The following is a 72,089-nucleotide window of genomic DNA, read 5'->3' as shown; positions in this document are numbered from 1 at the left end:
GAATGCTCTGGTGTATTTCAGAATGGCTACTTTTCACCTCCTCCTGCCGGAAGCGCTACATTTTTCTCTGATTATCGCTGTGAGAAGCTGTTAGAGCTCCTGTAGATAAAACTCATGCAAGAGTGAGGACTCGCCTGCGACTGGACTCCCTTGGGGTTTCACTCTCAGACTCGTCCATGCTGAGACTCCAGCAATTACCAGTTACCATTCAGGTTTTCCTGCCCCAGTACTGGTTCCCGCAGTGGTTTCTGCTCAGGGTTTCTGTCCTGCTAAGTTGTGATTCTCTGTGCACGCCTGTCTGTCTCTCCAGTTTTGGGGTAGGATGCAGATGTATAGCTATAAAACAAATGAAGCAAGGTTAAAAATGAAGCATAGCAAAAAAGGCTGGAGGTGGAATCATGGGTGATTTTTCTTTCTCTGGGGAGACAGTTTTGCTATGCTTACTGCATTTTCTATGTTTCCTTTAGTGAGAATGTATCTCTCTTGTAATGGCAAACAAACCACATTAAAATAATATTTTAAAGGCTGTTCCATTTTGTGCTGCTGGGAGATGGGAGACCTGATTGACCCTCACGTCCATGCCCGGACCCACCAGGGACATCGATGGGTTGGAAGGTGTCAGGGGAATGTGTTGGTGAAGAGATGAGAGCCCCACAGCTGCCCGTGTTGGCAGCAGCTGCTCAAACAGAGGCTATTCTGCTTAAAAAAATAAAGATGGGGTCATCCTTATGCCCTGGAATGGTCCTAGGGAAAAGGAATTAGTTGCCTTCTAAGGGAATCTGGAGGGCAGAAGCAGCACTGCTGGGGGAAGCCTCAAGCTTTCAGGGACCCAACTTTTGGCTTAATAGAAGAAAGACTGGCCAGCCTTGCAAACTGTCCAAGATTAGAGCCAGCATAGCCTTGAGAGACAGTGAGCCCCTCGTCATTGGGAGAGTATAACCGAGGCTGCTGACCACTCTCAGGGACACTGTAGTGGACCTTTCCTGTAGTGCTTTGAGACTGTGGTAGAGGAGCTCAAAGCTGCCCTTTCATTTGTTAAGGGAGAAGGAAAGAACTGGAAGAAGAGGAATTAATGCCATCATGGCCAAGAGAGGGACTTCTCAAGTCAGACAGCTGGCTTTAAGCGCTGGATCTGCAACTTACTAGCCGTGCAATTTTAGGCAAGTTGCTGCACCTCTCTGTGACTCAGTTTTCTCATCTGCAAAATGGGTGAAATAACAGGGTGGCTGTGATCAATAAATGGGATAGCACATGAAGGGCTTGCTGCGGGGCCCTGTACACAAGAGCTCTGTAAATGAGATTGGCGATGGGGTCGTCATTTTCCAAGGCACCAGAGATCCCAGGCCTCCTGCAACTTGCCCCACTCCCAAGTCACTCATTTCCTCATCTGTCGGCCTTGTCATGTTTGGAATTTTAGCATCTGTTGGTCAAAAGTCATATTCTGTATTTGGCTGAACTAATTTTGTCCCAGATTATTTCTAACAGAGTCAACATTCTTCCCCCTCCTGCCTCTGAATCTTCTCAAAGGTAGACATTCTCTGGGCAGGCTGCTCTCTTAGCTTGGTTTCCTTGGCCTCCCTCCCCGTGTCTGTGCCCAGAATGTAATAACAAATCCCATCTCCCAGCCAGGAGCTGGGTGCCCAGGAATTCCGGCCCCGCTCAGCCAACTCTGGTTGCCAGCGCATCTGTTTCTAATCAGTGCAGCAGGACGCATTCTTTCTGCCGAGTGTGCAGGCCCGGAGCCTGGGGACTGTGCTAATTGATTGCTAAATGGATCTTGTCATTTCCAAAAGAGGCCTCTAGGCCTGCCCTTTGCTCTGCCTCTGCTCTCCACGGGCCAAAGAGCTTAAGAATTAACTCGTCCACTGCCTTTGACGGGAGGCAAGGACTGTCTCAAACTTCAGTGCTAAGAAAGCACCAGGAGCCTTGGAAAAGCCTCTGCTCTTTGTAAAGAGATTCACGGCTGAAAAAGCGCTGCCATGGACATGACCCCATTTGATTCTCCTGGTGGCTTATAGGGGGAGGCCTGACCCCACTGGACATATGAAGAAATAAAGGCTCGGGGGTGTGAGTTGAGTGGCCCGGGTCACCCAGAGCGGCTAGCAAGGATGAGACTGTCTTGAGCCCTACTCATGCTGGGTCCAGGTTCTGTCCCCAGACCTCAGCCCATTGGCAGTGTCTGGCCGGGGTTTGCTATTGAGGTTGCAGAGAAAGTGGACAGCACAAGGTCTGCAGACGGGGCTGTCTGGGTCGGCAGGACACTCACAGATGTCTTGGTGTCTAGCTGCCCTGTCCTGATGACAGCACCAGAATGGGGAAGATGCTGCTCATGTTCAGGGGTGTAGCGCTGTGCCTCAACCTTCTTTCCCTAGCCGTACAGCCCCTCCCATCCCAGCATCCCTGCACCAAGGCCTCTGGGCTTCCCTGGCACTTACAGAAGTATTGAGTCACCATCTGTTTTCTCGTCTGTCTCCCCAGCTTGAAGCCAGGGATTGTTGTCTTTCTGCCTCTAAATCTCTACCTAGAACAGGGTCTGCTCATAGTAAGTGGTCAATACATAAATGCAGAATGAATGAATGAATGATTCGTCCTGGACTGTTTTCTGTGATTTCCTTCTCCTTGGTCTCTTGGCAGGATTGGTCAGAGAACAAGATTTCAGTTTACTCTCAGCAGAACCCTTTAGCACTCAGATGCCTCAGTTCCTGACAAAATCTCTCAGCTTCAGTCTTCACATATGTCAAATGGGATGATTCCGTGTGTCCACCATGGGCTGGTTGGAGGACCAGTTGAGATCATGGAAATTTGAACATTATACTCATGTGAATGCTGTGTGTGTGTGTGTGTGTGTGGTTGGTTTGGTTGTTTTTTGTTTGTTTGTTTTGAGAGGGAGTCTCCCTCTGTTGCCCAGGCTGGAGTGCAGTGGCATGATCTTGGCTCACTGCAACCTCCACCTCCCAGCCTCAAGTGATCCTCCAGCCTCAGCCTCCTGAGTAGCTGGGACTACAGGTGTGTGCCACCACGCCTGGCTAATTTTTTTATTTTTCACAGAGGCAGGGTCTCCCTATGTTGCCCAGGCTGATCTCAAACTTCTAGCCTCAAACAATCTTCCCACCTCGGCTTCCCAAAGTGCTGAGATTACAGGTGTGAGCCACCACACCCTGCCTGTTTTAATCTTTAAAACAAAATTCAGGGCTCAATTCTCTTCCAGAAGCTTCCTCATTGGCTCACACTGCCAAAAGGGCTTATTGTGGAATCAGGGGTGCAGAGAAGTTCCTTCAGCCTGTAAAACTATGTATGGTATCAAAGTAACTCTTGGTTTAGACTAAGTGGCTCAGATAGACATCACCCAGAAGAAGGGGGCATTCTCAGCCTCGTGAGTCCCAGATCCCGGGTCCTTGCCACCTTGGGGCCCCTTTCCGCTATTCTTCCCCTCTTCCCTACATTGATTAAGACTCAAGTTAAGAAATCAAAGAGAACCGTGCTTAACTCCTGGATCTCCTTCTTTCTAGCTCTGTGACTTTGGGGAAATTATTTAAGCCATCTGATCTTACCATGTTAGGATGGGGACAATAGCACACCTTGCAGGGTGTTGACAGGAATTACTGAAATATTGTACAAAATATGCTTCACAGTGGGTGGGCATGTGTTAAGTGCTCCGTAAGTGCTAGTTATTCTGGTTGTGCTGGAAGGAGCCCCCTAATTCTCTGTCTCTTCTACCTTGGCCATGAAGTCCTCTGCCATCTGATCACCCCACTGACACTTTTACAAAGGCCTCTTGTACTCTTAATTGCAAAATCCAAAGGAAAAGAGCTTTGTTCTTACCCTCTGTAGTCTCTTGGCAGCATTTGACACCATGACCTTTTCCTTCCTGAACATTCTCTCCTCCCTTAGTTTCTAGGTTAAAACACCCCCTTGGTTCTCCTACTTCCCTGACCGTTCTTCTCTGTCTCTTTCATGCGTTCTTTCTTGGCCACAGTCCTAACGCCTGCTCTTCCCTAGGGTCCTGTGTGTTTTTTCTCAGTTAGTAGTTACCAGAGTTTACAGGCACAAAACACACAGTCCCTGCCCATGAGAGCTTATGATCTGGCAGTACTCAAGCTAACTGGCACCTACTGAGGATCTGAGAGAAGCCAGGCGCTGTGCTTTGTGCTTTTAATGTGTCATCCCATCTGACACTTGTAGACTGACCAGGGCTCACATCCCAGCCCCATCACGTCAGTCCCTGGGGACAGCAGCAGATATTCCCCAGGTCCCCTCACCGGTGGGGAAGGAGATGGTAAGCAATGCCAGGACCTAGGCTGGTGTGGGGGTGAGCCTGCCCGCCAGCCTATACAACCCCAAGCTCTGGGGCAAACAGGCATAGAGAGAAAGGGCTGGTGATTTACAGTTGCAAAACTAGTGTCTTGTCTCCTGCTTTGCCACTCATTTGCTGTGTGACCCTGGGTAAATCACTTTACCTCTCTGAGCCTCAGAGATATCAGTGAGGCCCAGTATATGAGTGCTGAGTAAACAAGATGCAAATTTTTGTCATCTTTAAAGCACTTTCAGGCATATGATCCAGTCGGCTCCTGACAAAGAAATGACTTGCTTGAGGTTCCGGCTAAGCTGGAAATTCCAATTGGATCTCCTGACTTGTGGGGACACCATTTGGTCAATTCCACAATGTTGGGGGCCCTTTACATATATGACTCCATTTGCTTTTCCCATCTATCCTGGTGACAGTATGATCATGCCCATTTTATGAATGAGAAAAATGAAACCCCGAGAAGTTAAGCGATGTGTCCAAGGCCCGTACAAGTGGTGGGAACCAGGCTCTGTCCCGGAGCTGTGCTCCTTCTGCTACGGGACACTGCTGTTTGGTCCCTACATTCACCAGCTGCCACCTGATCCATGATTTGGTTTTGAATGCGCCAGCCTCCCAGGAACACCATTAACTGTCTTGGGCCAGGTATTCACCCACCGTCTTACACAATAAATAGCTTTAAACAAATTAATGTTTTGTGGCAACCTGTTCCCAGAACCTAATCATCTTTGGGAGAACTGGGAGGGTGCGGGGGGAGGGAATTCATGAAAGGAATGTGGGAGATCATCATTCTCTCTTGAGAGATTGGATTGTGGGACATCCCTGGGGCTTCTCAGAGCCCCCAAAGCCCTGTGTGTAAAATCATGTCAGTATGATTACTGAGTACCTGAGCTAAGTGACTTGATGTGAATTATCTCATTTAATGCTGACATAGGCCCTATGTGACAGATGCTATTTTTATCCACAAGTTACAGATTCAGAAACCGAGACCAGAGAGTGCACAGCTAGTGAGTGGTGGAGCCAGGATTTGAACCTGGACAGTCGGAGTCCTTAGACTGAGCCCCCAAGTGCCACATCACAGTGGCGGAGGACCGGGGGGGTCTCTGAGGTGCCTCGCAACTCTGTGATTGACTGAGCCTTTTCTCTCGTTCTGTCACTCCAGCCAGCCTTCTTCTCTAGTTCTAGTTCTGGAAGCTTCCTTCCCTCTCCACTCAGCGACGCTGCTGGAGATGCTGGCAGAGCCCTGATGGCCGCATCCGTGTCTGGTCTGTGCACTGTGTCTCAGTCAGTGCCCTAAGCTCCTCCTTGGCAGTCCAAGGCGGAGTTGGCCAGAGCTTATGTTCACATTTTAAAGATTTATTCTGCTCTTTGAATCTTCTCTTCCTTTGCCTTGCACTGTTTATTGAAATAGTTCATAGGATACTGTTAAAGCCTAAAACAAAACTCAATGGAAACATATTTATGGGTGCTGATGGGATTGCTGCCATGTGACGAGGTTGGGAAATAGTTCTCTTGGGTGCATGTTGAGCTTTGGAATGGCCAGGAGGGGTGGGGGAGCAGGGACTCACTTCTTGGCTAGCTCTGCAGTTTTACACCCTGCTTCCCAGTGATCCAATCGGATTATTCTTCCCTGTTTTGGAGAGCTGTTGCTTTTGTGAGTCCATGCCTCTCCGAGGCGAGGTGGCTTAGGGGCTGGTCCCCAAGGTCCTTCTCTAACCTGGTCCTGCGTGCTCTGTACTTCGAATAAAGTCCTCATTGTTTCTGGCATGTGAAGGACTCTTCTTGGCTTCCGATGTAGATGCAAGGTTTTCCTCTAACAGGTTATTTCTGTCCTGAGCTGTGAAGAAGAATCAAAAATATATATACCTCATAGCTATCTTTCCCACACTCCAAACTGCTGGCTTCTCAAAGGCACTGCAGTTGTTATTATTAATATTATTTTCCTCCAGGGCATGGCCCGGAGAGGCCCGCGGGGGCTGGGAGGGCATGGGCACGCTCAGAGCACAGGCTGGGGGCCAGCACAGAACTTCCAAGCAAGCAAGGGCCAAGGCCTAAGCAGGGACCAGGCGGCAACTGGGGACCCAAGCGTGGGGCCCAGGACAGGAAGGAGCCACAGGCAGGAGGGCAGCACCTAGCCCAAGCTGGGAAGGCAGCTCCAAAGTAGCAGAGTTGGAATCATGGGCCCACAGTGGGTGTCATGAAGTCCAAACAAGTGACCCCCTGCCAGGGTGGGAGGTATGTCCCAAAGCCAGACAGAGTGTGAGCCCTGTGCCTGGGCTGTGGGCAGCTTTCCTGGGAGGGACAGATGGAGGGAGAGATGTTCACTACACTGTCCCCCACTGGCAGCCAGGCCCTGCCAGGGCAGGTGACTGCAGCCAGGGGTCAGGCCAGTTTGCTGACCGGAAGCCAGGTGGGATGAGGTGTGCAGTGCAGAGGTAAAAGCATGCTAGCGTGGTCCAGAAGGCTAATGTGGTCTGAGCAGATAGGGAGCCTCTAGGTCAAGGGAGGGGAGAGAACTGTTCTACCCAGTTTAGCCACAATGTTGCATTCAGCTCTTTACAACACATCTGTAATATTAAATTAAATGTTTAATTTAATTTTATAAATAAGAATTGCATTCACATGGTTCAAATGCAAAAATAAAATATATAAACAGAGAAACGGCAAAAAACCTCTTTATATACTCCACTCCACTCACCCACCCCAACCAGTCTCCTCTGTAAATATTGGCATTAGTTTCCTGAATATTCTCTGGAATGATTTTAAGTTTAAATAAGAAACTATAAATATATGATTTAAAAAATATGTTCTCCTTACAGTAAAGGTAAAATAGGCTGGGTGCAGTGGCTCACACCTGTAATCCCAGCACTTCGGGAGGCCAAGGAGGGCGGATCACCTGAGGTCAGGAGTTCGAGACCAGCCTGATCAACATGGAGAAACCCCATCTCTACTAAAAATACAAAATTAGCCAGGCGTGGTGGTGCATGCCTGTAATCCCAGCTACTCGGAAGGCTGAGGCAGGAGAATCGCTTGAACCTGGGAGGTGGAGTTTGCGCTGAGCCAAGATCATGCCATTTTACTCCAGCCTGGGTAGCAAGAGAGAAATCCCATCTCAAAAAAAAAAAAAAAAAAAAAAAAAGGTAGAGTACTGTACACTTTGTTCTGCAATTTGCATTCTTATTCCTTTTTACCGCTGGGTAACATATTTTAATAACATCTTTATCCATGGCATCAGCTGACATTTTGCATCTGTGACAAGAAGTGTAAGTTCCTTCCTTACAGTATTTCAATCTCACTGAATCCTCATAGCAACCTTACATGGTAGGTACTATAGTTGTGCACTACGTAATGACATCACAATCAGCAATGGAGCACATATACCATGGCGGCCCCAATGCAATTACAATGGAGCTGGAAAATTCCTATTGCCTAGTGACGTTGTAGCCATCATAATGTCACAGTGCAACACATTACTCAAATGTTTGTGGTGATGCTGGTATAAACAAACCCACTCCACTGCCAGTCACATGAGTATAACATGTACAGGCTGGGCATGGTGGCTTATGCCTGTAATCGAAGCACTCTGGGAGGCCAAGGCGGGTGGATCACTTAAGGCCAGGAGTTTAAGACCAGCCTGGGCAATGTGGTGAAACCCTGTCTCTACAAAAAATACAAAACTAGACTGGCATGGTGGCATGCTACCATGCTTCCCAAGTCCAGCTACTTGGGAAGTAGCTGCAGTGAGCCATGATCCTACCACTGCACTACAGCCTAGGTGACAAAGTGACAGAGTACAGAGTGAGACACTGTCTCAAAAAAAAAAAAAGAAAGAAAGAACAGGACAATTATGTACAGTGCCTAATACTCGATAATGATAATAAACTACTAATGTTACTAGTTTATGTATTTACTATGCTACTTATTATTTTAGAGTATATTCTCTCTACTTACATAAAAATGTTAACTGTAAAGACTATTTCAGATAACTAAACATACTCTGTTGGCGAGGTGCAGTGGCTCACACCTGTAATCCCAGCACTTTGGGAGACCAAGGCAGGCGGATCACCTGAGGTCAGGAGTTCGAGACCAGCCTGGCCAACATGGTGAGACCCCGTCTGTATTAAAAAATGCAAAAATTAGCTGGGCGTGATGGCACGTGCCTGTAATCCCAGCTATTCAGGAGACTGAGGCACCAGAATCACTTGAACCCAGGAGGCGGAGGTTGCATTTAGCCGAGATTGCACCATTGCACTCCAGTCTGGGCAACAGAGAGACTCCATCTCAAAATAAATAAATAAATAGTAAATAAATAAACTCTGTTGGTGGGTCAGCAATATTGGGATGAGCAATAAAACAAAAGCTTACATAAATCACTAATTATTTTTCTTCTTCATACAATTTGTTTTCTTGACTTATTTATTTAGAGACACAGTCTTGCTCCATCACCCAGGCTGGAGTGCAGTGGCATGATCACGGCTCACTGCAACCCCCACCCCCTCAGCTCAGGCAGTCCTCCCACTTCAGCCTCCCAAGTAGCTGGGACTACGGACATGCGCCACCATGCCCAGCCAAATTTTGTATTTTTTTGTAGAGACAGAGTTTCATCATGTTGCCCACTCTGGTCTTGAACTCCTGGACTGAAGCCATCTGCCCACCACAGCCTCCCAAAGTGCTGGGATTATAGGCATGGGCCACTACACCTGGCCCTTCTTGCTTTATTTTTAGAAAAATCACTAACTATGGTTGTAATTAATATTTTTACATAATTTCTGTTCTATTGATAGCAGTAATCTGCTTTAACATTATTATTATTATTATTTTTAGGCCCTAAGACTCTGTTGCCTAAGCTGGAGTGCAGTGGTGTGATCATAGCTCACTGCAGCCTCAAATTCCTTGGCTCAGTCTCAAATTCCTTCCATCCCAGCTTCCTGAGTTGCTGGGTGGCGCATGCCACCACACCTGGCTAATTTTTAAAGAAAATTTTATAGAAATGGAGTCTTTCTTTGTTGCCCAGTCTGGTCTCTAACTCCTGATTTCAAGTGATCCTCCCACTTTGACCTCCCAAAGTAGTAATGAGCTTAAAAAAAAAAAAAAAAAAGTATTCAAATGTATTTTCATGTACATGTAACAAATTTTCTCATGCACCCCATAAACTTGCATGAAAAAGAAATTTTTAAAAGTATTTTCATCAGGCCGGGTGTGGTGGTTCATGCCTGTATCCCAGCACTTTGGGAGGCCGAGGCAAGTGGATCATTTGAGGTCAGCAGTGTGAGACAAGTATGGCCAACATGGTGAAACCCGTCTCTACTAAAAATACAAAAAAATGAGTTGGGAGTGGTAGTGCACGCCTGTAATCCCAGCTACTCAGAAGTCTGAGGCATGAGAATCACTTGAACCCAGGAGGCGGAGGTTGCAGTGAGCTGAGATTGTGCCACTGCACTCCAGCCTGGGTGACAGAATGAGATCCTGTCTCAAAAAAAAAAAAAAAAAAGAAATTGTTTTCATCAAATTGAGGTGAATGTAAAAAATTAAAAATGATTTTTTTTTTTAAAGTTCTCTTCTAAATCAAGTATCAGCAAAATAAGGTCCATGGTTTTGGGCCTGTTTTTGTAAACAAGCATTTATTGAACACAGCCGCATCTATTCCTTTACATACTGTCTATAGCTGCTTTTTTGCGACAACACCAGAGTTGAGTGTTTATAACAGAGATCATATGTCCTGCAAAGTAAAAAATGTTTATTGTCTGGCCCTGTGAAAAAAAGTTTGTTGACCCCATTCCAAATTATCTATTAAAATTAAAGGTAAAATATAAGTTATAATTAATATGAAACTAATAAAGTTATGTAATAAAATCATTTTTAGTTTTTGATAATTTAATTAAATCTTATTAAATATTTTATTTAAAAGCTATTTGTAGTTCTGCAGTTCAATGTCTGACAATGTAAAGAATTAGTATCATGCTTCATATGTATCAGGGGTCTCCAGCCCCAAGGCCATGGCCTGTTAGGAACAGGGCGGCGCAGCAGGAGGTGAGTGGCAGGCGAGTGAGTGACGCTTCGTCTGTATTTACAGCCATTTCCCATTGCTCACATTACCGCATGACTCCATCTCCTGTCAGATCAGTGGTGGCATTAGATTCTTATAGGAGCGCAAACCCTATTGTTAACTGTGCATGTGAGGGATCTAGGTTTTGTGCTCCTTGTTTTTTTTTTTTTTGTTTGTTTGTTTGTTTTGAGATGGGATTTCACTCTTATTGCCCAGGCTGGAGTGCAATGGCAAAGTCTTGGCTCACCGCAATCTCCGCCTCCCAGGTTCAAGCAATTTTCCTGCCTCAGCCTCCTGAGTAGCCAGGATTACAGGCGCTCGCCACCATGCCTGGTTAATTTTTGTATTTTTAGTAGAGACTGGGATTCACCAGTTGACGAGGCTGGTCTCAAACTCCTGACCTCAAGTGATCCACCTGCCTTGGCCTCCCAAAGTGCTGGGATTACAGGCATGAACCACCGTGCCTGGCCAAGGGATCTAGGTTGTGTGCTCCTTATGAGAACATAATGTCTGATGATCTGAGGTGTAACAGATTCATCTGGAAACCATTTCCCACACCGTGTCCATGGAAAAATTATCTTCCACGAGATCGGCCCCTGGTGCCAAAAGGTTGGGGACCACTGATGTATATTACATCTAGACCTAGATATATACAAATCTAAGACTAATATGAATTACTTAAGATTGCAAAGCATCCCTCAGCCACTCTTGTGCAACTCTTGAGAATGCCGTATTCATTTATGAATAGTTCTAGAACAACTAATAGGAGCATCAAAGAAGCAAGGAAACAAAGCCCCTGGAAAATGTGATCTATTGAATGCAAGGATCTGGTGCCTTCCTGCTACATGACAGGAAAGATTTTGCAAGTTATTTCATGTGTCTTTTCTTTCTTTCACTCAAGTGTTTCTGCTGCTTCATCCTCTCTGCTCAGTGTCCAACCTTGGCATTGGCAAAACCCACAAACCTTCATGGTATTTAAGGGTAAAGCTTTGGACAGTAACGGCGTTGAAGCAGTTCCTAGGGTCTGGACGGTGTTGGTCATGAGAGCAGCTGTTTAGGGCTGGACCTGTGCTGTGCCAGGGCTGAGGCAGGATCCCGAGTTACAGGCAATCCAGTGCTTGTTAATCGACTTATTTATTTTTGTGGGTTTGTGATATGCACGGCCCACTAGAGCTCAGGGCCTAAGTGTTAAGTTTAATTCTGGTCTGGGGAGAAGCTTTCAGGATTCATAATTTTACCTTGAAGAAGAAAATTTTTTTTCTCTGCCTTGTCCTTACCCCTGTATCTCTTCATCCCAATCCTCTTTTTCCCTCTTCTCTCCGAAGGAATGTCTTGGGGACACTTACCCCATGCACAAGGCCAGAACTGGACCAGGATGTGGACATTACATGGAAGGACCTTTTGACTTGCTGGAAGTCAGGGGTTCTAACAAGGAGGCCACCTGACACTCGAATGGGCAGCTGGCAGAGGAGGTGGGCGCCTGCCCCCAGAGGTGCTCAGCCATGGGTTCATGGTGCTAGAGAATTTCTGTGTGGGATAATGGGTTGGTTTGGAGAAAGATTCTTGATTCCAATCACCCTAGGGAGTCCATATCCAGTCTCCAGAATATCATCCCTTCCAGTCTTTATCTGGATACTGAGTTATGGGCGGGGGTGAAGATGGTGGTTATGGGTGGGTTGGACTTGCAGATTAGCCAAGTGCAGACCAAAATAGCCAACCATTAACTCGGCGGGACCAGCCTCCTGAGGATTGAAGTTTCCAGGAAGGTCCTGAGTAGAATGTGACCCAGCCTCCCATCTCTGAGGCATTTCCTGAAAAACCACTTGCTCTCCCAATCAAACCTGCTCCCATTATTAATGATCTGAAGCTCCTTAATAGGAGGCAGCCTGAGGCTGCGGCCAGAGAATCAGCTTCAGAGTCAATGAGTTGGATGTAAGTTTGAGTTTTGCCAATTATTAGCTATGTGAACTTGGTCAAGGTATTTACATTGACTCAGTTTCCTCGTCTGCCAATGGATATGGTGACACCCATATCTACCATACAAGGCTGTTGGTGGGGCAAAGGGAGGAATGGATCTGGACAGGGTTTGTCAATCAGAGGGTGTTCTTCCTTCTTCTCCAACCCCCACTGACTACCTGGCATTCAAATTCCTCTCCTATTTCAGGGGAATCCCAGAACAGATGGGAAGCAGTACCCTCTTAGAATAAGAGAACTAAATAAGGAAAGCTGTTCCTCTCCTCTCCTTCCTGACACATAGGGAGTGCCAATGACCTGGACTCAACTGTGTCCAGGCTTTTACCTGGGCCCTGTAATCCTGAGGGAGTAACAAAAGACCCCCATGCCCTGTGGTAGGGTGGTATAAGAGGGTTCTGGGGTCCAATTGGGTGGTGCCGGGAATGGTAACTGAATATTTAATCACAGCAGCTGAATTAGGGTTACAGTTAATGTGGCTGGGTACCTTCTCAGCATTCATTTCCTCCTCCTTCTTAAAATAACTATGATTAAATTCAGATATCCACTCTTTCCCCAAGTGGTCTGTGTGCCTTGGGGGCAGCCCATCCCACCACCGTTTTAGGGATGGACCTGGGTTTATCTAAATTTAAATAATCTAACTTTTCTTGCCAGGGATTGGTTCAGCACTCTAGATTTAAGTCAATCAGCTTAAGGAGTTCCCCTAACCATAGTTATTGGCTAGGGGTAAGCAAGTGACTTAGGTTGGACCAATCAGACTAAAGGGAAAGACTTCAATTCCATGATTAAGGAAGAAGCTCATCGGTCTTGAACACCTAGAATATTGCCAGCACTCCAACACGCCCCGTTGTGTACCTTTTCCTTGTGTAGCTAACCCCAGCCCTAAACAATTGCTCTCATGACTGACACCGTCCAGACCCTAGGAACTGCTTCAATGCCGTTACTGTCCAAAGCTTTACCCTTAAATACCGTGAAGGTTTGTGAGTTTTGCCAATGCCAAGGTTGGACACTGAGCAGAGAGGATGCAAGCAGCAGAAACACTTGAGTGAAAGAAAGAAAAGACACATGAATTAACTTGCAAAATCTTTCCTGTCATGTAGCAGGAATGCACCAGATCTTTGCATTCAATGGATCACATTTTCTAGAGGGAGGGGTCATCCTCTAGTTATATCTTCCCAGAAATAACTACTATCCTGACTTTCAAGATATCTTTCTTGCTTTTCATTTGCTTATCATCTCTCCTATGTATTCACCCCTAAACAAGATGTGTTCATTTTGCATATTTTGACATATATATTTTAAAGAAATTGAATTATTCTAAATGTATTCTTTTGTATTGTTTGTTCAACATTGTATTTGTAAGCTTCATTTACGTTGTTGCATATAGCTATAGTTTGTCGATTTCCATGGCTATATGGCATTCCATTTATGAATATACTACAATTCATTTATCTGATCTCCTATTTTTGGAGATCTGGGCTGTTTCTCGTATTCTGGTTTAACAAGAAAGCTGCTACAGACATTCATTGTTCATCACTTTTGGTGCAGATACACTGCATGAGTTTGTCTAAGTATGCTCTATTTTTTCAACTTTACCAGAAAATGCCGAACTGTTAATCAAAGTGGTTACACCAATTTATTGTTCTCTTTTTTTTTTTGAGACGGAGTCTCGCTCTGTTGCCCAGGCTGGAGTGCAGTGGCCGGATCTCAGCTCACTGCAAGCTCCGCCTCCCGGGTTTACGCCATTCTCCTGCCTCAGCCTCCTGAGTAGCTGGGACTACAGGTGCCCACCACCTTGCCTGGCTAGTTTTTTGTATTTTTTAGTAGAGACGGGGTTTCACTGGGTTAGCCAGGATGGTCTTGATCTCCTGACCTCGTGATCCTCCCGTCTCGGCCTCCCAAAGTGCTGGGATTACAGGCTTGAGCCACTGTGCCCGGCCTATTGTTCTTATAAGCAGTGTATAAGAGTTCCTGCAGCTACACATCCTCACTAAGCACCTGGTAGTGTCAGCATTTGACTGTCCTTATGGCATGTATGTAGTAATATCTCTTTTTGGTTTCAATTTACATTTTCCTGATTATAAATGAGATTGAGCACATTTTTATGTGTTTATTAGCCATTTGGATTTCTTCTTTTATAAAGTGCCTAGAAAGAATTTTGCCTATTTTTTTTTTTTTTTTTTGAGATGAGGTCTCACTCTGCTGCCCAGGCTGGAGTGTGGTGGCATGATCGCAGCTCACTGCAGCCTCAACCTCCTGGGTTCAGGCGATCCTCCCACCTCAGCCTCCCAGGTAGTTGGGACTACAGGCGTGCACCACCATGCCTGGCTAATTTTTATATTTTTGGTAGAGACAAGGTTTTGCCATGTTGCCCAGGCTGTCCTGGACCTTCTGGGCTCAAGTGATTTGCTTTGCCTCAGTCACCAAAGTGCTAGGATTACGGGTGTGCACCACTGTGTCTAGCCTCCAATTTGCGTTGAGTTGTATTTATATAGTTTTGTTACTACTGTTTTGGTCAGTTCTTTGAGTTGCAAATATCTTCCCTCACTCTGTGAATTGTTTTTTCCCTCTTTTAAGAGCAGAAGTTTTAAATTTTAATGTAGTAGAGTTTATTAATGTGTTCCTTTATGACTTGCACTTTTTTTGAATATGTTTAAGAATTTCTTCTCTGCCAGCCATGGTGGCTCATGCCTGTAATCCCAGCATTTTGGGAGGCCAAGGCAAGCAGATCAGGAGTTCAAGACCACCCTGGCTAACATGGTGAAACCTCGTCTCTACTAAAAGTACAAAAATTAGCCAGTCATCGTGGCAGGTGCCTGTAATGCCAGCTACTCAGGAGGCTGAGGTGGGAGAGTCACTTGAGCCAAAGAATTTGAGGATGCAGTGAACTATGATAGCACCACTGCACTCCAGCCTGAGCAACAGAATGAGATCCTGTCTCAAAAAAAAAAAAAAAAAAAAAAAAAAAAAAAAGATAAGATAAATAAAAATATGCCTCTGACATATATCATGGTTCTTATTCCATCTAGAACTGATTTTTATGTATGGTGCGAGATAAGGGTACAATTTTCACCCCCTCCCCGCAATATGAATACTCAACTACTCAAGACCCATTTACTTATTGCAAAGTCCTCCCTTTTCTCCCTCTCTGCAATCCATCTCTATTATACACTGTGTCCATATTAGCATGAACCTATTTCTGGACTCTCTTTTCTGTTCCATTGGTCTATTGGTCCATCCCTGAGCCAACACTACATTGTCTTAATTATTACAGATTTATAATAATCTTTATATTTGGTGAATCAAATTCTTCTGCCTTGTAAGGGAAATTTCAAGGGTCTCTGAACTATTCTTGTTCCACTGCATTTTCATACAAAGTTTAGAATGAGCGCATCAAGTTCCACAAAATAAAAAATAAGTAGCAGAGTCTCACTCTGTTGCCCAAGCTGGAGTGCAGTGATGCAATCTCTGCTCACTGCAACCTCTGCCTCCCGGGCTTAAATGATTCTCCTGCCTCAGCCTCCCGAGTAGCTGAGATTACAGGCCTACACCACCACACTCGGCTAATTTTTGTATTTTTAGAGACAGGGTTTCATCATGGTGGCCAGGCTGGTCTTGAATTCCTCGTCTCAAGTGATCCACCCACCTTGGCCTCCCAAAATATGAACTTATCTGTATATATCTTCTTCGGTGAAGTGTCTTTTCAAATCTTTTGCTTATTTGTAACCGGGTGGTTTTCTTATTATTGAGTTTTGAGAATTATTTATATTCTGGATATAACTCATTTTTTAGATATTTGCTTTGCAAAGATTTTTTTCCCCCAGTCTGGGATTGTCCTTTTATTCTGTTGTGTGCCTTCTGAAGAGCAAGAGTTTTAATTTTGATGAGGTTCATTTTATCAATTTGTTCATTTACGGATTGTGATTTCTTGTCATATTTAAGAAATCTTTGCGGCCGGGCGCACTGGTTCACGCCTGTAATCCCAGCACTTTGGGAGGCTGATGCGGGCAGGATCACCTGAGGTCAGGAGTTCGAGACCAGCCTGGCCAACATGGTGAAACCCTGTCTCTACAAAAAATACAAAACTTAGCCGGGCACAGTGGCATGGGCCTATAACCCCAGCTACTCGGGAGACTGAGGCAAGAGAATCGCTTGAACCTGGGAGGCAGAGTTTGCAGTGAGCTGAGATGGCGCCACTGTACTCCAGCCTGGGAAATAGAGTGAGACTGTCTCAAAAAAAAAAAAAAAAAAGAGAAATCTTTGCTTAACCCCGGTCACAGGGGCATTCTGCTATGTTTTCTTTGTATAGTTTCAGTATTTACATTTAGGTTTGGGATCTATTTTGAGTTAACTTTTGTATGTGGTGAAAGGTATGTTTCTGCTTTTTTGAAGTCTTTTTTAAATGTCTCTCAGTACATATTTATAATTATACCACAAACAGATTGCACACCTTTTGTTAGTTTTATTCCTAGTAATTTAATATCCTTGATGATCCTGTAAATAGCTGTTTAAAAAAACTTTTTTTTTTTTTTTTTTTTTTACTTCTGGTTGCTGATATGCAGAAATGTGAATGATTTTATTTGTATTAAATTTGTATCTACCAATATTGTCAAGCTTTCTTATTAACTCTAATAATTCACCCATAGACCCTTTTGGATTTTCTATATACAAAGTTTATATCATCTGCAAATAATGACAGTTTTGGTTTTCCTTTACAATTCTTTTGCACGTGACTTATAACTGTTATGTTTTCTAGGTGAATTGACCCTTTTACCATTACGAAGTGATCCTCTTTCCTAACTTTTTTTTTTTTTTTTTTTTTTTTGAGGCAGAGTCTCGCTCTATCGCCCAGGCTGGAGTGCAGTGGTATGATCTTGGCTCACTGCAACCTCTGCCTCCCAGGTTCAAGTGATTCTCCTGCCTCAACCTCCCTAGTAGCTGGGACTACAGGCACCCACCACCATACCCAGCTAATTTTTTTGTATTTTTAGTAGAGACGGGGTTTCACCGTGTTAGCCAGGATGGTCTTGATCTCCTGACCTCGTGATCTGCCCGCCTCGGCCTCCCATAGTGCTGAGATTACAGGCGTGAGCCACCGCACCCGGCCTTTGTAACTTCTTTTAACTTAATGTCTACTTTGTCAGCTATTAATAACATGGATATTTATAATAATTAACATACTATACAGAGGTTTTCTTTTGGTTAGTATTTGCATGGTTTATATTTTTATATCCTTCTGCATTTGCCCTTTATGTATTATTATGTATCTTTTGTAAAAAGCACATAGTTGGAATTTTATTTTAAAATCATGTTGATAATCTTTACCCTTTAACTAGAATAATTATATAATCAATATACTATGTATCTTTGGGTTTAAATTTACCATCTTATTTTGTTTTCCATTTGTCCTGCCTGCCCCATATTGCTTTTTGTCTCCTTTCTTGCCCTTTTTTTGGGAGTAACTGACTCTAGAAAAAAAATTAATTTTAATTTGTAAAAACATCTTTTCCCATTTTTTAGTGATTGCCTCAGAAGGTACAGCACACATTGTTTTTTATTTTGAGAGACAGGGTCTCAAACTCCTCGGCTCAGGTGATCCTTCCACCTCATCCTCCTCCTGAGTAGCTGGGACTATGTGTCTCATTGCACCCAGCAACATGCATTATCAATCTACCAAAGCCAAAAGTTGATCAAAAACTTTCACCTTCCTCCTAAACAATGAAAGACCTTTTTTCTTTTTCTTTTTTTTATTATTATACTTTTAAGTTCTAGGTACATGTGCATAACGGGTAATTTGTTACATATGTATACTTGTGCCATGTTGGTGTGTTGCACCCATCAACTCGTCAGCACCCATCAACTCGTCATTTATCAGGTATAACTCCCAGTGCAATCCTCCCTCCCTCCCCATAATATTAGCCCCCGGTGTGTGATGTTCCCCTTCCTGAGACCAAGTGATTCATTGTTCAGTTCCCACCTAAGTGAGTGAGAACATGTGTTTGGTTTTCTGTTCTGCGATAGTTTGCTGAGAATGATGGTTTCCAGCCCATCCATGTCCCTACAAAGGACACAAACTCATCCTTTTTATGGCTGCATAGTATTCCATGGTGTATATGTGCCACATTTTCTTAATCCAGTCTTCGTCACTGATGGACATTTGGGTTGATTCCAAGTCTCTTTGCTATTGTGAATATGCCGCGAATGAACATACGCGGTGTACGTGTCATTATAGCAGCATGATTTATAATCCTTTGGGTATATACCCAGTAATGGGATGGCTGGGTCATATGGTACTTCTAGTTTTAGATTCTTGAGGAATCGCCATACTGAAAGACTCTTAAATCAGTTTGACTCCACTAACTCCCTCCCAGTGTAGATGCTATTGTTGTATTTAATGCATGTTTATTAATTCCATGTGTGTGTATATATATTCACATATATAAATATATATATATATAGAGAGAGAGAGAGAGTGAGTGTGTTCAAACTTGTGGTAAGAGTCTAGTCAGTAAAACAGAAATGACTCTAGACACGTTAGGCTGAAGCCACAGGACTGGGACGTGTTGTACTCCTACTTGAGTATATCCTTTTCTACTCAATGTAATAAATTCCCTTTTCTCTTACAAAAGGAAGTTGTGGTTGTCACTTCCATTTCTATCAGTGGAGGGGAGTTGGCCCACACTGTCCTTGGTGAGGGATCGGGGGTGGTAAGTCAGATGGGAGAACTGGGACATTCTCTGTCAGCGGCTGAGTGGGGACTGAGAAGAAGCCCATATTCTTTAGAAAAGAACCTTCTACCAGTCCTGTAATCAGGAAGTGGCCCAAAGCATGACGGTACCTTCCCGGTGCTGTGTGAATGTAGCAGTTCAGCTAGGGTGGGCTGCCCCCTTAAATCCTCTGCAGGGGACACCCTACTAACATGACCTCTGTTGTGGGGTCTGCTTCATGGGGAGAAAGCACTGAATTTGAAGCCTGGAGGTGTGAGCCTGAATTGGCATGACCCTAAGTAATATTTCTTCAACCTCTCCAAACCTCAGTTTCCACATCTGTAAAATGGGAAGAGCAATACTTACCGCCAAAGGGTTGGTGGATGGTCAAATTAAACCACTTATGTTAAAAAAATTTCAAAAGCCTAGCAGAGTGTCTGTGTGTCATATAATGGAGCTAGAATCAAATCATCTGCAACACAGGCAACACGAGGGACTGCTGGAAGGATGGGAGGGCCAGGGGACTCGTAAGAAATACTGAAGAAGAGCTAGGTGCAGTGGCTCACGCCTGTAATCCCAGCACTTTAGGAGGCCGAGATAGAAGGATCGCTTGAGCTCAGGAGTTTGAGACCAGCTTGGACAACATGGCAAAACCCTATCTCTATCAAAAATATATAAATTAACCTGGCATGGTGGTATACACCTGTAGTCCCTGCTACTTGGGAGGCTGGGGTGGGAGAATTGCTTGAGCCCAGGAGGCAGAGGTTACAGTGAGCCTTGATTGCACCATTGCACTCCAGTGTGGGTGACAGAGTGAGACCCTTTCTCAAAAAAATTAAAAAATAAAAATAAAAGAAATACTGAATAAGGAGCAGCAGAGAGAAAGAGAGAGAGAGAGAGGGAGGGAAAGGCCCTGGGTCCAGGGCTTGGATAAAACAGCCCTGGGTTTATCCAACTCCCTTTACTCTAATTCAGGGCTCACCAGGCAGCCTCTGGTTACTAAATTGTTTTCCTATTGACCTTGGTCTGGGCCTGAGGACAGGAGCGACCTACTGGGTATTAGGCAAGTTCACATGCTGGTTGTTTATTGTTTGTCTTAACTCTGTGCAGAGGTGTCACTAGCCTCTTTTTTTCCAGTGAGGAAAAACTCAGAGACACTAGGGGGTTTGCTCAAGGTCACTCTGCTGGGAAGCAGGAAATCCAGGGTCCCTCCGGCCCCAGCATCCCCTTTCCCACCACAGCACACTTCCTCCCAGCAGCAGGTCCAGGGCCCCCAGCATGGGTACCTTTGACCCTGAAAAGCCATGCCCTCATTGCAGGCTTCTGAATGGGCATTCAGCTTTTGCAGTGGAATCTTAACTTGGGGATTTAATTCCTTTTCTCCTTCCAGCCTGAGCCCCACCTCTGCCCATCCCTAGTGACTTGAGAGAAATCAGGCTCTGGAATCACCCAGACATTGAACCAGTGTGACTCAGTAGCCCCAGTGGAGAGGGCTGTCCTCTCCAGGAGCCCCTAAGCTCCAGCTGTCACCACCGACATTGCTTCACTTGGAGAATCTTTTGTAACAGTGATGTGCCCTGCCAGCTGAAGGCGTTAAGAGGCCTGCCAAGTTGCCGGGGGCTGGAGGGTAGGCAGTAACCAAGCCCACTGCTGGGTTTGTACAGCTGCCTACAGGTACGGTGACCCAACATGTCCCAGTTTTCCCGTCAAATTCCCAGGAAAATTGGGATGGTTGGCCACCCTACCTCCAAATCTAAAGCACTGTCTTTGCACCGATAGCCATGGTGGGCAAGCCAAGGGGTGGATCTGTTTGCCTTGTGGGCCATCCTTTGACCCAGACACTGGGCAGGAATGGGTACCTGTTACCCAGCTTGCCTCCAAAAGCCATTAATTGGCTCAGAATATGTGACCCCCTCGGCCAGTCAACCCAGCTCATCCCACTGTGTCAGAGACCATGGGGTTAAGGGAATAACTGTTTTAGGAAAAAATCAGGCTGGATTTTTTCAAATTCCTTTTACTCATCAATGGCCAACCACCCCTGCCTCCTTAGCAATGCTCTGTCCATCTTCTGGCTGGCCTGCCTATCAATTTTCTCCTGATAGATTTGCTGCCAGAGAGGTCACCTCTGGCCTGGCTCTTATGAGCAGTGTGCTTTATGGCAAGCATGTGCTCCGGTGCTCCAGGGACAGCGTGACCTTGGCCCTGCTCCTTCAGCCTCTGACCCTTGGGAGATCAATGCAGGGAGAGGAAGCATCCATGCTAAGGAATGAGTCTCACAGCCGTCTCACAGCCACCGCTTCAGCTCAAAGCCTGGACTGCAAAGGGATCATGATGGGAGATTTCCTCTAGGGAGAGGATGGGCATCCTAAGATCTGTGGTCAGGGTCTGGCCTGGGAGGTTCTGATGAGAGGCCTGGGCAGTTGTGGTTGGCAGAACAATGGCCTCCAAAGAAATCCACTCTCTAATCCCCAGAACCGGTGACTGCGTTGCCTGACATGATAAAATGGACTTTGCATATAAAAAAGTTAAGGCTGTTGACATGGGGAGATAGACTCGATGTAATCACAAGGGTCCTTACAAGAAGAAGCCAGGAGATCAGAAAGAGGAGAATGAGGCAATGTTGACCACAGAAGCAGAGATCCAAGTCATGCCGCCACAAGCCGAGGAACACGAGCAGCAGCTAGGAGAGTCAGGGAGTGGATTCCCCCTAGGGCCTCCAGAGGGAACCACCCCTACCGACATCTTGATTTGAGCCCCCTAAGGCTCATTTCATACTTCCGGCCTCCAGAACCATAAGAGAATAAATGTGTTTTTTAAGCCACCTAGTTTATGGAAACTTGTTACAGATGAAATAAGAAACTCAGTGTGGTTGGAACAACGCACGATCATTATTGCTCAAGTTCTGAGAAAACCAGGGCCTCCCAGCTCAGTGAGGAGGGTGTGGTGGAGCTGAGCACCGGGTTTGGCACACACAACCTGCTCTGTAAAGGGGCACTCCTGGCCTCGTTCCCAACCTGTTGCAGAGAATCAGGTCTAAGTTCCCTTAGGGGCAAGGTGTCTGACTTTTGATCTGTATCCTCACTACACAAAGTTGGTCCACAGACCAGCAGCACAGACTCCACCTGCAGTGTTGTTTGCACTGCAGAATCCCAGGCTCCAGCCCAACATAAACGAGTCGGAACCTAGATTTTCACAAATCCCCCACTGCTTCTCGTGCATACAAATGCTTGAAAGGTGCTGATCCTAAGAGCTTGCTAAATCCTGAGAACATTGTGGTGAGGCAGGCACAGCAGTTATCACTGTAGGTGGAGAAAACAGAGAGGTCGAGTGACTTGCCAAGGCACACACAGCTGGTGAGCGGCAGAAGGAGGACTCAAACCCTGGCATGTCTAACGCTAGAAATGGCATCTTTGCCAACAAGGGGCGAGGTAGAATGACCTAGAGGCATCACACCCGAGACCCCCGCCTCCTGCCGCTTTCTGCTCATGCCCATTTTCATCCTCTCACCTTTCTCTGCTCACCTTTCTCCCTTCCTCCCTCTCCAGTCCCTCCCACCTCCCTCCTCCTTCCTTCCTCCCTCCTTTCATTTTTCTTTCTTTTTCTTTTTCTTTTTTTTTTTTTTGACAGGTTCTCACTCTGTCGCCCAGGCTGGAGTACAGTGGTGCCATCTCAGCTCACTGCAACCTCGTCTCCCGGGTTCAAGTGATTCTCCTGCCTCAGCCTTCTGAGTAGCTGGGATTACAGGTGTCCACCACCGCACCTGGCTAGTTTTTGTATTTTTTAGTAGAGACAGGGTTTCACCATGTTGGCCAGGCTGGTCTCAAACTCCTGACCTCAGGGGATTTGCCCACCTTGGCCTCCTAAAGTGCTGGGATTACAGGCATGAGCCACCCTGCTTGGCCCCATTTTTCTTTAATTCTATTTTTCCATTCTCTCTCTTTCCTATCCCTCCCTCCCTCCTTCCTTCCTCCCTTCTTTCCTTTCTCCCTCCTACCCTCCTTTCCTTCCTCCCTCCCTCCTTTCTTTCCTTTTTCCCTCCCTCCCTTCCTTCCTCTCTCCCTCTCTCTTTTTTTCCCTCCCTCCCTCCTGAGAGGTGAAGCCAGCTGAGCTTCTGGGTCAGGTGGGGACTTGGAGAACTTTTCTGTCTAGCTAAAAGTTTGTAAACACACCAATCAGCACTGTGTCTAGCTAAAGTTTTGTAAACGCACCAGTCAGCACTCTGTAAAAATGGACCAATCAGCACTCTGTAAAATGGACCAATCAGTGGTCTGTAAAATGGACCAATCAGTAGGATGTGGGTGGGGCCAAATAAGGGAATAAAAGCTGGCCACCACAGGCAGGGTGGGCAACGTGTTTTGGTCGCCTTGCAAGCTGTGGAAGGTTTGTTCTTTTGCTCCTTGGCAATAAATCTTGGTGCAGCTCAGTCTTTAGGTCTGCACTACGTTTGTGAGGTGTAACACTCACGCAAAGATCTACAGCTTCACTCCTGAAGTCAGGGAGACCACAAACCCACCGCGAGGAGCAACTGCAGAGGCGCAACCTTTAAGAGTTGTAACACTGACTGCCAAGGTCTGCAGCTTCATTCCTGAAGTCAGCGGGACCACCAACTCACCGGGAGGAACAAAGAACTCTGGACGCACCACCTTTAAGAGCTGTAAACACTCACTGCGAAGGTCTGCGGCTTCACTCAAGTCAACAAGACCATGAATCCACCAAAAGGAAGAAACCCTGGACAGGTATGAACATCTGAAGGAACAAACTCTGGACACACCATCTTTAAAAACTAACACTCATGGCGAGGGTCCACGGCTTCACTCTTGAAGGCAGTGAGACCAAGAACCCACAGGAAGGAACCAATGCTGGACACACTCCCTTCCTTCTCTCCACACTCACTGGCCACCCCCGTGAGCCAGGCCCTGGTATGGAGGAGAAGGCCCTGCTTTCCAGGGGTGCACCTCAGTGCTCTCCACAGCTGGCTGAGCATCGTAAGCACTTGGAGCATCTACTTACATTTCTGACATCTGACCCCACTCCAGACTCTCTGAGTCAGATTTTCCCAGAGCAGGGCCTGGGCTTGACTGTCTCGAAATCACTCCTGAGGTGACTCTGACACAGCAAGCAGATCCCGCACATGGGGGTGGAGAACCACCACTGTTTTGGGGGAAGTCTTAGGTGTGCTAATGGACAAAGAAGCAATCATCCCTAGAGTATGAAGCAGGAAGGGTCCATTGCTAGGAAACAGGAGGACTTCACAGAGGAGACGACTGAAATGGGTTTTGAGGGATGTATAGGAGTTTGCCAGGAGGGCAGGGTTTGGATGAGAGTAGGAAAGGTGTTTTACATAAAGAAAGCAGTTTCTACAAAGGCTTGGAGGCAGAAAATGATGACATATTCAGGAAGCTGTAAAAAATTTAGTGTGACTGGAGAGTCAGACAGAGATAGGGCTGGAGAAGTGCCAGAGGGAGGTCACCAGCAATGCAACAGCCCAGTTTGTCTTTACGCTTCCTCAGAAAACCCTTTATGCTCCTTGATCATCATTTTTGGTTTCTCTGGACCCTTTCCCTGCATTTTTTCAAATGCCACGACCCCCAGAGGGACCTGTACTCTGCTGGCATTTAAAACCAGAGGAAACGGTGCCAGGGAACGTCATCCAATCCTGAGTCTGTCCAATAGCGAGAAACTTCCCGAGGAGCCTGGGCATACAGCTACTGTGATGAGTAATGCACAGAACTCGCAAGACTCAGATTTGAATTCCAGCCCTGTCTCTAAGTTGTGGAGCCTAGAATTGTGTATGGAACCATTCTGAACCCCATTTTCTTCCCTTTTTCAAAACAGGGTAGACACTGGAGGCATGGCTCTCCCATGTTTATTGCCAGTGCCTTGCACATTGTAGGCATGAAGCAAACGCAGCCTTCTTCCCTCCTTGCCTGCTGAAGTACACTCACTCATATCCAGCTGCTTTCCTCTGAGCCTGCGCTGCTGCCAGTTATTTTGGGATTTTTGTTTTGAGATGAGGCCTCACCCTGTCACCCAGGCTGAGGTGCAGTCTCACCTAAACTCAAGTGATCCTCTTGCCTTGCCATTCCAAAAGCTAGCACTACAGGCATGCACCACCACACCCAGCTAATTAAAATGAATATTTCTCATACCTGTAATCCCAGCACTTGGGAGGCCAAGGCAGGCGGATCATCTGAGGCCAGGAGTTCAAGACCAGGCTGGCCAACATGGCGAAACCCCGTCCCTTCCAAAAAATACAAAAATTAGCTGGGCATGGCAGTGTGTGCCTGTAATCCCAGCTACTTGGGAGGTTGAGGCACAAGAATCGCTTGAATCCGAGAGGTGTAGGGGGCAGTGAACTGAGGTCACACCACTACACTCCAGCCTGGGCGACAGAGTGAGACTCTGTCTCAAAAAAATTTTTTTTTTCTTTTTGGTAGAGATGGGTTGTCGTTTTGTTGTCCATGATGGTCTTGAACTCCTGGCCCCAAGTGACCCTCCTGTCTCAGCCTCTCAAAGTGCGGGGATTACAGGTGTGTGCCAGTGTGCCCAGCTAATAACCTGTTATTTATTTATTTATTTATTTATTTGAGATGGAGTCTCGCTCTTTTACAAGGCTGGAGTGTAGTGGCACCATCTCGGCTCACTGCAACCTCTGCCTCCTGGGTTCAGGTGATTCTCCTGCCTCAGCCTCTTGAGTAGCTGGGACTACAGGCATGCGCCACCACGCCCGGCTAATTTTTATATTTTTAGTAGAGACACGGTTTCATCATGTTGGCCAGGATGGTCTCCATCTCTTGACCTTGTGATCTGCCCACCTTAGCTTCCCAAAGTTCTGGGTTTACAAGCATGAGCCACCCAGCCATAACCTGGTTTTTAATGACATAATGTCCGGTATTATTTAGATGAAAACCACATGACTGTGGTCAAGCCCCTCCTTCTCTGAGCCTCAGCTTGCTTATCTGTGAAATGGGAAGAGTCACGTGAAAATACCCAGGTTTTTGCAAGACCTAGATGTGTTGTCACTGACTGACAGCTGTCATCCCTTATGTGTGTCTGCAGGACTGAACTCATAACCTCCCTGGTCAATTGAGCCTTTCCTTGGACACTACTGAGTTGGGGCTGGTCAGGAGGAGTGGTTTCTTCTGTGGGCAAAGCTGTGAGGGCAAGAGTCTGGAAACTGAGAGAGGCCATCTTCCTTCACCACATGGAGAAGATGCTCTGTGATAAGAATTGGGACCACAAACTGGGAAGCAGCTCTGAGGGGCAGAGAGATCCTGAATGCATTTGAGATCCTGATTCCAGTTCTAGGAGAGGTGAGCCAGACCCCCGCCTTCTTGCCCTTTGCACTTGGTGGTTACTCTTCCGGAAACTTTCCAGAATAATTTCATCCTTTTGCCTAATTGGTTCAAATTGGTTTTATGTATCTGGTACCGAAGATTAATCAGGTTTGTGTTACTAACCCGATTTTCAGGTGAGGAAACTGAAGTGCAGAGAATTAAGTAGCTTGTCCAAAGTCACTCAGGAGGTAAAATCAGAGAAGGGATTTGGACTCGGGACCACCTTAGCCCAAAGCCCCTCCCCTGCCCTCTGTCCCACTCTGTAGCTTGTAAAACACGGCAGGCTCCCTGGAGAAGCAGCTCTGTTTCTTTCTCAATCAGCAGGAGCCAGTCAGGAAAACAGAAATCGTTCCAGGATCTCAGCAGGGGAAATTTAATATGAGGATTTGGTCACACCCGGCAGAAAGAGAAAAAAGAGAATACCGAGGAAAACCCAGCTCCCTCCCATGAGAATTGCAATCTGCCTTGTCCTGGTCTTCATCAAAGACTCCATGGAGCCTGGATAGCTGCCATGGAGGATTAGCTGCGCCCTGGCCAGGGGGCAAGGGCAGGATTCACTGTGGCAATAGGGACCTTCCTAACCTGTCTGGAGGTCACTTTTCCAGGCACAACTGCTCAGACACAAGGTCTAACTGCAAGGCTTAATGGGAAAGTGAGTCTTTGCTTCGGCACCTTCTGCTGCCTCATCCCTATACCCTGTCATTCATTAGGTCAGACTCCGAGGCCTGGGAATCCTCTGTATTCAGCAAACTTTTGGGCCCCTGAGGCTACATGAAGCTGCCCGAGTCTCTTCACTGTCTTGACTTCTCCTCCTACCCATTCACTTTTCTTGTCTCTTGTAGCCAAAAGAGAATGATGGGATTTGGACATTAGTCACACTTTATTCTACCTTCCTGACTAAAGGACATTGGCAATGATTGGAGGTTCCAAGATGGCTGAATAGGATCAGCTCCAGTCTACAGCTCCCAGCATAAGCGACACAGAAGATGGATGATTTCTGCATTTCCAACTGAGGTACCAGGTTCATCTCTCTGGGACTTGTCGGACAGTGGGTGCAGCCCATGGAGCATCACCTCACCTGGGAAGCACAAAGGGCCAGGGAATTCCCTTTCCTAGACAAGAGAAGCCATGACAGACGGTACCTGGAAAATCGGGACATTCTCACCCTAATACTGTGCTTTTCCAGTGGTCTTAGGAAATAGCACACCAGGAGATTATATCGCATGCCCATGGAGCCTCGCTCACTGCTAGCACAGCAGTCTGAGATCAAACTGCAAGGTGGCAGCAAGGCTGGGGGAGGGGCGTCTGCCATTGTTGAGGCTTGAGTAGGTAAACAAAGTGGCCAGGAAGCTCGAACTGGGTGGAGCCCACCACAGCTCAAGGAGGCCTGCTTGCCTCTGTAGACTCCCCCTCTGGGAGCAGGGTGTAGTTGAACAAAAGGCAGCAGAAACTTCTGCAGACTTAAATGTCCCTGTCTGACAGCTTTGAAGAGAGTAGTGGTTTTCCCAGCATGGAGTTTGAGATCTGAGAATGGACAGACTGCCTCCTGAAGTGAATCCCTGACCCCCCAGTAGCCTAACTGAGAGACACCTCCCGGTAGGGGCTGACTGACACCTCATACAGCCGGGTGCTCCTCTGAGACGAAGCTTCCAGAGGAAGGATCAGGCAGCAACATTTTCCATTCTGCAATATTGGCTGTTCTGTAGCCTCCACTGGTGATACCCAGGCAAACAGGGTCTGGAGTGGACCTCCAGCAAATGCCAACAGACCTGCAGCTGAGGGTCCTGACTGTTAGAAGGAAAACTAACAAACAGAAAGGACATCCAAACCAAAACCCCATCTGTACGTCACCATCATCAATGACCAAAGGTAGATAAAACCACAAAGATGGGGAGAAACCAGAGCAGGAAAGCTGAAAATTCTAAAAATCAGAGCACCTCTTCTCCAAAGGAAGGCAGCACCTCTTCTCCTCCAAAAGAAGTCCAGCAATGGAACAAAGCTGGACAGAGAATGACTTTAATGAGTTGAGAGAAGAAGGCTTCAGACGATCAGTAATTACAAACTTCTCCAAGCTAAAGGAGGATGTTCGAACTCATTGCAAAGAAGCTAAAAACCTTGAAAAAAGATTAGACGAGTGGCTAACTAAAATAAACAGCATAGAGAAGACCTTAAATGACCTGATGGAGCTGAAAACCATGACATGAGAACCACGTGATGCATGCACAAGCTTCAGTCACTGATTTGATCAAGTGGAAGAAAGGGTATCAGTGATTGAAGGTCAAATTAATGAAATTAAGCAAGAAGAGAAGTGTAGAGAAAAAAGACTAAGAAGAAATGAACAAAGCCTCCAAGAAACACGGGACTATGTGAAAAGACCAAATCTATGTCTGATTGGTGTACCTGAAAGTGACGGGGAGAATAGAACCAAGTTGGAAAACACTCTTCAGGATATTATCCAGGAGAATTTCCCCAACCTAGCAAGGCAGACCAACATTCAAATTCAGGAAATACAGAGAACACCACAAAGATATTCCTTGAGAAGAGAAACTCCAAGACACATAATTGTCAGATTCACCAAAGTTGAAATGAAGGAAAAAATGTTAAGGGCAACCAGAGAGAAAGGTCGAGTTACCCACAAAGGGAAGCCCATCAGACTAACAGTGGATCTCTTGGCAGAAACTCTACAATCCAGCAGAGAGTGGGGGCCAATATTCGACATTCTTAAAGAAAATAATTTCCAACCCAGAATTTCATATCCAGCCAAACTAAGCCTCATAAGGGAAGGAGAAATAAAATCCTTTACAGACAAACAAATGCTGAGAGAGTTTGTCACCACCAGGCCTGCCTTACAAGAGCTCCTGAAGGAAGCACTAAACATGGAAAAGAATGACCTGTACCAGCCTCTGCAAAAACATGCCAAATTGTAAAGACCATCAATGCTAGGAAGAAACCGCATCAACTAATGAGCAAAATAACCAGCTAACATCATAATGAGAAGATCAAATTCACACATAACAATATTAACCTTAAATGTAAATGGGCTAAATGCTCCAATTAAAAGACACAGACTGGCAAATTGGATAAAGAGTCAAGACCTCTCAGTGTGCTGTATTCAGGAGACCCATCTCACATGCAGAGACACATATAGGTTCAAAATAAAGGGATGGAGGAAGATCTACCAAGCAAATGGAAAACAAAAGTGGGGATTGCAATCTTAGTCTCTGATAAAACATACTTTAAACCAACAAAGATCAAAAGACACAAAGAAGCCATTACATAATGGTAGAGGGATCAATTCAACAAAAAGAGCTAACTATCCTAAGTACATATGCACCCAATACAGGAGCATCCAGATTCATAAAGCAAGTCCTTAGAGACCTACAAAGAGACTTAGACTCCCATACAATAATAATGGAAGACTTTAACACCCCACTATCAACATTAGACAGATCAACGAGACAGAAAGTTAACAAGGATATCCAGGAATTGAACTCAGCTCTGCACCAAGCAGACCTAATAGATATCTACAGAACTCTCCACCCCAGATCAACAGAATATACATTCTTCTCAGCACCACATCACACTTATTCCAAAATTGACCACATAGTTGGAAGTAAACCACTCCTCAGCAAATGTAAAGGAACAGAAATTATAACAAACTGTCTCTTAGACCACAGTGCAATCAAACTAGAATTCAGGATTAAGAAACTCACTCAAAACTGCTCAACTACGTGGACACTGAACATCTGCTCCTGAATGACTACTGGGTACATAATGAAATGAAGGCAGAAATAAAGATGTTCTTTGAAACCAATGAGAAAAAAGACACAACATACCAAAATCTCTGGGACACATTTAAAGCAATGTGTAGAGGGAAATTTATAGCACTAAATACCCAAAAGAGAAAGCAGGAAAGATCTAAAAGTGACACGCTAACATCACAATGGAAAGAACTAGAGAAGCAAGAGCAAACACATTCAAAAGCTAGCAGAAGGCAAGAAATAACTAAGATCAGAGCAGAACTGAAGAAGATAGAGACATAAGATCCCTTCAAAACATCAATGAATCCAGGAGCTGGTTTATTGAAAAGATCAACAAAATTGGTAGACTACTAGCAAGACTAATAAAGAAGAAAAGAGAGAAGAATCAAATAGATGCAATAAATATGATAAAGGGGATATCATCACTGATCCCACAGAAATACAAACTACCATCAGAGAATACTATAAACACCTCTATGCAAATAAACTAGAAAATCTAGAAGAAATGGATGAATTCCTGGATACATACACCCTCCCAAGACTAAACCAGGAAGAAGTTGAATCCCTGAATAGACCAATAACAGGCTCTGAAATTGAGGCAATAATTAAGAGCCTACCAACCAAAAAAATGTCCAGGACCAGACGGATTCACAACCAAATTCTACCAGAGGTACAAAGAGGAGCTGGTACCATTCCTTCTGAAATATTCCAATCAATAGAAAAAGAAGGAATCCTCCCTAACTCATTTTATGAGGCCAGCATCATCCTGATACCAAAGCCTGGCAGAGACACAACAAAAAAAGAGAACTTTAGACCAACATACCTGATGAACATTGATGCAAAAATCCTCAATAAACTACTGGCAAACCAAATCCAGCAGCACATCAAAAAGCTTATCCACCACAATTAAGTTGGTTTCATCCCTGGGATGCAAGACTGGTTCAACATATGCAAATCAGTAAACATAATCCATCATCTAAACAGAACCAAAGACAAAAACCACATTATTATCTCAATAGATGGAGAAAAGGCCTTCGACAAAATTCAACAGCCTTCATGCTAAAAACTCTCAATAAACTAGGTATTGATGGGACGTATCTCAGAATAATAAGAGCTATTCCTGACAAACCCACAACCAATATCGTACTGAATGACAAAAACTGGAAGCATTCCCCTTGAAAACTGGCACAAGACAGGGATGCCCTCTCTCACCACTTCTATTCAACATAGAATTGGAAGTTCTGGCCAGGGCCATCAGGCAGGAGAAAGAAACAAAGCCTATTTAATTAGGAAAAGAGGAAGTCAAATTGTCCCTGTTTGCAGATGACATGATTGTATATTTAGAAAACCCCATAATCTCAGCCCAAAATCTCCTTAAGCTGATAAGAAACTTCAGCAAACTTCTCAGGATACAAAATCGATGTGCAAAAATCACAAGCATTCCTATATACCAATAACAGAAAAACAGAGAGCCAAATCATGAGTGAACTCCCATTTACAATTGCTACAAAGAGAATAAAATACCTAGGAATTCAACTTACAAGGGATGTGAAGGACCTCTTCAAGGAGAACTATAAACCACTGCTCAAGGAACTAAAGAGGACACAAAGAAGTGGAAGAACATTCCATGCTCATGGATAGGAAGAATCAGTATCATGAAAATGGCCATACGGCACAAGGTAATTTATGGATTCAATGCCATCCCCATCAAGCTATCAATGACTTTCTTCACAGAATTGGAAAAAACTACTTTAAATTTCATATGAAACCAAAAAAGAGCCTGCATTGCCACAACAATCCTAAGCCAAAAGAACAAAGCTGGAGGCATCAAGCTACCTGACTTCAAACTATACTACAAGGCTACAGTAACCAAAACAGCATGGTACTGGTATCAAAACAGAGATATGGACCAATGGAACAGAACAGAGCCCTCAGAAATAACACCACACATGTACAACCATCTGATCTTTAACAAACCCAATAAAACAAGAAATAAGAAAAGGATTCCCTATTTAATAAGTTGTGCTGAGAAAACTGGCTAGCCATATGTAAAAAGCTGAAAGTGGATCCCTTCCTTACACTTTATACAAAAATTAATTCAAGATGGATTAAAGACTTAAATGTTAGACCTAAAACCATAAAAACCCTAGAAGAAAACCTAGGCAATACCATTCAGGACATAGGCATGGGCAAGGACTTCATGACTAAAACACCAAAAGCAATGGCAACAAGAGCCAAAATTGAAAAATGGGATCTAATTAAACTAAAGAGCTTCTGCACAGCAAAAGAAACTACCATCAGAGTGAACAGGCAACCTACAGAATGGGAGAAAATTTTTACAATCTATCCATCTGACAAAGGGCTAATATCCAGAATCTACAAAGAACTTAAACAAATTTACAAGAAAAAATCAAACAACCCCATCAAAAAGTAGTCAAAGGATGTGAACAGACACCTCTCAAAAGAAGACATTTATGCAGCCAACAGACACATGAAAAAAATGCTCATCATCACTGGCCATCAGAGAAATGCAAATCAAAACCACAATGAGATACCATCTCACACCAGTTAGAATAGCAATCATTAAGAAGTCAGGAAGCAACAGATGCTGGAGAAGATGTGGAGAAATAGGAACACTTTTACACTGTTGGTGGGACTGTAAACTAGTTCAACCACTGTGCAAGACAGTGTGGAGATTCCTCAAGGATCTAGAACTAGAAATACCATTTGACCCAGCCATCCCATTACTGGGTATATACCCAAAGGATTACAAATCATGCTTCTATAAAGACACGTGCACACGTATATTTATTGTGGCATTATTCACAATAGCAAGACTTGGAACTAACCCAAATGTCCATCAATGAGAGACTGGATTAAGAAAATGTGGCACATATACACCACAGAATTCTATGCAGCCATAAAAAAGGATGAGTTCATGTCCTTTGTAGGGACATGGATGAAGCTGGAAACCATCATTCTGAGCAAACTATTGCAAGGACAGAAAACCAAATGCCACATGTCCTCACTCATAGGTGGGAATTGAACAATGAGAACACTTGGACACAGGGTGGGGAACATCACACACCGGGACCTGTCATGGAGTGGGGAGACAGGGGAGGGATAGCATTAGGAGATATACTTAATGTAAATGATGAGTTAGCAGTGCAGCACACTAACATGGCACATACATACATACATATGTAACAAACCTGCATGTTGTGCACATGTACTCTAGAAATTAAAGTATAATAAAAATTAAAAATTAAAAGAAAAGGACGTTGGCCAGTTACTTGTACTTCTTGTTGAATATAAAACCTTGCAAGTTTATAGACTCCTTAACCATAAGCCCCCCATCCTTTATTGATATATAATTATCATGTATATCACATCTACATACACTATAAACCCAGCAATATACTGTAATAATTTTTGCTTCAAACAGCCACAATGCATTTTAAAGAAATTAAAGGGAAACCATCTTTTGTGTTTTCCCACGTTTGCCATTTCTGGTGCTTTTTGTTCCTTGCTGTAATCTAAGGTTCTTTTGGTATCATTTCCCTTCTATCTGAAGAACTTCCTTTAGCATTTCTTTCATGCAGGTCTGATGGTGATGAAAACTCCTTGTATTAATTTATCTGAATGAATGTTTCTCCCTCCCTCCCTCTCTCTCTCTTTCTTTCTTTCTTTCTTTTTTTTTGAGACAGAGTCTTGCTCTGTAGCCCAGGCTGGAGTGCAGTGGTGCGATCTCGGCTAATTGCAAGCTCTGCCTCCTGGGTTCATGCCATTCTCCTGCCTCAGCCTCCTGAGTAGCTGGGACTACAGGCACGTGCCATCATGCCTGGCTAATTTTTTTTTTTTTTTTGTATTTTTAGCAGAGACGGGGTTTCACCGTGTTAGCCAGGATGGTCTCGATCTCCTGACCTCGTGATCCACCTGCCTCAGCCCTGCAAAAGTGCTGGGATTACAGGTATGAGCCACCGCACCTGGCCGTGAATGTTTCATTTTCATTATGGAAATATATTCTTACTGGATATGTGATTCTGAGTTGATAGCTTCTTTTTCTTTCTTTTAATGCATTAAAGATGTTCCACTGCCTTCTGACTTCCTTTCTCATGACAAGTCATTAATATTTATATCATTCTTCTCTTGTATAAAATATGTTGTTTTTTTCCTGTGGATATTTTAAAACTTGTCTCCTTTTGTATGGTATTTAGTAGTTTGATTTTGTGCCTAGGTGTGTACTTTGTACTTATCCAGTTTTGAGTTTATCTGAGGTACACTAAAATTCTTGGGTATGTAAATGTTTGTCTTTCACCAAACATGGGGAAATTTCAGCCACTATTTTTTTAAACTTTTTTTCTGTCCCATTCTCTCATTTCCTTCTCAGACTCCAATTATACATATGTTAGACCTTTTGATATTTTTTCACAGGTCCCTGAGGCTCTTCCTCTTTTCTTTTTCTTCAATCCTTTTTGTTCTTCATATTGGATACTTTCTACTGACATATTTTCAAGTTCATTGACTCTTCCTTCTGTCATCCCCAACCTGCTGTTAAGCAGATTTCCTTTCGTGTTTGCCTGATTTCGGTCACCTTCCAGTGCATTTAGGCAGTTTTTTTTCTTAAGTCTTTGCCCAGAGTTCATAGCTGTTATTTGTGGTCTAGTAGAAGTTCTGCCATTACTGGAAACAGGACCCTTGATCTCCAGTTTCCTCATCTAGAAAGTAATAATATCAACCTCATGGGTTATATCTGTAAAATATCCAGCATTTGATTTGACACAAAATAAGTCCATTTCACATCCCACTTCCATTCCTGATCAGTCTAACCTGGATTCAACTCCCACCTTTTTCCTCCCATCAGAGAAAACAGGGTGCCTCCTCTGGGTGACAATGTAGAAATGAATAAGGCACAAGCTTCAATTTTAGGAGCTCAGAGTGAAGGAGACAAACTAAGTCAGTTAGGGCTTTTTGCATTGTGAATGACTGAAAACCCAGTTAACACTGGTTGGAAACAAAGAGGAATTTGCAAGAGTAGGGCATGCTGCAGGTATATGTTGCAGGTTTCAAGGTCTCTCTCCCTCTCTACTCTCATACCCTGCAAGGGATCCATTTTCAGGTAGTAGGTGGGGGAGGAAGAACATTGCAGATTGGAGAAGGTGTAAGGAGGCCAGTGTGGCTGGAGTGCAGAGAACAGAGTGGTGAGAAGCATGAGAGGAGGTAGAGAGATAGGCAGAGGTAAGAAGTTGTACACCTCGTGGTAGGAGAGTGACAAGATCATACTTGTATGTTGAAAATATTATCCTGGCTCTAGAGGGAGTTAGGGAACATAGAGACTCAGTAGCTGGTGTGGAGAGGCCACTGTAGGTGTCAGGTAAGTGATAGGGGAATTATAACTAGGGGGTTGCCAGGAGTAAGGAGAGAAGCAGAACTTGAGAGCTATTAAGGAAGTGAAGACAAGATGTGATGATTGATTTGATGTTGTGAATGAGGGGAAGGAAGTGACACAATAACTCCAAGTTTTCTGGTTTGCTTAATTAGATGGGTGATGGTGCCTTTCATTGGGCTAGCCATCATGGGAACAGAACCAGACTGGCGGGGGGGGAAGTGTGTTTCTTGACATCATGACTTTGTGGTACCTGTGAGCCATCAAGTGGAGGCATTGAGATTTTTCTATTTCCTCTCCCTCGATCACTTTGCTTTGCTAAAAAATGGCCCAACATGGCCACTCCAACTCTTTCCAGCTCCAGTACCCAACAATGATTGCCTCTTTAGATTCAATTTTTTGGCTGGGCTCAGTGGCTTACACCTGTTTTCCAAGCACTTTGGGAGGGCAAGGTGGGTGGATCACTTAAGGTCAGGAGTTTGAGACCAGCTTGGCCAACATGGCAAAACCCTGTCTCTACTAAAAATACAAAAAATTAGCTGGGTGTGGTGGCGTGCCTATAATCCCAGGTACTCAGGAGGCTGAGGCAGAGAATTGCTTGAACCCAGGAGATGGTGGTTGCAATGAGCTGAGTGTGCCACTGAACTCCAGCCAGGGTGACAGAGTGAGACACTGTCTCAAAATATATAAATAAATTAATTAAATAAATTCAATTTTTTTTTTTTTTTTTTTTTTGAGACAGCGATTGAATCTGATTGGTCATTGGCTGGGGATAGATTGGCTATTAGGTCACCTCCCCTTTGGTCAGATGACTACCTCTCATTCAATCAGATATTTCTGGAAAGGAGTAGTGAGTCACATGGTACAAAGATGGCTGCCTACTGCTGCGCTTTCAGCTGAAACTAAAGGAATGGAGGGACGATTCCTAGAAAAGGGGTTGAGGATAGGGCAGGCGTTCCAAACATACCAACCACATCTTTAAAATGAGGAGTCAACTAGGTGGTCGATAAGAGCTCTTTAGCTGGCAAAGATTTGTGGGCTCACTTCTACCTGTGAACAAAAAAGAACTGAGGGTCAGAAAGCTGCCTGCTATGGGGAGCTCCATCTGAGCTCTAGACACTCAGAAATATGTTCTCCTCACTTCCCCCAGCTTGGCATAGCACAGGTTTTCCTGCCTTTGCAGGACAGCAATCCCAGTTCTCAGGTCTTACTGGAATTCACCAGGTTCTACCATCAGGAGGACAACAAAGGAAAAGCCTTTGCTGGGAAGGAGAATTAACCTGTGGCTTTTATCCCTGTGACTGATCAAGCCTAAGGGTGACATCCCCCAGGTCTGTGCTGAGCAGCAGTGGGCTTTATCATTTCTGGGTTCCCACCTCACCCATTGCTCCTGGTTCCCAGAGACTTGGAGCCATGAGCGGCCGGCTCCACAGTGGTTCCCACCTGTGGGCTCAGCCCAATCAGGGCATTTACGGGGCCCATTCTTGTGGCTTAGGCATCTCAGCGCCCATCAACCTGGGGCCAGATCCCTGTGCCACAACATCTGCCTTGTTCCTGGGACTGAGCCCTCTGGGCACCCCAGTTCCCATACCTGGACTGCTGTCCTGGCCCGACTTCTGCCTTGACCCCTGCTCCTCCATGATGAGACCCGCTTACCTGGGTGCCCTTCTTCACTTATTTCTGAGTTTCTCAAGGAAGCCATTTGGGGAAGACTGACCCAATCTCACATGCTGACACTTGCCTTTGCCTTCCTGTCCATCAACTAAATTCACATATGCCTGATCTGTAAAATGGGCATGATGATAACCCCTCCCCAACAGAGACAGTCAGTCCAAAAGCACTAAGCCAACAATCCTCAAAGTGTGGTCCCAGACCAACAGCATTGTATCAGTTGGATTAGAAATGCACATTCTTGGCAGAGCACAGTGGTTCACAACTGTAATCCCAACACTTTGGGAGGTTGAAGCAGGTGGATCCCTTGAGGCCAGGAGTTCGAGAGCAGCCTGGCCAGTATGGTGGAAACCCTGTCTCTACTGAAAATACAAAAAAAAAAAAAAAAATTAGCTGGTCTTGGTGGTGCCCGCCTGTGTTCCCATCTACGAGGAGGCTGAGGCAGGAGAATTGCTTGAAGCCAGGCCTTCCTCTTTCATATAAAGCCACCAATCCTATTGGATTAGGACTGCAGCCTTGTAATCTCATTTAACATTAATTACCTTTTAAAAGCCCTATCTCCAAATACAGTCACTTTGGGAGTTAAGGCTTCAATATATAAATTTGACAGTGGGCTGGGGGAGTGCAGTTCAGTCCCTAGCACCTACTAAGTTACTCAGTTAAAACTCTGGGGTGGAGTCCAGCAATCTCTATCAAAACCAGCCCTCAGGTGATTCTAAGCATGCTCAAGTTTAAGAAGCATTCTACTAAACTAACTGCCCTGAGACATGAGATGCGAATTCAGTCTGGTCTGCAGGGAAAGCCCCGCCACTTCCTCTCCACACACAAAAATGAGGTCCTATTTCCTTTTGACTAGACATGCTTTTGTTTTTGACGGGATATGTTGACCACTCAGTCTCATCACACCAGTGGTCTCATGAACACCTTTCCTCTCTCAGTTTCCAAAAGACCCTTGGTTGCCTTTCTCCTCCTCAGTGGCTCACAAAACCCCAAATTCCTGCAAGGTGACTGGAACAATGCAGTCAGGGTAATTGTTTCTGAAGCCAGGTGAGACCTCACTCAGGACACATTGACATATCCTAGGCAAAGCTTCTGAGTGCAAGGTAATGGTTCCCTCAGAGACAATGATTTGTGCTTCTCTGTTTTACAGAAATTGGATCTCAGAGAGGTAAACGGTGTCTTGCCCAAAGTCACACGGTAGAGTGGCAAAGCCATCCCTCGGAGCAGGTCTGCGGCATCAAGGGTGGCATTCTTCGTACCATGCCAGGGCTTGTGGAACTTTAATATGCACAGGAACCCCTGAGGATCTTGCTTAAAATACAGATTCTGATTCAGTGAATCTGGGATGGGGCCTGGGATTCTGCAATTCTAACATGCTCCCGGGTGATGCGATGCTACTGGCCCAGGACCACACTGAGAAGTAAGGTTCTACACCGTGCTGTCCTCCACACATCCCTCCTCCCAGTGTGTTTCCATAAACTTCCAGCCTATGAGAGCCGACTCTCGCAGGAAAGGAAAGATCCCTTACTTGTGGCCAAGTAACAAAGAACAAAAATCACAAATAGAAAGCAGTGACGTTGGTGGGGCTTGGTGAACTGCAAAATCCCTGCCTGTTTCCCCAGATTCCACCTTCAGCCAATGCCGCTAGAAAATCTGTCCATTCTGGGCCTCTCCCTGAGTTAGAATGCACTGACTCCCTGTCACCTGGCTTCCCTACCCTCTGTTCTGACAGCAACCTCCTCTCCCCAGGACGCTGGAGTCCCTGCTGTGGATCTCCTGGGCCCAGCACCACAAGAAGCTCTCACCACAGGAACACACAGTCCCTGTGCCAAGCCAAGCATATTCATGCAAGAACTGAAAAGAAAACAGTCAAGCTCTTCCTGACCCGACCTTTCCTGGAGGGACGCTACGGACTGAGGAAGAGTCTCTCCACCCCTAGCTCAAGCAAAAAGCCCTGGGACTTTCAAAGAATCTTAGTGACAGAAGGAATTTTGAGGTTTCACTGAAGCTTCTCATTTTCCAGGTAACGCCAGTGACTTGCCCCAAGTCACGCTGCCAATCTGGGTGGGAACTCTGGTCTGTGGGTTCCAGCTCATGCTCCATCCCACTCAAGGAAGCTCCTTGAAGGTCAGTGCTATGGACTGAATTGTGTCCCCTGAAATGTATGTGTTGAAGCCCTAACCCTTAATGTGGCTGTATTTGGAAATACGGTCTTTAGGAGGGAATTAAGGTTAAACAAACTTGCAAGGGTGGGGCCCTAATCCATTAGAACTGTGGCCTTATAAGAACAGGGAAAGGTCTCTTGCTGGATCTCTCTTTCTCCCTTTCTCCCTCTCTCTCCCTCTTCTTTTTTCCCTCTCTCTCTCCCTTTCTCCCTGTCCTTCTCCCTCTCTTTCTCCCTTTTCCCCATTCCATGTGAGCACACAGTAAGAAGGCAGTGATCTGCAAACCAGGAAGAGAACTCTCACCCTGCTGGCACTCTGATCTTCAGCTTCCAGCCTCCAGGACTATGAGAAATAAATATCTGTTATTTAAGGCACCCAGTCCATGGTATTTTGATATGGCAGCCAGAGCAGACAAAGACAGTCTGGCTTTGAGCTCATCACACTCTCATTCAGCATCTCTGGAGGAACTCGCCTCTGATGTCCTCACATGGTGCTTCTGTCATTTATTATAAAAAACCCCTCTTCTCTCTGGACTGCTGGAAGGTGAATTGGCTTTCTCCACTCTCAAGAATGGATTGATTTGGCTTGACTCTGAGTGTGATCTGGGGCTGATGAAAGCAGTTGTGCTGGGTGCAGATGAGAGCGGGGAGGGCATGGAGTAGAACTCTCAGGGAACAACGGGGAGAGAATGTGAGCCTCAGCTTCTTACCCATTTCCCAACCACTGCCATTGACTTGTAGCTGCCCCACTGCCATCTTCACCTTCCCACAACCCCAGCCTCCCTGATTGCTTCATAATGTCCCGAGTGTGCCATGTAGTTCATTCCTCCATGCTTCCTCCACCCGCTGACCACCCTGCCTGGAACATTCCCTCTTTGTTCCCGGGCAAACCTTCAGCCATCCATCAAGATCCAGCACAGTGACCTCCTCCTCTGTGAAGCCTCCTCCACCAACTCTCCTTAACCCCCAGTTACTTACTTGTAAAGAAATAAACACAAAAATAACAACTAAATCCACACATACCTACACATGCATGCACACACACTTATACTAGGTTCCTGCTTGCAAACAGTAGGAACTAATTTAGACACAGAAAGACCTCATTAAAAGGATATTGGGTCACCCAAGGATGACCAGAGAACTGGGGAACCAGGTTTCAGGCTATGCAGCCAGCAACAATGCCTGGCAGCGCCCTCAGAGCAGGTATAGGACCTGATGGGCACCACGCCTTGCACCGGCTTGCACCTCCAACCCTGCTAGCACTGGCCCCAGAGAATGGCGTGGTGCTGGAGCCACCATCTCCACCACTTGAGACGCTTCAGATCATCTCTCAAACTCCTCCCCTCCGCGTGGCACTAGCTGTGGGTGTGACTTGGTCTGATTGGGAGGGCCCAGCTCCCCTGGCCTGCCCTGACTCTAGAGTGAAAGGTGGCTCCTTGCCTCTCCAAGACCCAGAAGGTGGGGAATTCCTCAGATATAGAAGGGGATCTATATGTTGTATAAAGTCATCTCAAACATCGAATTAACAAATACTGAAGTATTGCTCCTGGAGGAAATACAGGCTTAGGTTCCCACAAGCCTCTGGTCACAACATTTTCATCAACTGGTCAACAGGTAACATTGTTTTCTGCATGTTTCCAGTTTTGTGTTGTTTGTTGTTGTTGTTGTTGTTGTTTGAGACAGGATCTCGTTCTGTCACCCAGGCTGCAGTGCAGTGGTGCCATCTCGGCTCACTGCAACCTTGGTCTCCCAGGGTTCAAGCGCAATTCTCATGCTTCAGTCTCCCGAGTAGCTGGGGCTGCAGGCGTGTGCCACCGCTCCCGGCTAGTTTTTGTATTTTTAGTAGAGATGAGGTTTTGTCATGTTGGCCAGGCTGGTCTTGAACTCCTGACCTCAAGTGATCCCCCTGCCTCGGCCTCCCAAAGTGCTGGGATTACAGGCGTGAGCCACTGTGCCCAGCTGCATGTTTCTGTTTAGAGACACCTTATAGTAATATATATATATATAGTTGATCCATTAGCATTGAACTCACGGGCAACAGCAGTATACCCCATGACTGAATGGAGCAGATCCCACTCATGCATTTTTCTTTGTAAGGAATGTCGCCATCTTCCTGTGCTCAGGAACTCTAGACAGCACTTCAGCACCAGGCCTGGGGGTCATCTTAAATAGCACAGTCACCAGCAAAGGCCACAAAAATGCAGAAATCGTGTCTCTAAATAGACTGTGGAAAGGTCACTTGTTTGCAGTATGAAAGCGGAGATGAGAAGACGGTGTCACCTTGTTCAAACTCGACTGGGAACGTCTGTGACAGGTGACTCAAATTTTTTCCTCTCTTCACATGTCCACGAATGACTGTGAAAGTGCCACAAGCATCAATTTGAGGGCCATAAATAAATTCTAGCAGGTAGGCAAATTGGAAAATATGGAATCTGTGAATAATGAGAATTGACTCTATCTCTGTCTACATATACACATTCACATATGTCAATATAACTTTATATGTATACATTTTCCCTATATATTTCCATGCCTATAAATCATATTACTGTGAAGTTTCTCACCCATTGAGGGTTCCCGGTTTCACAGGCAAGTGAAACATCTACCAGAACAACAGCCCCTGCAATAATGTCCAGTTAGATTTTTTTTTTTTTGAGACGGAGTCTCGCTCTGTAGCCCAGGCTAGAGTGCAGTGGCCGGATCTCAGCTCACTGCAAGCTCCGCCTCCCGGGTTCACACCATTCTCCGGCCTCAGCCTCCCGAGTAGCTGGGACTACAGGCGCCCGCCACCTCGCCCGGCTAGCTTTTTGTATTTCTTAGTAGAGACGGGGTTTCACCGTGTTAGCCAGGATGGTCTCGATCTCCTGACCTCGTGATCCACCCGTCTCGGCCTCCCAAAGTGCTGGGATTACAGGCTTGAGCCACCGCGCCCGGCCCAGTTAGATTTTTATTGGCACTTATAGCAAGACAATAAGCTGGAGAGCAAGGTGTTGTGGAGAGCAAGGTGTTGTGGAGAGCAAGGTGTTGTGGAGAGCAAGGTGTTGTGGAGAGCAAGGAGTTTTTCTCCATCCCTTCAGCCTCCAGCCAGAGCAATATATTTGCACAGGTCACTGCCCTGCCCAGAATGCTTGCTGAGCCCCAAGAGAGGGCCAGGCAAAGTCTCCCATCCTCAGGGACAGAAAAGATGTGAAACAGAGAAAAACGTCAAGAATTACACAGTGGGCTGGGTGCAGTGGCTCACGCCTGTAATCCCTGTAATCCTGTAATCCTGTAATCCTGTAATCAGCACTTTGGGAGGCCAAGGTGGGTGGATCACCTGAGGTCAGGAGTTTGAGACCAGCCTGGCCAACATGGTGAAACCCCATCTCTACTAAAAATAAAAAAAAATTAGCCAGGCGTGGTGGTGGATGCCTGTAATCCCAGCTACTTGGGAGGCTGAGGCAGAAGAATCACTTGAACCTAGGAGGCAGAGGTTGCAGTGACCTGAGATAGTGCCACTGCACTCTAGCCTGGGCGACAAGATTGAAACTCCATCTCAAAAAAAAAAAAAAAAAAAAGATACAGTGAAAGGAAAGAAAAAATGGATTTTGTGCAGCCAAGAGAAAAAGCCTTTTGTTGAAGGAAATCAGATTACTGAATAAGTGAATGAATAAGCGTGCAATTCCAAAAGCCTTGAGAGTCACTGGAAGTCAGGGAGCTGTCCCCACAGAGGGGCTGACTAGGAAAGGACTGGAAGCCTTGCTCATCTCCTGGACCATCACGTCAGACTTCCAGGCCAGAGGTGGGGTGGGGAAGATGGGAGGGTGTGTTGGCTTTGGAGTCTAAACAAATATTTCCACTGGGCTTATATTAGCTCATTTGGTTGTCACAACACTCCTGCGAAGTAGGAAAATCAGCGACCGTTATTCTGATGATTTGACAATTAAATGGGTGTTCAAATTCACCCCAAATCCTGTGGCTAGTAAAATACCCAAGCCAGGACTGAGGATTTTCTTTTTTTCTTTTTCTGTTTCTTTTTTTTTTTTTTCTTTGAGATGAAGTCTTGCTCTGTCAACCAGGCTGGAGTGCAGTGGTGCGATCTCAGCTCACTGCAACCTCTGTCTCCCAGGTTCAAGTGATTCTCGTGCCTCAGCCTCCTGAGTAGATGGGACTACAGGTGTGCCACCACGCCTGGCTAATTTTTTTGTAATTTTAGTAGAGATGGGGTTTCACCGTGTTGGCCAGGCTGGTCTCGAACTCCTCAAGTCAGGGTTTTTCCAATGCAGCCGGCTGTCTCTTGGTTGAGAAGGGAGGAGGAATACACAGAGTTGCGGCATCCATGTCGTATATTTTCCGCATATACAATGTGATTTCAGAGGGAGTGTGATGATTCTTACTGACCAACATTCCTATTGACAGGATTGGGAAGCAGGTTCAGAGGGGTGCAGCACCGTGCCCAAGAGGCCAGTGCCTGTGTTAAGGGCATTCCCAGAAGCTGGGAGAGCCCTCAAGGAGTCTGTGTTCTTTTTGGGTAAAGCTGAGCCAGGGGCACACAGACTGGCTGGATGGCTGGGGAAGAGCAGCCCCTGAGCGCTTGCAGTCAGGCTGGTCTGACTGGAAGTGTCACGTCACTCTGCCCTGGAGGCTCTGTGGTTCACCCTGAGTTCTGGCACATCCTGCCTGACACCTCGCCCCACCGCTGGGCTTGGTTGGCCAAGTCTGCTGCGCTGAGCTCCGGGACTTATAAGGTGGTACAGTCGGTCACCCCTGGCTGCTGCTGGGCCCTGCCACTCTTTGCAGCCACAGCCTGGCAGCTGCCGGGGCAAGGGCGTTGAGTGCTGTGTAGCGTGTGCGTGAGTGCGTCCTGATCACACAGCTGCCTCAGCGGGGATTTTAAAAAATCATTGTTCTTAAAAGTCCATGACGGGAGCAAACTCATATTGAGCTCCTACTGGGCACGTGGCTTTGGCAACCCAAAGACGTGGTCCCTGCCTTCGAAGAGTTTAGTTTCTGGATTGGGAGAGACTGCCGGCTCAGGGGGCACTTAGAAATGCCTGGGGTATCTAGGATGCCCCAGTGACTGGGGGCACTGCTGAGTGTGAGCGAGGGGACCAGGGATGTTAAATACCCTATAACATGTGGGATACTCCTTCATAACGAAGACACAGCCGGCTCCAGACACCACCAGCACCTTCACTGAGAAACACTGGCAGGAGATCAGTTTGGGCCTCCTGGTCGTCTCTGAGGGAAGTCTAGCATTGTCACCTCAGTTTGCAGATGTAGACCCTGAGGCTCAGGAGGTTAAGATACTAGAACCAAAACTGGCCGTAACAGACTCTAGAGTCTGTGTTCTTCCTCGGTCTTCAAGGCTGCCCTTCCAAACCTGCAGGGAAAATGGGGAGATGGCTGTGCCAGCCTCCTCGGGGACTCACTGGGCTGTTGGGTGAACAAGCCTAAGAGAGCTACTCCCCAATCAAACAGAAGAAGAAATGGCTTCTGGAAAGTTGGGAAGGCTCTGGGATGAAACTGTCTGGGAGGGGCAAGGGGGCAGGCGAAGAGCAGAGGGAGGGAGGAAATGAGGGGAATTGGTGTCTTTGGACAGTTTCCATGTTTCTCAAAGCACAGCTCTTGAAGAGTCTTGGTGGAGCTCGCTGGGGCAGATGGGAGTCCCCGTAGTCCACCCACCCGGTAACAGCCCATTTCCAAAAGAACAACAGAAAGGATCAGAATTTGTTCCACAGACCCCTCTCCTAGGGAGCCTTGGAGAATCGCTGCCTTAATGGTTTTGGCTGCTGTTCCTGGTTCCAGGATAGGGAGCGGGGAGAGTGGGAGGGAGAGAGGAAGGGCCGCCAACCCCTGCTCCACTGAGCAGCCCTGTCCTGGGGGGGCTAACACATCTCCCTCCGGGTGCCCCGGCTTCCCCAGGAGCATAAATGTGAACAGCACGTAAAAGTACTGTTTTAGTCCAGTAGGGTTGGGGAGCTTACAAACAACAGAAATTCATTTCTCACAGTTCTGGAGGCTGGGGAGTTGAAGACCTGGCGCCTATTTCATAGATGGCACCTTTTAGCTGTGTTCTCACATGGTGGAAGGGGTGAGAGGTCTCTTGATATAGTTTGGATGTTTGTCTACTACAAATCTCATGTTGAAACGTGAAACTAGTGTTGGAGGTGGGGGCTCAGGGAAGGTGTTTGGGTCATTCTCTCATGAATGGCTTGGTGCCCTCTCCTTGGTGATGAATGAGTTCCCACTGTTAGTTCACACGAGAACTCATTATTTTAAAGAGCCTGGCACCTTCTCTCTCTCTCTCTCTCTCTCCCTCTCTCTCTCTCCCTCTCTCTCTCTCCCTCTCTCTCCCTCCCTCCCTCCCTCTTGCCCTTTCTCTTGCCATGTGACGCACCTGCTCCTTCTCCACCTTCCTCCATGAGAAAAAGTTTCCTGAGGCCTCACCAGAAGCTGAGCAGATTGGTGCCATGCTTGTACAGCCTGCAGAGCTGCGACCCCAATAAAGCTGTTTTCTTTATAAATTACTCAGCCTCAGGTCTTCCTTTATAGCAACACAAAATGGACTAACACATCTCCTTTATGAGGACTCTCCCCTCATGACCTAATCACCTTCTAGAGACTCCCCATCCTAATACCATCACCTAGGGAGTTAGCATTTCAACAAACAAATTTTGGGGAGACACAAACATCAGACACAGAAAGCACTTAGGTTCAAGACCTTGAACCTTATCTACCCCCCAGACTTTGCATCAAACAAGGTGGTGTGTTCTGAGTGGAGCTGCCTCCTTGTGGGACTGATGCAAGTATAGAATGCAGTGGCCACACACTGATGAAAGTGAGGCTCCAGGACCGCCATTATGAGCTGTGTGACCTTGGGCAGAGGATGGAGGCTCATTCATTCATGCCCTTCCTTCCTTCCTTCCTTCCTTCCTTCCTTCCTTCCTTCCTTCCTTCCTTCCTTCCTTCCTTCCTTCCTTTCTTTCTTTCTTTCTTTCTTTCTTTCTTTCTTTCTTTCTTTCTTTCTTTCTTTCTTTCTTTCTTTCTTTCTTTCTTTCTTTCTTCTTTTCTTTCTTTCTTTCTTTCTTTCTTTCTTTCTTTCTTTCTTTCTTTCTTTCTTTCTTTCTTTCTTTCTTTCTTTCTTTCTTCTTTTCTTTCTTTCCTTCTTTTTTTTTTTTTGACAGAGTCTCGCTCTATTGCCAGTCTGGAGCACAGTGGCATGATCTCTGCTCCTGCAACCTCCGCCTCCCAGGTTCAAGTGATTCTCCTGCCTCAGCCTCTGAGTAGCTGGGATTACAGGCGCCCACCACCACAACCAGCTAACTTTTTTTTTTTTGTATTTTTAGTAGAGACGGGGTTTCACCATCTTGGCCAGGCTGGTTTTGAACTCCTGATCTCGTGATCCACCTGCCTTGGCCTCCCAAAGTGCTTGGATTACAGGCGTGAGCCACTGCACCAGGCCCCATGCTCTTCTTCCTCCCTCCCTCCCTCCCTTCCTTCCTTTTTTCTTCTTTTTCTCTCTCTTTTCATAAAATGAAGCCTTTTTAGCATCAGAATATCAAGCACTTCCTAGCTCTGCCAAATTTCAACATTTTACCATATTTATTTCATATCTTAAATAGAAGGAACATAACCTCACAGATACACTTGAAGCTCTCCATAAGCCCTCCCTAGTGTCATTCATCCCCATCCTCCTGCCTGCTCCACAGGAGACTGGTATCCTGAATTTGTTGTTTCTCATTCTGCACGTTTGTACTTTAAGTGTATGCATGCACCCATAAACGACGCATGGCATTGTTTTGCATGAGTTTAACTTTTTCATAAAAGGTATCATGCTGTGCACTCTCCTTTTTTCATGCAATATTTTGTTATTGAGCTCTATACTTGCTGACTATGTAGCTCTGATACATTAATTTTAAGAGTTACATAATATTCCATCACATGACCATTCCACAATTTATTTACCCATGTTCCTGTTGACGGACATTTGGTTGTTTCTAATTTTTGCCATCACAGTCGATGTTTCTGTAAAAATATATATACCTGTGTCATTGTGCCCATGGGAGGGAATTGTTTTAGAATGTACACGTAGGAGAAGAATTTCTGTGTTTCAGTTACCTACTGCTGTATAACAAATCACCTCAGAAGCTCACAGTGATCATAATTCATTACTGTGGGTGGGTCTTCTGTTCCACATGGTGTCAGCTGGAGCACTGGGACAGCTGTGGTCTTTCCACAGAGGGGAGCTTGGACTTCCTCACAGCATGGTGTCGAGTTCCAAGAAGAAGGAGCATTTAAACACAAAGAGTGTGGTTGCAGATCTCTTAGGGCTTGGCCTAATAATTAAAGCTCCTGGAAGCTTTCATTCAGAGAACTAGGTGGGTCTCTTGGCCCATGAGAGAGAACACATTCTAAACAATCCTGGCATAAAATCTTCTCCTAGGAGCTTTTTCAATTTTAGGCAATTAATCATTCATCTTATAATAGATGAAATTATTAGCTCCCAACCTAGGATTATCCTAGAGTTAAAGAGAGAGAGACTCATGACACAGCATTACTTCTGCTGCATTCTTTTGGTCAGAACAAGTTACAGGCCAGCCCGGCTTCAAAGAGAATGAAAATAGACTCCACCTCTCACTGGGACGAGTGGCAAAGAATTTACATTCACCTTTAATTCACTGCACTTGGGTCATTGTCCCTGCACATTTTAAACTTTACTAACTCATGCCAAATTGCTTCCAAAAGAGATGTTCCAATTTATAGTACTATCATCTGTGTATAAAGGTTTCTGTCTTTCCATAATCCTCCCCTGGTACTTGGTATTGTCAAATTAAAACATGTTTGCCAACCTGTTGGGTGTGAAATGGTGTCTCAGTGTTGTTTAAAATTTCATTTCCCAGGTGAATATGCTTATTGACATTTATTGGGCTTTCTCGTCTATGGCCTACATTTAATATTCTTTGCCATGCAGTTCATATTATTTTCTCATTTCAATTTTTTTTTTTTTTTTTTTTTTTTTTTGAGACAGAGTCTTTCTCTGTCGCCCAGACTGGAGGGCAGTGGTGCAATCTCGGCTCACTGCAACCTCCACCTCCTGGCTTCAAGTGATTCTACTGTCTCAGTCTCTTGAGTAGCTGGGATTACAGGCTTACACCACCACACCCGGTTACTCATTTTAAAATCAATGTATCCTTTTCTTTTTGATTTGTTGGAGTTCTTTATATATTCTGGGAGCTACTCCTTTGTCAATTTCATGTATTACGAATACCAAAGTCCCTGGAAAAGGCTAGGGTAGGAGCTGAGATAGATAGTGTAAGTGGAGTTGGCCAGGGGACTGGGAAGTGGTTGGCAGCTGCACCAGGGAATCAGGGAGGTGGGCAGTGACTGGGACCTGGACATGCAGTCCCCAGAAGGCTCCAGGGAGGGTTGCACTTGAGGGAGGGTTGCTGACTGTGAGGCATTTTTTTTTTTTTTTTGAGACAGAGTCTCACTCTGTTGCCCAGGCTAGAGTGCAATGGTGCGATCTTTCCTCACTGCAACCTCTGCCTCCCGGGTTCAAGCGGTTCTCCTGCATCAGCCCCCCGAGTAGCTGGGACTACAGGTGTGTGCCACCATGCCTGGCTAATTTTTGTATTTTTAGTAGAAACAGGGATTTCACCATGTTGGCCGGGCTGGTCTTGAACTCCTGACCTCAAGTGATCCCAGCCTCCCAGAGTGCTGGGATTATAGTGTGAGCCACTGTGCCTGGCCCACTGTGAGGCTTTTGACGTGATGGTGTGAGCTCACAGCACAAGATACTCATGGAGCCCTTGCAGCCTGCAAGGCTGCCCTGTGGAAAGAGAAAAGGCCTGAGAGAATGGTGTCCCTGACTCATGAAGACTCATCTGCCAGTGTAGTGGGTGAGGATCACACTGCAATGTAGCTAAGTGACCCAAATCAGCACCTCCAGGGATGCTGGGGAGGTGGCACCCATGTGAGCCCTGCTGCTCCTGCCACTCGACAGCTTGTTTTCTGCCTCTCCAAGTGTCAGTCAGACTCTCGAAGAGCCAGTCATGTAATGTGTTCAACCTATAATTGAGAGGCTCTGTTTCCAGGCTGGGCTGGACTGTGGGCCACGGACACCTGGGTCTGGGCTACTTACTCTTCTGGAGGCCAGGCAGAGGAGATGGGCAGCCCTGAGGGGGAACAGACCAGTACTGAATTTTGCTTATTCACGTTGTTCCTTGGGACATCAAAGCTGGCGATATGTACATTAAAACAGATTCAGTGACAAGGCAGAAGTGCCTCAAGGTCTCCCAGGGGATTAGTCTTTAATAATTCCTCTTCTAGATGAGTGTGAAGTTTTATATATAATTTTTTTTTTTTTTGGAGATGGAGTCTCACTCTGTTGCCCAGGCTGAGGTGAAGTGGCACAATCATAGCTCACTACAGCCTCGAACTCCTGGGCTCAAGCAAACTTCCCACTTCAACATCCCGAGTAGCTGGGACCACAGGCACCTGCCACCACACCTAGCTGTTTTTTTGTAGTTTTAGTAGAGATGGGGTTTCACCGTGTTGGCCAGAATGGTCTCGAACTCCTGACCTCAAGTGATCCGCCTGCCTCGGCCTCCAAAATTGCTGGGATTACAGACATGAGCCAGCATACCTGGCCATATATAAATATTTTTATCACAGTATCATTTGTATGTGTTTAAAGAAACTAAATAGTCAATATTAAGGTGTTGGGTGAATTAATTATGGCACATGTGTAATGTGATATTTCATGGAGCCATTTGGAATGTTGTCATAAATGATCATTTAATTTCTTGGTGAATTACACATATTGCTGAATTTCTTTCCTGAAGGGTAATACCCTTCCTTCACTTTCACCAATATTTTGTATTATCATTTAAGCATTTATGCAAAATGACATGTTCTTGCTATTATAAATTTGCCTTTGTTTGATAACTATAAATGAACATTTTAATTAAACATTTATCAGTTACTTGTTCTTGTTCCTTTGTGATTCGTCTATTCAAACGTCCATCTGCTTTTCTATCAGAATGTCCATCTTTTTCCTACGAAACTTTTAGTATGTGTTTTGTATTTTGAAGCCATTTCAAATTTACAGAAAAGTTGTGAATACAGGGTAAAGAGTCTTTTATTTCCTGAACCACTTCAAATCTGATGCACCACCCTGCCTCCAAATACTTCACTATCAAAAAAAGGATGCTGTGGCTCATGCTTGTAATCCCAGCACTTTGGGAGGCCAAGGTGGGTGGATCACTTGAGGTCAGGATTTCGAGACCAGCCTGGCCACACATGGTGAAACCCTGTCTCTACTAAAAATACAAAAATTAGCTGGGCAAGGTGGTGTGTGCCTGTAATCTCAGCTACTCAGGAGGCTGAGGCAGAAGAATCACTTGAACCCAGGAGAAAGAGGGTGCAGTAAGCCAAGATCGTGCCACTGCACTACAACCTGGGCAAAAAGAGACTCCATCAAAAAACAAAAACAAAAACAAAAACTTCACTGTATGTTTCCTGCATAGCCACAGTCCTGCCAGCAAAATCAGGAAATGAACATTGATATTTGTGACAGATTGTAGTTTCCAAAGACAGCTGCAGCAGTATCTTAAACCTCACATATTCTTTTTCAACGTGACCTCAACACTCCTCCCATAGAGAGATGGGGGTCTGTATCTCCTTCCTCTTTAATTTGGGCAGGTTTCTGACTTGCTTGTAATCAACAGAATGTAGCAGAATGACACTGCATAGCTTCAATGGCTAAGACACGAAAGGTGATGCAACTTCTGCCTTGTTTGCTGGAATATTTGTTCTTGGAGCCCACAGCCTCCATGTAAGAAATCTGACTGAGGCCACCAGGTTGTGAGGAAGCCAGATATATGGAGAGGACACCTGTAGGTGACCCTGTAAGCAGTCTTGGTCTTGGAGTTTTCCCAACCCAGGCACCAGGCATGTGAGTTCACCACACAGAAAGCCAATCACTGAGACACCAAGTATTGCCAAGGTAGAAGGCTTTAATCGGGTGCTGCAGCAGAGGAGATGGGAGCTCAGCCTCAAATCCATCTTCCTGACTGACTAAAACTAGGGGTTTATATATAACAATGTGTAAAAAAACAAGAAGTAGGGAGGGCCAAGGAGGCATCCGGTCAGTGAGAAAGACTTCAGATGATTCCAGAGACCCTAACCATAGAATTACCCCCAGGCTCAAGTTTTCCCAGCTGAGGCCCCAGATCTCCTGGGGCAAAGACAAGCTGTCCCTGTTGAGCCCTTTCTGAATTCCTGACCCACAAATGACTGGTGCTAAATTCCACTAAGTAGTCTGTTACTCAGCTGTGGGATAGCTTGAGTGATACACTGCTTCCATCGAATCCTCAGACTTCATTCAAGCTTGACCTGCTCTTCTCAAAATATTCTTTATAGTAGAAGGATCCACTTCAGGACCAATCTCAGTCTCCTCCAGTCTGAACAAGTTCCTCAGTCTTGACAAAACTCATATTACCGAAACTTGCCCAGTAGGCCCATAGACAGTTGTTTTTGGATAAACATAGAAATTGACCCTTCTGCTGTTGAAGCTTGAAACTCGTGTCTGTTTTATCCCACTTCCTTCCTCAGGAAAGGAACTTCAGGCCGCTCAAGAAAAGGATCAAAGAACTGAAACTCATCTGATCACCACCAGATATCTCCTTGGCCCTCCCTAGTTCTTGTTTTCTTACACATTGTTACATTTCTTCCCTGCTATATAAACCCCTAGTTTTAGTCAATCAGGGAGATGGATTTGAGACTGAGCTCCCATCTGCACTGCTGCAGCACTCAATTAAAGCCTTCTTCCTTGGCAATGCTTAGTGTCTCAGTGATTGGCTTTTTGTGCTGAGGGGAGCAGGACCTAGATCAAATGCCCAGTGTTTCGGTCACATTACCCTGATGCTTTTGAAGATTATAGACCAGCTGTCTTGCAGCATGTGTCTCACTTTGGGTTTGTGTGTTGTTCCTTCATGATGAGATTCAGTTATGTAACTTTGGCAAGGATACCACAAATGTGCTAAAGTGTTCTTATTGCCTCCTATCAAGTGGCTTTCAATGTATTCATTTCTATTCATACAAACGCATAGTTTCTTATTTTATCTAATGAATTATAATCTGTTGCTCTCATTATTTATTTTTATGCTTAAATTGCCACAGATTTCGCTAGCAGGGGCCCTTGAAGGTGAATACTCTGCCCTGTTGACATACCTCTCATTCTTAGAGCACTTTTTTTCACTTTCAGGCTCGTGTTGTACTCTCCCCACAAGTCTTAGAATCAGCCACTTTTCCAGGGAGATCTGGTTCCTTTTTTGGGGAATGGTATGTAGAAGCCAAAATCTGGGCATTACATGTGCTCATTGTTCTTAGGGCATTACTGCTCCCAGTCCAGAGCTAGGAACTATATGTATTTATATATTATATTCATATGCACACTTATATTTATGTATCTATCAACAAGTGTATTGAAAAATCATGAATTCACACTAATATTTCTAATTCCAATCCAGTGCCCCCGGATTCATTCACATTTTCTGTCTTCCATATTTGTAACTCCCTTCTCTGACTTCACTGTTAGAGGGTAATCAGGTTCCTGTTATCTTTATTTGATCAATTATCCTGTTTGTAGTCACTCTTCCACACCAGTGTTGCCTCCTTCCCCTTCACTCTTCTTGGGCTCTAAAATCTTGTGTCAAGGTGCCAGTGACCCCCCCCTACATAGACACTCTCTTCCCCTCACCTGTGTTTCAACATCACTCACTGGGCCACTAGGATGGATGCTCTCCTCGTCCCACCAGGCTCCAGCATCCCATGTTTAGCCACATCTCCCACAGCCTAGCATGCTCCTCACCCGACTCAGGCACTGAACTCCCATGCTGGGCTTCTCCCTGACCCACCCCTCCATGGAAACACCCCTTACTATGCTTGAGATCTGATACCATATGCTGGACTGCCCCACTCTGTGGATGCCCTCCCCACCCTGCTAGCCTGTCTCCCCACCCTACCCCTCTCAAGCCTGACTTCTTGTACCAGGCACCCTTTGGGGAAACATCTTCCTTACTCTTTGTGGGCTCCCCCATTCCACACTGGCCTCCTTGATGGATCCCCTCCTCACCCTGCTGTGCCTCTAGCACCCCACATGGGCCAGTTTGTGGATGCCCTCTTCACCCTGTTTAGGATCTGACAGTCTGCTCTGGGCCACTGGGGCTCTCCACCACCCCCACCATTGGGGGAGTCTATATATATAGACAGAGAGAGAGAGAGAGAGAGAGAGACAGACAGACAGACAGACAGACACAGAGAGAGAGAGATCTTCTACTAGAGGATCCAAACTAATCTTTTAACCGATCTTTTTCCTCTGCCATTTGTTCTATTCAGGCCAGGAAGAGATGATTCCACCCATGCAGGGGAGGGAAATCTGCTTTACCAAGTCCACTAATTTGAATGCTAATCTTATCCAGAAAGACCCTCACAGACACACCCAGAAATGTTTAATCTGAGCATTTCATGGCCCTGTCAAGTTGACATGTAAAATTAACCATCATGAGTCATAATCCTTTGTCAATTACATATACTATATTTCATTTAGTTTTCTTAGTTTGTCGTTTGCCTTCTAATTCTGTTAATTTGTTCATTTTTAGTTAAAAATTATCTCATGTTCAGTCTGTAAATGTTTTTTATAGAAAAATGATGAAATACAGAGAAACAAAAGAAAACTCAACCATAACTGAGTTGTCCAAAGACAAGATAATATTAGTGTTATTTTCCAGATGCTTTCTTTTTCTTTTTGAGACAGAGTCTTCTCTGTTGCCTAGACTGGGGTGCAGTAGCATGATCTCAGCTCACTGCAGCCTTCACCTCCCAGACTCAAGTGATTCTCCCACCTCAGCCTCCCAAGTAGCTGGGACTACAGGCATGTGCCACCATGTTTGGCTATGTTTTTTTTGTTTTGTTTTGTATTTTTAGTAGAGACAGGGTTTTGCCATGTTGCACAGGACTTAACTTCCCAAAGTGCTGCAGTTATAGGGGTGAGCCACCACACTTGGCCTCAGATACATTTTTATACTTTTTTTTTGCATCGTTCATATTTTCTTTAGGGTTAAAAATATTTATGAAGCATTTACAGTATGCTGGTAAAGAGTGAAGAATGTAGACACACACACTAGTCTTCATCTATTATAGGAAACTTTTATAAAACCATCATGATAAAATGCAAAACAGCAGTAATTACAACAATTAGTGAAAATATGAAGGGATTTCTGGATTATTGGGCAGGACCTCTGTATGATCTCCTGAATGCCTACAGACAACATTAATAATAATAATAATAATAATAATAATAATAATAATAATGTACTGATAATTATCATTTCAACAATTGATCTACTGACAGGTTACCCTTGGAAAAATATCTTAGAGTTTTTCTACACATCTTTAAACAAATGTTAGATCAACATTTTAGAACCTGTTCTTTTCACTTGACAATGTATCACACACTTCATGATGACAGTGTTACTGAAAAAGGGTCCTAATCCAGATTCCGAGAGAGAGTTCTTGGACCTCCAGCCAGAAAGAATTTGGGGTAAGTCCATAGAGTAAAGTGAAAGCAAGTTTATTAAGAAAGTAAAGGAATACACTTTGGGAGGCTGAGGTGGGTGGATCACCTGAGACTGGGAGTTCAAGACCAGCCTGACCAAATGGAGAAACCCCATCTCTACTAAAAAAAAAAAAAAGACACACACACACACAAAAATTAGCTGGGCATGGTGGTGCATACCCATAATCCTGTGTCTGAAATTTATTCCTTCCGGTGGGTTCTTGGTCTCACTGACTTCAAGAATGAAGCCATGGACCTTTGCGGTGAGTGTTACAGCTTTTAAAGATGGTGTGTCCTGTGTTTGTTACTTCAGATGTTCAGTTGTGTCTGGAGTTTCTTCCTTCCAGTGGGTTTGTGGTCTTGCTGACTTCAGGGATGAAGTCGCGGACCTTTGTGGTGAGCGTTACAGCTCTTAAAGGTGGTGCAGACCCAAAGAGTGAGCAGCAGTAAGATTTATCGTGAAGAGCCAAAGAACAAAGTTTCCACAGTGTGGAAGGGGACCCCAGCGGGTTGCTGCTGATGACTCGGGTGGCCAGCTTTTATTCCCTTATTTGGCCCCACCACATCCTGCTGATTTGTCCATTTTACAGAGCGCTGATTGGTCCATTTTACAGAGTGCTGATTGGTCCATTTTACAGAGTGCTGATTGGTGCGTTTGCAATCCTTTAACTAGACACCGAGTGCTGATTGGTGTGTTTTTACAGAGTGCTGATTGGTGCTTTTACAATTCCTTAGCTAGACACAGAGCACTGATTGGTGCATTTACAATCCTTTAGCTAGACAGAAAAGTTCTCCAAGTCCCCACTTACCCCAGGAAGTCCAGCTGACTTCACCTCTCAATCCCAGCTACTTGGGAGGCTGAGGCAGGAGAATCACTTGAACCCAGGAGGTTGCAGTGAGCCGAGATCATGCCACTGCACTCCAGCCTGGGTGACAGAGCAAGACTGTGTCTTGAGAAAAAAGAAAAAATGTTAATTTTGCCGGGTATGTTAGCTTATGCCTGTAATCCCAGCACTTTGGGAGGCTGAGGCAGGTGGGTCACCTGAGGTCAGGAGTTCAAGACCAGCCTGGCCAACATGGAGAAACCCCATCTCTACTAAAAATACAAAAATTAGCCAGGCATGGTTGCGGGTGCCTGTAATCCCAGCTACTTGGGAGACTGAAGCTAGAGAATTGCTTGAACCCTGGAGGTGGATGTTGTAGTGAGCGAAGGTCATGCCACTGCACTCCAGCCTGGGTGACAGAGTGAGACTCTGTGTCAAATAAATAAATGTTAATTTTCTTTACTAAAAGGGAAATCTCTATTTTAGGCAGCTTAGTGAACTGATAGAAGTAGGCGGTAAAGAACTTTTCCTGCAATGGCTGATTCTCAATTTCTTTTTGCTCAAAATAATCAACATACTAAAGTGGCATATTTTGGGGTGACATGCTCTGAACCCCATGGGGGGCAGATAATAAACAATAAACCTAATAAACAAGTAAATTATACAACATGGTAGAAAGTGACAAAAAATATTGAGGAAAAAAAGTGGAGCAGGGTAGGGGGGAAGAGGGCTGCTGGAGAAGAGTGGGGAGGAGTGGGAAGGTCAGCAAGATACCACATTTTTAGCCAAGGGTGAGCTGAAACCCACGCACAGAAGGCACTACAGCTGCTGGATACATTGTCTGGTGTTTAGTACAACATGGCCAGTTTTTCTTCAGTTACTGCAATGGATCATGGTTTCTTTGGTTAAGCTCTGGTGGAAGTGTTTGGGTTGCACTGAGGCCACACTGTGTGAAATATGATTTTTTTTTCCTGAGATGGAGTTTCTCTTTTGTTGCCCAGGCTAGAGTGCAATGGCATGATCTTGGCTCACTGCAACCTCCGCCTCTAGGGTTCAAGTGATTCTCCTGTCTCAGCCTCCCAAGTAGCTAGAATTACAGGTGCATACCACCACACCCCAATAATTTTTGTATTTTTAGTAGAGACAGAGTTTTGCCAAGACCAGCTCAGTCGTGGAGGCCCTAACCCAGCGGCACTAGAGGAATTAAAGACACATACACAAAAATATAGGGTGTGGAGTGGGAAATCAGAAGTCTTGCAGCCTTCAGAGCTAGGAGCCCTGAAGAGAGATTTACCCACATATTTATTGACAGCAAGACAGTGATAAACATTGTTTCTATAGATTATAGATTAACTAAAAGTATTCCTTACGGGAAACAAAGGAATGGGTTCTCTGGCTAGTTATCTGCAGCAGGAGCATGTCCTTAAGGCATAATTGCTCATGCTGTTGTTTGTGGCTTAGGAACACCTTTAAGTGGTTTTCTGCCCTGGGTGGGCCAGGTGTTCCTTGCCCTCATTCCAGTAAACCCACAACTTTCAGCATGGGCATCATGGCCATCATGAACATGTCACAGTGCTGCAGAGATTTTGTTTATAGCTGGTTTTGAGGCCAGTGTATGGCCAGATTTGGGGGCCTATCCCCAACATGTCCTCCTTTTTTGTTTTGCAAAGTGATAAAAGCAAAGGCAACTTTGTCACGGTGAGCTACTTCTTGCAGGAATTGGGATCTGCATCTGCAGAACACACAAAGACAAATGACACAGATTAAAAGCACAATCATCATTGAAATCACAGAGTCTCCAAGTGTCTTGATCGATTTTAATGGGTTACTAGCTGCTAATCTCTCTACATCTCCTTCATGCACTCCAGTTCCTGGCATTAAGGTCAAGTGTGCCTGGGATGCTTTAAATATTTGTTCTTTTAATTTTGCAGCATCCAAATACAAGTTTGCAGAGTGTCCTTCTAGATGCTTTTTTATTCTTTCCCAAATTTTGATCTTATTTAAGAGTCATTAATAGTTTCCACAAATCCTTATATTTAGCTCCTATAGCAGGCCATATCATTTGAGGTTGAGGTGCCACTATATGGCCATGTTTCCAGATAATAGGAACTCTTGCTGTATTTCTTACTATTTCTACCATCTGACCATTTTGTTTAGACCAGCTGAACATAGTGTGGCCATGGCACACAGACTGAGAGGTGCAATTCAAGCTAAACATTCCCTTAGGGGACCAATCAATAATGATTCTATAGGAATCATTGTGCAGCACCTCTGCCTATTCTCCAATGCAATCTTCCCAAACAAGTACGTTCATTATTTCTGGCCAGGTCCAATTCTGTTTACAAATAGGTTTTTGAGGGCAGTATGCCTCAATTATAGGAGCAGATTTATTATGGTAAATACTGAGATCAGAAAACATGTGTAACTCTGTCATAGAGTGATTACATCCAGGCATTATTGCCAGCCAAGATTGATAAATATGCCCAATAAGTATGATTGTTCTCTGTGTCAGCCCTTGTTGAAGGAATACTCACAGAAATGGTGATCACCACTATCACAGCCATCATTAAATTACTTATTGTGACTGGTTGTCCTGCTTTCCTCAGGTTTTCTTCTGCCATCTGTGACAGCTTCTTGATCTGTCTCCAGGTAGGTGGCTGTGTTCAACAGGTGTTGCTCATGACAGTTGGGGTCCTCCTCAGCATCAGTCTCAATATGACTGCAACCAGGGGGTCCTCAGGTTCCTCCCAGAATCTCTTCCTTGGCATTTGGTTCATGATAAGGTTTCAGGTGTCTTGACGGTATCCCAATTGGCTATTGATTCAAGCATAACCTCTACCCCAAGTTATTATTTTACCTATTTCCCAACTTTTTGTTATTGGATCTCTCCACCAAACAAGATGTTCTGCTTCTGTCTTTGCAGTTGGTTTCTGTAGATGCTGTTCAGCTGCTGATAGCATCTGACTCTTAGGCAGGCTCAAAAAATTTGAAGTCAATAACGCTAGATTCAATTGTAGATGGGGGGTCCCATAATCTCTATTTCCTCCCTTTTGCTTTTGCAACTGCTGTTTCAGAGAGATATTAATTCTTTCTACAATGGCTTGTCCTTGAGAATTATATGGGATGCCAGTAATGTGTTTAATATTCCATATAGAGAAAAATGTAGCTAGAGCTTGACGAGTATAACCTGGGGCATTATCTGTTTTAATAGAAGCTGGAATGCCCATCACCAGAAAACACTGCAAAACATGATGTTTAACACAGGCAGAAGACTCTCCTGATTGGCATGTAGCCCAGACAAAGTGAGAAAAGGTGTCCACACATACACGTACATAAGCTAGTCTCTCAAATGAGGGAACATGTGTGACATCCATTTGCCAAAGAGAATTAGGTTCCAATCCTCGAGGATTAACTTCTTCTGTAAAAGATCAGGAATGCACCATTTGGCAAGTTGGGCATCACTGGATAATAGCTTTAGCTTCTTTCCAGGTAGTGTTGTATCTGCGTTTGAGACCAGAGGCATTAACATGGGTTAAATTGTGAAAGTGCCTAGCATTAGATATTGCAGTAACAACTAGGTGATCAGTCATTTGATTCCCTGCAGTTAAAGGTCCTGGAAGAGGTGTGTGAGCCCTAATGTGAGTGGTGTAAAACAGGTGCATTCTACTCCTAACTATTGCTTGCAATTGGGTAAATAAAGTCATCAGTTGTTCATCTGTATGAAATTGTAACTGAGCATTTTTAATTAATTGTGTGGAATGAACCACATATGAAGAATCAGAAATCACATTAATAGACATACCAAAAGCAGTCAATACCTCAATTATAGCTACAAGCTTCACTTTTTGAGCTGAAGTATAGGGAGTCTGGAAAACTTTACCTTTTGACCCGGAATAAGAAGCTTTACTATTACTAGACCCATATGTAAAAACATTCTCAGCACCTTCAATTAGTTTAAATTTAGTTATTTTAGGGAGACTCCTATTAGTTAATTTCAAAAATTGAAATACTTTTGTTTTAGGAAAATGATTATCGAGAATACCTACAAAGTCAGATAAATGGGTTTGCCAAGTAAGAGTATTTATAAAAGCTTGCTGTATTTGTGCCTTCATGAGAGAGACAATAATTTTTCCAGGATCATATCCATGTAATTTAACAATCCGAGTTCTCCCATTTCCTATCATAGCAGCAGTTTCATCCAAATAAGGAGTCAACGTCTGTGAATTAGGATGTGGAAGAAAAAGCCACTCTACAAGATCTTGCTCTTGAACAGTAACACCAGCAGGTGAATGATGAGTTGAAAAAATTAGCAAATCTAGAGTATTCTCTGGATCTATTCTATTTATTTGAGCTTATAGACTTGCTTTTTGATTAGCTGCAGCTCTGCCTCAGCTTCTTTTGTTAATTGCTGAGGGCTAACGAGACTAGGATCTCCACTAAGGATAGAAAATAGATTATTCATGGCATAGGTAGGAATTCCTAGAGCAGGTTGTGTCCAATTAATGTCCCCTAGTGATTTTTGAAAGTCATTTAATGTTTTCAATTGATCCCTACATGTGGTTACTTTCTGTGGCACAATGGTAGTGTCATTTACTAAGGTCCCCAAGTAGGAGTAAGGAGTATTAGTTTGAATTTTGTCAAGAGATATAATTAAACCAGTGTGAGAAATCAAATTTTGCAAGTGATCATAAAATTGGAGTAATATTTCTCGAGTAGGGGCAGCACAAAATATATCATCCATAAAATGAATAATATAACACTGTGAAAATTTTTTATGAGTAGGTTCAATTGCTTGCCCGACATAAGTCTGGCAAATTGTTGGACTGTTTAACATGCCTTGTGGCAACACTTTCCAGCGAAAACGCTTAGCAGGCTGCAGGTTGTTTACTGCGGGAATTGTAAATGCAAACCATTCACAGTCTTGCTCAGCTAAGGGGATAGTCAAGAAACAGTCTTTTAAATCTATGACTATTAAAGGCCAACTTTTTGGAATCATAGCAGGAGAAGGCAATCCTGGCTGTAATGTCCCCATAGGTTGTATAACTGAATTAATGGCTCTAAGATCTGTCAACATTCTCCATTTACCTGACTTTTCTTGATTACAAAAACTGGAGAATTCCAAGGGGAAAATGTTGGAGCTATGTGTCTTTTTTCTAATTAGTCAGCAATGAAGTCCTCTAAAGCCTTCAGTTTCTCTTTACTCAGCAGCTATTGTTCTATCCAAATTGGCTTATCTGTTAACCATTTTAAAGGTATAGGTTCCAGAGGCTTCACAATGGCCACCATCAAAAATGATATCCTAAACCTTGGTGGGAACTTTGTCTTTCCACTTGAAGTGGTTCCTTCGAACCTTGCAAATTTTTTCCTAGTCCCAATACCAGGGACATACCCCATTTCATGCATTATATGTTGACTTTGAGGGCTATATAATTGCTCTGGAATTAGAACGTGTGCTCCCCATTGTTGGGGATTTATGGGGAAATCTCTTCCCCATAAATTTTTAGGTACAGAAGTTATAATTGGTTGAATAGTCCCAGGTTGTCCATCGGGCCCTTCACAATGCAAAATATAACTACTTTGATGTACTTCAGGGGCTTTGTCAACTCCAACTATGTTAAATTGCATGGATTGAATTGGCCACCTGGACGGCCAGTACCATAGAAAAGTGATTGAAATGTCTGTGCCTGTGTCTACCAAACCTTTAAATTTATTTCCCTGAATAGTTATTTCACAGGTAGAATATTTATCAGTAATTTGATTCACCCAATAATCTGCTTTGCCTTGTTTATTTGTGCTTCCAAATCCTCCTGTTAGTTTAATTTCACTTTTCCCCATTTCCACATATGGCACAATCAGGAGTTGTGCTATACGCTCTCCTGGCTCTGCTTTCCAGGGAACAGAAGTAGATATAACAATTTGAATTTCCCCATGGTAATCTGAATCAATGACTCCTGTGTGTACTTGCACTCCTTTTAAATTTAAACTAGGCCTGCCTGCCTAGAAGTAATCCTATCATTCCTACTGGCAACATCTGCCTGGAGACAGCAACCTTCTTTAACAGTCCCATTACAAAAGGAGAACCTGGTCCATATTGATTAATAGCTTGTTTAAATTCTTTGAGTAATTTAAAAGGAAAAGGCCCAAATATAGCTATAATATTTCCCTGTTGATCTGGGGGGTGTATTCTAACCGGGAATTGCCAAGTTTCTAAATCACCCTCTCTTCTGGCTTGCTGGATTCCTGCCTGAATACAACTGAGAGTGGTCGCTCGAGGCACTGCTCGAACAGTCACTGGGGCAACTACTTTTCACCCAGTGTCCTCCAGAAAAGAAAGATCTGGAGGGTCAGACCACTCTTTTACTTCAAAGTAATGAGGGGGTGCAGCAGGGTAGGGACAAAGCTCTCCTCCTTTGCCACTTTAGCTTTAGCTGGCCAACAAATCTGCTCTGTTACTTCATTATACTCTCCTTCCTCCTCATCATCAGTGTGAAAAGGTTCCAAGGTGGAACGAACCGGATCCTACACTTGTCCCATTGTTACCCTGATGCTTCCGAGCTCCCCTTCTTACTCACCATGGGGATTGCTTGAGAGTACTCAGGTGTCCTCCAGCTTAGTTCCTTGTTCTCCAATGTAGCTCCAGCAACCCTTTGACCTGGGTTTGAGCCTCATGTATGGGCACCACTTGCTAAGACCAGCTCGGTCATGGAGACCCTAACCCAGTGGCGCTAGAGGAATTAAAGACACACACACAGAAATATAGGGAGTGGAGTGGAAAATCAGGGGTCTCACAGCCTGCAGAGCTTAGAGCCCTAAACAGAGATTTACCCACATATTTATTGACAGCAAGCCAGTGATAAACATTGTTTCTACAGATTATAGATTAACTATAAGTATTCCTTATGGGAAACAAACGGATGGGCCGAAACAAAGAGATGGGCTCTCTGGCTAGTTATCTGCAGCAGAAACATGTCCTTAAGGCACAGATCACTCATGCTATCACTCATGCTTAGGAATGCCTTCAAGTGGTTTTCTGTCCTGGGTGGGCCAAGTATTCCTTGCCCTCATTCTGGTAAACCCACAACCTTCAGCATGGGCATTATGGCCATCATGAATATGTCACAGTGCTGCAGAGATTTTGTTTATGGCTGGTTTTGGGGCCAGTTTATGGCCAGATTTGGGGGCCTATCCCCAACAGAGTTTCATAATATTGGTCAGGCTAGTCTTGAATGCCTGACCTCAGGTGATCTGCCCACCTTGGCCTCCTAAAGTGCTGGGATGAAAGGTGTGAGCCACCGCGCCTGGCCGTGATCTGTCTTTTAATGTTAGAATCACACTCAGCTCAACAAGATTCTAACTCCATGACACTCACTCGGGGTGTGAGAGCCACTGAGGGGACACAGTTGTTCCCAATTCCCCATCCCACACTCGCAATAGTTCACTGAGTGGAAGAGGAATCAAAAAGCCTTACACAACTTAAAATTGTTTCTGTGGCCATATGTGTATCTATATCTTCTTGCAGACCTCAATTCATGTTTCACATTTAACTCCTTAATCACTGGGGGATTCATTTTGGAATAGGATATTATGGTGAAGTTCTAACTTTACTTTTTTCCCCAAAGTGTTCACAAAATTGAATCATTCTTTTTTTTCTCTTAATCTGGAGCATCACTTTATTGTGTTCTGAATTGGACATTTAAGGGCACACCACTAAACACCTGCTTTGAAAGTTGACACTAATTCCTTAATCATTTCTCTTTGTAGGTGTTCTGACTCCCTTGACCTCACATGATTTTACTATTAACCGGTCACACTTTTCCATGTGCCTGTAAACATACCCTGTGTCATGCGCATCCATGTGAAGAGAGTCCACCAAACAGGCTTTGTGTGAGCAACAAGGCTGTTTATTTCACCTGGGTGCAGGCGGGCTGAGTCCGAAGAAAGGAGTCTGCAAAGGGTGGTGGGATTATCATTAGTTCTTATAGGTTTGGGATAGGCGTACAAAGGACATTCTCAAGGGCGGGGAGAACACTACAAAGTACCTTCTTAAGGGCAGGGTAGAATATTACAAAGTACCTTCTCAAGGGCAGGGAGGGGGAGAATATTACAAAGTACATTCTTAAGAGTGGGGAAGAATATATCATATCAGTTAGGGTGGGGCAGGAACAAATCACAATGGTGGAATGTCATCAGTTAAGGCTATTTTCACTTATTTTGTAGATCTTCAGTTGCTTCAGGCCATCTGGACGTATATGTGCAGGTCACAGGGGATATGATGGCTTAACTTGGGCTCAGAGGCCTGACATTCCTGTCTTCTTATATTAATAAGAAAAACAAAACAAAATGATGAAGTGTTGGGGCAGTGAAAATTTTTGGCAGTGATATGGAGAGATAATGGGCAATGTTTCTCAGGGCTGCTTCAAGTGGGATTAGGGGTGTTATGGGAATCTAGAGTGGGAGAGATAAAACTGAAGAAAGATTTTGGGGTAAGGGGTGATATTGTGGGATTGTTAGAAGGAGCATTTGTCATATAGAATGATTGGTGATGGCCTGGATGCAGTTTTGTATGAATTGAGAAACTAAACGGAAGACACAAAGTCCAAATAAGAGAAGGAGAAAAACATGTATTAAAGGACTAAGAATTGGCAGGACCCAGGACATCCAATTAGAGAGTGCCCAAGGAGGTTCAGCATAATTATTAGCTTGGTTGGTGAGTTTTTGTGCTCTATCCTTGAGGTTTTTTATGCCATCATATACCAGGCCAGATTGATTTAGGTAAAAACAACACTCTTCATTTAAAAATATACAGAGTCCTCCTTTTTCAGCAGTGAGTAAATCGAGGCCTTGGTGATTTTGGAGGAAAGAGAAATGCAAAGCCAGCAATTGTTTGTTAAAGAAGGATTAGAAACAGCTAGGAGAGAGTGAGTGAGATTGATAATGTGGTGGAGATAGCTGGGGAGAGGTAGAGGGTGGCATAACAACGGGAACAAGAATAAGAGTGAGTATAAAAGTAAAGAATAGGACTTCATCAGGGTGAAAGTACTGGAGTGTGTCCTGTCAGCAAAGATCATCTATCCACTCCAAGAGGGAGTTGAGAGTTGCGGATTGGGGATAGATTTTCATGATGGACAGGAAATGAGAGGTTTTAAGAGGCGGGCTAATGGCTTGTAACTTACCTGGAAGACGTTATGAAATGACAACAGAATAGAATGGGCCTGTGAGACTGGAAGGAGGTATTTTTGTTTTTGTCTAAGAACCATCTGCCTTGAGTGGATAGGGATTGATAGGCGGAAACTTCAGTAGGAGAGTAAATAGGAGTGACCAATGAGAAGGAGAAAAACTGGCCATGAGGGACAGAAGTTGGAATGCTAGCTGCTTCTTTAGCTAGCTTATCAGCATAAGTGTTGCCCTGAGCGATGGGATCTGATGCCTTTTGATGGCCCTTGCAGTGAATGACTCCAGCATCCTTTGGAAGTAAAGCAGCTTCAAGAAGAGTTTTTATTCAGGAGGCATTAATGATGGAGGACTCTTGTGTAGTGAGGAAATTTCTTTCTGCCCATATAACAGCATGGTGGTGCAGGATATGGAAGGCATACTTAGAGTCAGTATAAATACTGACACGTAGTCCCTTTGCAAGAGTGAGAGCCTGAGTTAAGGCAATGAGCTCGGCTTGCTGAGAGGTAGTGGAGTGGGGCAGAGCAGTAGCTTCAAGGATAGATGTGGAAGATACTACTAAAGCATAGCCTGCCTTTGCTGGTGAATGGTGATTAGGCCTGGTGGAACTGCCATCAGTAAACCAAGTATGATCAGGGTAAGGAACAGGAAAGAAGGAAATATGGGGAAATGGAGTGAATGTCAGGTGGATCAGAGAGATACAGTCATGGGGGTTAGGTGTGGTATCAGGAATAATGTGGGGGCCAGCCTAAAATAGTAAGGTCAAGCTGTTTGGACAGAAAGGCTACAGGGCGCAGTCCTGGTTCTTGTTTAAGAATTCGACCACACAGCCCTGCACTTCAGCTTTGTGTAATGAAAAAACGTTGGGATGAGTTAGGGAGAGCTAGTGTGGGAGCAGCTTTTAGGGCTGTTTTTTAAGGAATGGAAAGGGGAGTGAGGAAAAGATTTAGGATTTATGGGGTAGCTAGGTTTTGTGTGTGTGTGTGTGTGTGTGTGTGTGTGTGTGAGTTTATATAATGGTTTAGTAGGGATGGTAAAACTATGTATCCAAAGGCAGAAGTACCTAACCATGCCTAGGAAGGAAGGGAGTTGTTGCTTTGTAGAAGGGGTTGAGGTTTGGGAGATTAACCAGACACAATCAGCAGGGAGAGCATGTGTGTTTTCATGAAGAATTATGCTGAGATAGGTAACAGATGAGGAAGAAATTTGGGCTTGACTGAAGTAATGGGGGCTGTCCATGAAGCCTTGCAGCAGTATAGCCCAAGTAATTTGCTGAGCCTGATGGATGTCAGGGTCAGTCCAAGTGAAAGCAAAGAGAGGCTGGGATGAAGGGTGCAAAGAAATAGTAAAGAAAGCATGTTTGAGATCCAGAACAGAATAATGGGTTGTGGAGGGAGGTATTGAGGATAGGAGAGGATATGGGTTTTGCACCATGGGGTGGTTAGGCAAGACAATTTGGTTGATAAGGCGCAGATCCTGAATTAACTTGTAAGACTTGTCTGGTTTTTGGACAGGTAAAATGGGGAATTGTAAGGAGAGTTTATAGGCTTTAAAAGGCCATGCTGTAACAGGTAAGTGATAATGGGCTTTAATCCTTTTAAAGCACAGTGGAGTAAGGGTGATCAGGTTTTAATGGGATGCCAAGGGGTGCATGATTGGTCGCCAAGGAGGGAGTAGAGGTGTCCTATACTTGTGGATTAAGGTGGGGAGATACAAGGGGAGGATGTGAAGGAGGCTTTGTACTGGGGAAAAGGGCAGCAATGAGGTGCGACTGTAGCCTAGGAAGAGTCAGGGAAGCAGATAATTTAGTTAAAATGTCTTGACCTAATAAGGGAGCTGGGCAGGTGGGGATAACTAAAAAGGAGTGCATAAAAGAATGTTGTCCAAGTTGGCATCAGAGTTGGGGAATTTTAAGAGGTTTAAAAGTCTGGTCTTCAATACCCACAACAGTTACGGAGGCAAGGAAAACATGCCCTTGAAAATAAGGTAGTGTGGAGTGGGTAGCCTCCATATTGATTAAGAAGGGGAAGGATTTACCCTCCACTATAAGAGTTACCCAAAGCATCTGTGATGGTCCTGTAGGCTTCCAAGGCTATCAGGCAGCGTCAGTCTTCAGCTGCTAAGCCGAGAATATCTGAGAAGGAGTCAGTCAGACAGCCTTAGGCCAGAGTTCCAGGGGCTCTGAGAGTGACTGCCAGGTGAGTTGGACAGTCCGATTTCCAGTGGGGTCCCGCACAGATGGGACACGGCTTAGGAGGAATCCCAGGCTGCAGGCATTCCTTGGTCCAGTGGCCAGATTTCTGGCACTTAAAGCAAGCTCCTGGGGGAGGAGGTCCTGAAGGAACACCTGGCCACAGTGGCTTAGGCCTGTTGAAGTTCTTGTGTGTTGGAGATGCGGCTGGGGTTTCTCTCACAGTGGAGGAAAGTTAATTGCAACTCAGAAATACGTTGCTACTTGGTTGCCTCTACTCTATAATTGTACACCTTGAAGGTGAGGTTAATGAAGTCCTGTTGTGGGGTTTGAGGGCCAAAATCTAGTTTCTGGAGCTTTTTCTAATGTTGGGAGTGGGCTGGGTAGTAAAATGCATATTGAGAATAAGACAGCCTTCCGGCCCCTATGGGTCTAGGGTGGTAAAGAGTCTAAGGGTTGTTGCCAAATGGGCCATGGACTGGGCTGGGTTTTTACATTTGATGAAAAAGAGCCTAAATGCTAACTGATTTATTTGGGAGAGATCACTAAAGAAAAAGGAGCATTAACCTTGACTATGCCTTCAGCTTCAGCCACCTCCTAAGAGGAAACTGTTGGGCAGGTGGGGCTAGTCGCGGATCAAAACTGTAAACCAGACCAGGTGTGAGGAGGGGAGGTAATAGAAGGGTTATAGGGTAGGGGAGCAGAGGCTGAAGAAGAGTTGGAACCTGGCTTGGCCTGGCGAGGAGTAGCCTGGGGAGGAGGGGAGAGATCAGATGGGTCAGCAGAAAAGGAGGATTCCCAGGACTCAGAGCTTGGGGTAGAGACTGAAGGAACAGACAGAAGAGAAAGAAGAAAGATTTGGGACAAGTCTTATTGGGAGCAGAGATTAGGAAGGAACTGATGTGTAAAAGAATGCCTGGACGTCAGCCACCTCAGACCATTTGCCCATTTTATATCAAGGATTATCTAGATCTTGTAGGATGGAGAAATTGAAAGTGCTGTTTTCTGGCTATTTGGAATCATTGTCGAGTTTGTATTGGGGTCAAGTGGTATTGCAGAAGAAAATAAGGCGTTTAGGTTTTAGGTCAGGTGTGAGTTGAAGAGGTTTTAAGTTCTTGAGAACACAGGCTAAGGGAGAAGAAGGGGGAATGGAGGGCGGAAGTTTGCCCATAGTGAAGGAGATAAGTTTAAAGAGAAAGGTAGAGACACGGAGAAGGCGGTGGGTGAGCAGCCCTGAGCTGCAATGTGGGTGAGCAGCCAAAGCAGATGTCCCCACAATTGACTTGCCACCAAGGGAATGTGAGTTAATCGCCAAGGCAGGTGTCCCCGTGGTGATCAGACACCAGTGAAATGTGCGTGAATAATCAGGCAGGCATCCCCGCAGTGATTAAACACCAAGGGAAGACTGTCTTCCCCAGTCTGTGACCGGCGCCGGAGTTTTGGGTCCACAGATAAAATGTGTCTCCTTCGTCTCTACTAGAGAGGAAAAAGAACGGGAATTGGAAGGACAGGGAGATTGAAGGGTAGAGACACAGGGAGATTGAAGGTAGCAAGAGAGACTGGAGAAGAGAGTGAAAAGACCGCTTACCCGATTTGAAATTGGTGAGATGTTCCTTGGGCTGGTTGGTCTGAGGACCCGAGGTCGTAGGTGGATCTCCTCACGAAGTGAGGGTGAGGAGAGGGGACTGGTCTCCCGAAGGAGTCCTCCTGTTCTGGGTCTTTGGCACCAAATGTCATGCATGTCCGTGTGAAGAGAGTTCACCAAACAGGCTTTGTGTGAACAACAAGACTGTTTATTTCACCTGGGTGCAGGTGGGCTGAGTCTGAAAGAGGAGTAAGCAAAGCAAATGGTGGAATTATCATTAGTTCTTATAGGTTTGGGATAGGTGTACAAAGTACATTCTCAAGGGCAGGGAGAATATTACAAAGTACCTTCTTAAGGGCGGGGGAGAATATATCGTGTCAGTTGGAGGGGGCAGGAACAAATCACAATGGTGGAATGTCATCAGTTAAGGCTATTTTCACTTATTTTGTGGATCTTCGGTTGCTTCAGGCCATCTGGATGTATACATGCAGGACACAGGGGATATGATGGCTTAGCTTGGGATCAGAGGACTGACACCCTGAGTGAGTTGGCAAATTCTTTGCTGAAATTCAGAGGCAGTGATATGTTAAATTAAACTAAATTTAGCCTGAGGATGTCTCTGTACCTTGAGCCCATAATGAACTGCATCCTAACAGTATGTAAACAAACTGAAAGCCTCACTTATGAGCAAATATTTTGTGTAACAATTTTCAGAGTCTCAGCCAATCATAGCAGCCAAGCTTCAGCCAATCTCAGGATGCCACCAGATCGAACCACGTTCAAACAAGGCCAACCTAGAGCTGTAACCAGTCAAGCTGTTTCTGTATCTCACTTCCATTTTCTGTACATAAATGCTCCCTGACCACATTGTGGAGTGGAGTTCTCTGAACCCCTTCTGGTTCTGAAGACTGCCCCATTCACAAAACATTCTTTGCTCCATTAAATGCTGTTAAAATTAATTCATCTAAAGTTTTTCTTGGCTGGGTGCAGCGGCTCACACCTGCAATCCAGTACTTTGGGAGGCCGAGGCCGGCGAATCACTTGAGGTCAGGAGTTCGAGACCAGTCTGGCCAAGATGATGAAACCCTGCCTCTACTAAAAGTACAAAAATTAGCCAGGCATGCCTGCCTGTAGTTTCAGCTACTTGGGAGGCTGAGGCAGGAGAATCGCTTGAATCTGGGAGGTGGAGATTGCAGTGAGTTGAGATCCTGCCTCTGCACTCCAGCCTGGGCAACAGAATGAGACTCCATCTTGAAAAAATATATAAATAAGTAAAATAAAGTTTTTATTTTAACAGGTATAATAATAAATATTTTGAGATGGAGTCTCACTCTGTCGCCCAGGCTGGAGTTCTGTGATGCAATCTCAGCTCTCTGCAACCTCCGTCCCTGCCCCACACCCTGGGTTCATGCAATTCTCCAGCCTTAGCCTCCCGAATAGCTGGGACTACAGGCGTGTGCCGTTACACTCGGGCTGGGTTTTTTTGTATTCTTAGTAGAGATGGGGTTTCACCATGTTGGCCAGGCTAGTCTTGAACTCCTGACATCAAGTGATCTGCCCACCTCAGCCTCCCAAAGTGCTGGGATTATAGGCGTGAGCCACTGCGCTTGGCTTTTTATGGTGTTTTTGAGGTATAGAGGTTGCCAAAGGCGATACTAAGTAAAAACAGGTACACATCATTTCAGAGCCTTAAATCCACGAGGGCTGGGAAAGAGGAGGATGAGAAGTGAGAATAAGCAGAGGCACAGGGGATGAGGAAGGACAGGCATGGAGAATGGGGGCAGTGAGGAAATACTGCCCTCGCTCTTTGTCTAGAGCCATGGGCTAGTCTAGTCCATGCCTCTGATTTGCCTCTACTCCTGAGATGCCAATCAGGTGCTGAATCATTGCCAGCATTCTTCTTGCCCCACGCCTGCTCGGGTAAGCCTGCACTGCCACCCAAGATGCTGGCAGACTAGGTCTGTGGGGGTGATTAGTTCTGGTCACCACCCATTCCTGGTTCCTCATGCTCCCCAAGCATTTGCTCACTATTGTTGAAGTTAAGCTTGGCCATGAGACTTGCTTTGTTACTCCCGGGTGATGTTTTCTGAGCCAATATGTGGCTCACTATACTCTCTTTCCTTCTGCCAGAGGGACCAGCCATGCTCCAGGTGAGGACTGTTTCCTCAGCCTAGGTTCCAGAACGAAGAAGATGTGAGCAGAGCCTCCAGCTGCTGTGCAGTGGGCGGACAGCAGGAGTGAGAAATGAGCACTGTTGCTTGAAGCCACTGCAATTTGGAGTTATATTATTATTGCAGCATTACTTATCCTATCCTCACTGATCCTGTGGCTTCCCAGTCAAAATTTAGGACCCCAAATTAGGGTAACTTCCCATTTGTAATATCTCCCCACTCTTCTAGAAAATTACTGAACCATATCAAATGTATAAAAATCCCATGTGCCAGGCATGGTAGGCTGCACCTGTAATCCCAGCTACTTGGGAGGCTGAGGTGGGAGGATTGCTTGAGCTTGGGAGGTTAAGACTGTAGTGGACAATGATCATGCCACTGCACTCCAGCCTAGATGACAGAGATCTTATCTCTAAATTAAAAAATAAATAAATAAATCCCCACATGCACTCCTACATAAACTACATCCAACACGTTCAATCCTCTGATGTTGCAAATGGATGAAATGAGCCCAATTTGGTGAGACCTGTTCTTGCTGATTCACTGGAGGCTCCAGGTGAGTGCCCCTTTCTTTAGAACTGTCCACAATCTGTACCTTGCTTTGGATTTTTGCCAGGGACGTACATTGACTGGGCCCTCCCTTGTGCAGCTGTGATTATATTGACTTGTCTTCTGTTCTCTGGTTTCAGAGTTGTCAGATTTCTTCACAGTGTTAACTATTATGTGATCACAATTGCAAATTTTGACAGTTTCTTTATACACCTCAGGCTTTAATTTCACCTTTGTGATGTCTGTTCTCTCTTTTACCATTTGAAAATTATTCTCTTTGATCAAGATGGAAGCCAAATAAAAGCTGAGTGGTCCTGATTTCTCCCCATTATCTGTTTATGTTATATCAAAATCCCCAAGCCTTGGACTGTCCTTGACTTTTTCTTTTTCCTTTCTGTGAACAGACCTTAAAAATCCCTTTGTGGTCTGGGGGTGGCGGCTCACGCCTGTAATCCCAGAACTTTGGGAGGCCAAGGTGGGCAGATCACCTGCGGTTAGGAGTTCGATACCAGCCTGGTCAACATGGTGAAACCCTGTATCTACTAAAAATACAAAAATTAGCTGGGTGTGGTGGCACACATCTGTAGTCCCAGCTACTTGGGAGGCTGAGGCAGGGAAATCACTTGAACCTGGGAGGCAGAGGTTGCAGTGAGC

At 45.0% G+C, this 72,089-nt stretch overlaps 1 pseudogene; it reads left to right on the top strand.

Moving 5' to 3' along the window:
- Positions 1-53,376: 53,376 nt before the first annotated feature.
- Positions 53,377-63,079, top strand: LOC116270957 (annotated as a pseudogene).
- Positions 63,080-72,089: the final 9,010 nt, after the last annotated feature.

The sequence above is a fragment of the Papio anubis genome, chromosome 17, assembly GCF_008728515.1.
Source record: "Papio anubis isolate 15944 chromosome 17, Panubis1.0, whole genome shotgun sequence".
Taxonomy (NCBI): domain Eukaryota; kingdom Metazoa; phylum Chordata; class Mammalia; order Primates; family Cercopithecidae; genus Papio; species Papio anubis.
The sequence above is the reverse complement of the archived record's forward strand: the minus strand, read 5'-3'. Positions and strand labels throughout refer to the sequence as shown.